This window comes from Bos indicus x Bos taurus, chromosome 10 (assembly GCF_003369695.1).
Source record: "Bos indicus x Bos taurus breed Angus x Brahman F1 hybrid chromosome 10, Bos_hybrid_MaternalHap_v2.0, whole genome shotgun sequence".
Classification (NCBI taxonomy): Eukaryota; Metazoa; Chordata; class Mammalia; order Artiodactyla; family Bovidae; genus Bos; species Bos indicus x Bos taurus.
Genome location: NC_040085.1, coordinates 21568892 through 21640980, shown reverse-complemented (window position 1 = coordinate 21640980; position 72089 = coordinate 21568892). Strand labels below are relative to the sequence as shown.

The window sequence follows — 72089 nt, the reverse complement described above, 5'->3', positions numbered from 1 at the left end:
AACTATCATATAATCCATTTCAAAAAATATATATGCACCCCAAGTTCATGGCAGAATTTTTTACAGTAGTCAAGACACGGACTAAGTTACTAAGTGTGCATTGATGGATGAATGGATATAGAAGTTGTGGTACATACAATTGGCCTTCCACATCTATGTTTCCTCATCTGAATATTCAACAAACAATGGATCAAAAATATTGAAAAAAATTCCAGAAAGTTTCATAAAGCAAAACTTCCAATTTGCCACATGCTGTCATCTATTTACATAGCGTATATATTCTATTAGGTATGATAAAAAAAAACATCTAGAAAATTTAAATCTAGAAGATTCAAAGTATGTGGATGGATATATGTAAGTTATATGCAAAACTACACCATTTTGTATAAGGAATCTGAGCATTCTTGGATAGCCCACCCAGCTCCTCTGTCCATGGAATTATCCCAGCAAGAATACTTTAGTGGGTTGCCAATTCCTCCTCCAGACAGAGGATCTTCCTGACTCAAGGATCAAATTCAGATCTCCTGTGGGGCCTGCATTGGCTGGCAAATTTTTACCATTGAGCCACTAGGGAAGCCCATACTTATGGTTACCAATGAAAAAAAGTGGGGAGGGATGAATTGGAAGTTTGAAATTGGCAGATACACACTACTGTATTTAAAATGAATAACCTACATGAAAACCAACAAAGATTTTCCAGTACTACTATGTAGGACACAGAAATTTGCTCAATATTCCCAACCTAAATGGGAAAAGATTTTTAAAAAGAATAGATAAATGTATATTTCTGACTGAATCACTTTGCTGTATACCTGAAAGTAACACAACATCATCAATAAACTATACTCCAATGTAATACATGCAAACAAACATGGATGGACCTTAAAGGCATTATGCTGTGTGAAACAAGTCAGAGGAAACAAATAGTGTGTGATCTCACTTATATGTGGAATCTAACAAACATTGGATTAATAATAAAAGATATATTTGTAGTTACTAGGTGTTGGGGAGGTGGGGGAATTGGAGGAAGATGGTTAAAAGGTGCATAGAAAAGTCATTAAGAGAGTAAATCCTGAGTTCAAGGAGAAATTACTTTTTTCTTTTTATTGTGTCTATATGAAATGATAGACAGTAACTAAACCTATTGTGGTAATCATTTCAGAATATAAGCAAATCAAATCATCACGCTATGCTTAGTGATGTTAAGTACTTCTCCACGAAACTGGAAGATCTATTGTATTTTTAATTTTAATGATATATATTTTTTATTTTTTATTCAGGCAACATTGGTTTATAACATCATGTAGATTTCATGTGGACAAACTGTGTTTCTACTTTTATATACCTTGCAGCATGCTAACCACTAAAAGTCTAGTTTTCATCCATTACCATAAAGTTGATCCCATTTACCCATTTTGCCCTCCCCAAGGATCCTTCTTTTTTGGTAATCACTATTTTGTTCTCTGTATTTGGGTGTTTGTTTTTATTCAGTTTGCTTTGTTCATTTATTTATTTATTTTTAAAATATATTCCACATATGAGTGAAATCATTTGGCATTTGCACTTCTCTGTTATTTCACTATTCCTCCTTGTACTTCTATCAGATTTTGCCTCATGTAGTTTAATGCTGTTTTTAGTTGCACATATTTTAAAAATTGTAATGTAATCTTTGAGAATGAACCTCTTTATTATTATGTAATACCTTTCTTTATCCCTGATAATTTTCCTTACTTTAAAGTTTGTTCTTTCTGAAATTAATATAGCCATACTGTTTTCTTTTGATGTGTGTTAACATAGTATGTTTTTCTCCATCCATTTACTTTTAAATGGATGTTTCTATATTTAAAGTGGATTTCTTATAGACAACATGTAGTTGGATTGTTTTTTAATCCACTTTGATAATCTGTGTCTTTTATCTTTTTAAATATAAATTTATTTATTTTAATTGGAGGCTAATTACTTTAAAATATTGTGATGGTTTTGCCATACATTGACATGAATCTGCCACGGGTGTACATGTGTTCCCCATCTTGAACCCCCCTCCCACCTCTGTCCCCATCCCCCTCTGGGTCATCCCAGTGCACCAGCCCCAAGCACCCTGTCTCATGCATCGAACCCTGACTGGCAATTCGTTTCACATATGATATTATACATGTTTCAATGCCATTCTCCCAAATCATCCCACCCTCACCCTCTCCCACAGAGTCCAAGACTGTTCTATACATCTGTGTCTCTTTTGCTGTCTCGCATACAGGGTTATCGTTACCATCTTTCTAAATTCCATATATATGCATTAGTATACTGTATTGGTGTTTTTCTTTCTGGCTTACTTCACTCTGTATTATAGGCTCCAGTTTCATCCACCTCATTAGAACTAATTCAAATGTATTCTTTTTAATGGCTGAGTAATACTCCATTGTGTATATGTACCACAGCTTTCTAATCCATTCATCTGCTGATGGACATCTAGGTTGCTTCCATGTCCTGGCTATTATAAACAGTGCTGTGATGAACTTTGGGGTACACGTGTCTCTTTCAGTTCTCATTTCCTCGGTGTGTATGCCCAGCAGTGGGATTGCTGGATCATAAGGCAGTTCTATTTCCAGTTTTTTAAGGAATCTCCACACTGTTCTCCATAGTGGCTGCACTAGATTTCATTCCCACCAACAGTGTAAGAGGGTTACCTTTTATCCACACCCTCTCCAGCATTTATTGCATGTAGACTTTTGGATGGCAGCCATTCTGACTGGCGTGAGATGGTACCTCATTGTGGTTTTGATTTGCATTTCTCTGATAATGAGTGATGTTGAGCATCTTTTCATGTGTTTGTTAGCCATCTGTATGTCTTCTTTGGAGAAATGTCTATTTAGTTCTTTGGCCCATTTTTTGATTGGGTCATTTATTTTTCTGGAATTGAGCTGCTGGAGTTGCTTGTACATGTTTGAGATTAATTCTTTTTCAGTTGTTTCATTTGCTATTATTTTCTTCCATTCTGAAGGCTGTCTTTTCACCTTGTTTACAGTTTCCTTCTTTGTGCAAAAGCTTTTAAGTTTAATTAGGTCCCATTTGTTTATTTTTGCTTTTATTTCCAATATTCTGGGAGGTGGGTCATAGAGGATCCTGCTATGATTTATGTCAGAGAGTGTTTTGCCTATGTTCTCCTCTAGGAGTTTTATAGTTTCTGGTCTTACATTTAGATTTTTAATTCATTTTGAGTTTGTTTTTGTGTATGGTGTTATAAAGTGTTCTAGTTTCATTCTTTTACAAATGCTTGACCAGATTTCCCAGCACCACTTGTTAAAGAGATTGTCTTTTCTCCATTGTATATTCTTGCCTCCTTTGTCAAAGATAAGGTGTCCATAGGTGCATGGATTTAACTCTGGGCTTTCTATTTTGTTCCATTGATCTATATTTCTGTCTTTGTGTCAGTACCATACTGTCTTGATGATTGTAGCTTTGTAATAGAGCCTAAAGTCAGGCAGGTTGATTTCTCCAGTTCCATTGTTCTTTCTCAAGATTACTTTGGCTATTTGAGGGTTGTTTTTTTTTTTTTTTTTTTGTATTTCCATACAAATTGTAAAATTATTTGTTCTAGTTCTTTGAAAAATACCATTGTTAGCTTGATAGGGATTGCTTTGAATCTATAGATTGCTTTGGGTAGTATACTCATTTGCACTATATTGATTATCCCAATCCATGAACATGGTATATTTCTCCATCTATTAGTGTCCTCTTTGATTTCTTTCACCAGTGTTTTATAGTTTTCTATATATAGGTCTTTTATTTCTTTAGGTAGATATACACCTAAGTATTTTATTCTTTTCGTTGCAATGGTGAATGGAATTGTTTCCTTAATTTCTCTTTCTGTTTTCTCATTGTTAGTGTATAGGAATGCAAGGGATTTCTGTGTGTTAATTTTACATCCTGCAACTTTACTATATTCATTGATTAGCTCTAGTAATTTTCTGGTGGAGTCTTTAGGGTTTTCTAGGTAGAGGATCGTGTCATCTGCAAACAGTGAGAGTTTTACTTCTTCTTTTCCAATTTGGATTCCTTTTATTTCTTTTCCTACTCTGATTGCTGTGGCCAAAACTTCCAAAACTGTGTTGAATAGTAGTGGTGAGAATGGGCACCCTTGTCTTGTTCCTGACTTTAGGGGAAATGCTTTCATTTTTTCACTATTGAAGATAATGTTTGCTGTGGGTTTGTCATATATAGCTTTTATTATGTTGAGGTATGTTCCGTCTATGCTTGCTTTCTGGAGGGTTTTTATCATTAATGGTTGTTGAATTTTGTCAAAGCTTTCTCTGCATATATTGAGATAATCATATGGTTTTATTTTTCAATTTGTTAATGTGGTGTATTACATTGATTGATTTACAGATATTGAAGAATCCTTGCATCCCTGGGATAAAGCCCACTTGGTCATGATGTATGATCTTTTTAAAATGTTATTGGATTCTGTTTGCTAGAATTTTGTTAAGAATTTTTGCATCTATGTTCATCAGTGATATTGGCCTGTAGTTTTCTTTTTCTGTGGCATCTTTGGTTTTGATATTCGGGTGAAGGTGGCCTCATAGAATGAGTTTGGAAGTTTACCTTCCTCTGCAATTTTCTGGAAGAGTTTGAGTAGGATAGGTGTTAGCTCTTCTCTGAATTTTTGGTAGAATTCAATCTCTGTCTTTTAATTGATACACTTAAAGTGTATTATTTAAATTAATTTTTATTTATTAATTTATTATTTATTAATTTATTATTTATTAATTTATTTTTATTTTATTTATTATTAATAATTATTTAATTTATTATTTAAATTATTTAAATCTATTAAATTAAGTAAATTATTTAAATTTAATTTAAATTTATTTAAATTAAAGTGACATTTAAAGTGATTATTTAAATTTTGGATTAATTTCTACAATATGTATTATAGTTTTCTATTTTTTGTCCCGATTCTTTGTTTTTACTTTTGTCTTCCACCTTTTTCCTACCTTCTGTGGTTTTAATTGAGCATTTTAGTTGATTCCACTTGCTCTTCTTTCTTCAATTCAGTTCAGTCACTCAGTCGTGTCTGACTCTTTGCGACCCCATGAACCACAGTATGCCAGGCCTCCCTATCCATCACCAACTGCCGGAGTCTACCCAAACCTATGTCCATCGAGTTGCTGATGTCATCCAACTATGTCATCCTCTGTTATCCCCTTCTCCTTCTTTCTTAGTATATTATTTGTACTTCTTTTCTCTTTTACTTTTTTTGATTATTAATCTAGAGTTTGGAATATACATTTATAATTTTCTAAGTCCACTTTCAAATAACACTATATCACCTTTGGGGATTGCAGCAATGAAATTAAAAGATGCTTACTCCTTGGAAGGAAAGTTATGACCAACCTAGACAGCATATTATGAAGCAGAGACATTACTTTGCCAACAAAGGTCCATCTAGTCAAAACTATGGTTTTTCCAGTCGTTATGTATGGATGTGAGAGTTGGACTATAAAGAAAGCTGAGTGCTGAAGAATTGATGCTTTTGAACTGTGGTGTTGGAGAAGACTTTTGAGAGTCCCTTGGATTGAAAAGAGATCCAACCAGTCCATCCTAAAGGAGATCAGTCTTGAATATTCATTGGAAGGACTGATGTTGAAGCTGAAACTCCAATACCTTGACCACCTGATGCAAAGAGCTGACTCATTGGAAAAGACCCTGATGCAGGGAAAGATTGAGGGCAGGAGGAGAAGGGGACTACAGTGGATGAGATGGTTGGATGGTATCACCAAGTCAATGAACATGGGTTTGGGTGGACTTTAGGAGTTGGTGATGGACAGGGAAACCTGGTGTGCTGCGGTTCATGTGGTCACAAAGAGTCAGACACAACTGAGCCATTGAACTGAACTGAACTTCATGGGTAGTGTGAATACCTGATACTATTAATAACAAACAGTCCCAATTCCTTCCTCTCACTTCTTGTCTCATTGTTGTCATTCATTATTCTTATATGTAAGCATATATGTAAGCATAAGACATAAACATACACATAAACATAAGATATAAACATATAAGCTTAAGATATAAACATAAGATATAGACATACATAAGAATATAACATAGTCTTATATGTAAGCATACATATAAGCATAAGATATAAACATATATGTAATTGAAAACATTGTTGCTATCATTATTTTAAGCTGTTATCTATTATATTAATTAAGAATAAGGAAAATGCAAGTTTTTATTTTACCTTTACCTCTTTCTTCTCTGCTCTTCACTTTGGTATGTAGATCTGAGTTTCTGATGTACATTATTTTCTTTTTCTTTCAAGAACTCCTTTTAACATTTTTCATGGCATATCTAGTGCAACAAATTCCTTCACTTGCTTGTCTGAGAAAGTCTCTATTTGTCCCTCACTTTATCCATGATGGAGTCCTGATAATTCTGATGTCCCTGCAGTGTCTAGTTCTAATGCTTTCACTACCTCTTCAAATTATGTTTTTTATATTGCGTATGCCTTGTAATTTTTCTCTCATGGCTAGACATGATGTACTGGGGAAAAGAGACTACAGTAAAAAGGCTTTGGTTAATTGGTGAGGAGGTGTGGGAAAAGGGGAAGTGTTCTATAGTCCTATGATTAGGTCTTAGTCTTTTAGTGTCCCCATGCCTCTGGACTGTAAGCTTCACAAGTGTTTCTCAGTTTTGTTTCTCCTCCCTTTAATGAAACAAATTGGCTAGAATGGACTAGAGCTGGGTATTTCCCTTTCCCAGATAAGTTAGCCTCAGATAATACTTCAATAGCTTAGGTTTTAGTTAACTGTTTTCTTCTGAGGGAAGGGCTTGTTAAACACACACACACACACACACACACACACACACACACACACACACCAGAGTGTGCTGATGTATTTCAAAATGGTCGCTATTCCCTCCCTCTGCTAGAAATCTGAGGAGATTTTTCTAAAGTATTTTCTGTGGGAATATGTTCAAACTCCTCAAGTAAATATTGTTGGGATCTTGTATGGCTGGATCTCCCAGACAATTTTTAACTCTCAAAGTTGTCCACACTGAGCCTCCAGCAATTCATCAATTATGGTTCAAGTTTTCCTACCCTGGCACTGATTTCTGCAGCAGTTTCTGTTTGTCTGTGCTCCAGTAAACAGTGATAACATATTTTTCCTTCTCTCTAATCTTTTTTTTTATTTTGTTGACACATTGACTTATTTTTTTATTTTATTTTTTAACTTTACAATATTGTATTGGTTTTGGCATATATCAAAATGAATCCACCACAGGTATACATGTGTTCCCCATCCTGAACCCTCCTCCCTTCTCCCTCCCCATACCATCCCTCTGGGTCATCCCAGTGCACCAGCCCCAAGCATCCAGTATCGTGCATTTGCCCTTTGTTCTCCCCTCTCTTATGGATTTAAGAAAAACTGTTTATTTTGCAGTCTGTTCTACTTTTTACTTGTTGCTAAAATGGAGTAATTTCATATAAATTCTACAGTTATATGAATTTCACCTCCATTTTAAAAGTTGCTTTATAAGGTAATTTTAAAATATTTTGACCCAAATTATTTTGAAATACTGTGTATGTATATAATTTTGATTGTGAGGCAAAAAAACAAACTTTCTTGTTTGTTCAAATGTTTAACTATTTGTAATTATATGTATTTATCCACTTTTGTTTTGAGAACCCAATTTATTATGGGATAAAAGTTGGATCTCTTTGAGCCCTTTAAAAATATTATAATGACTGTATCTTTATTATCATGAATATATATATTCAACAGCACAGATTTCCTACCTAGTGAAAGTGTTAGTGCTCAGTTGTGTTCAACTCTTGGCGACCCCATGGACTGTAGCCCACCAGGCTCCTCTGTCCATGGAATTCTCCAGGCAAGAATACTGGAATGGGTTGCCATTCCCTTCTCCACAGGATCTTCCTGACACAGGGATTGAACCCAGTTCTCCTGCATTGCAGGCAGATTCTTTACTTAGTCTGAGCCACTAGGAAATTTCCTAGTCTGAGCCACTAGGAAATTGCTAATTTGTTTGTTTAAGGAACTGATATTTCATTTATTTCCTCCATCTCATATTATATGGGTTAATCTTTCTATTTTATGTGTTTAGGGAAAGCAAATATGGCAATCAATCTAGCACTTTTCTGGGAATTGTCAAAAGACTCGTCTATAATATTTATCCTCAGAAGTGTGAGTCCATTTTATCGTTTCTTGTTTTATCATTTCTGTATAAGTGTCACTGGTGGTCTAGTGGTTAGGATTTGGTACTCTCACTGCAATGGCCGGGGTTCGATTCCTGGTTAGGGAAGACTTTCTTCTGGAGCTTCCTATGTAGCTCAGTTGATAGACCATTAGCCTGCAATGTGGGAGACCTGGGTTCAATTCCTGGATCAGGAAGATCCCCTGGAGAAGAAAATGGCAACCCACTCCAGTATTTGCCTGGAGAATCCCATGGACAGAGGAGCCTGGCAGGTTACAGTTAATGGGATCAAAAGAGTTGAACATGACTTAGTGCTATCTTTCTTGTTTCTGGAACTGATATTCCATTTATTTCCTCCATCTCATTATTTTCCTCCCTATTGCCAAATTCAGATTTAAATTGAACAAAGTAGGGAAAACCACGAGATCATTCAGGTATGACCTAAATCAAATCCCTTATGACTATACAGTGGAAGTGAGAAATAGATTTAAGGGCCTAGATCTGATAAACAGAGTGCCTGATGAACTATGGACAGAGGTTTGTGACATTATACAGGAGACAGGGATTAAGACCATCCCCAAGAAAAAGAAGTGCAAAAAAGCAAAATGGCTGTCTGAGGAGGCCTTACAAATTGCTGTGAAAAGAATAGAAACTAAAGGCAAAGAAGAAAAGGAGAGATATACCCATTTGAATGCAGAGTTCCAAAGACTAGCAAGGAGAGATAAAAAAGCCTTCCTTAGTGATCAGTGCAAAGAAATAGAGGAAAACAATAAAATGGGAAAGACTAGAGCACTTCAAGAAAATTAGAGATACCAAAGGAACATTTGATGAAAATATGGGCTCAATAAAGGACAAATGGTATGGACCTAACAGAAGCAGAAGATATTAAGAAAAGGTGGCAAGGATACACAGAAGAACTGTACAAAAAATATCTTCATGACTCAGATAATCACAATGGTGTGATCACTCACCTAGAGCCAGACATCCTGGAATGTGAAGTCAAGTGGGCCTTAGGAAGGATAACTACAAACAAAGTTAGCGGAGGTGATGGAATTCCTGTTGAGCTATTTCAAATGCTGAAAGATGATGCTGTGAAAGTGCTGCACTCAATATGCCAGCAAATTTGGAAAACTCAGCAGTGGCCACAGGACTGGAAAAGGTCAGTTTTCATTCCAATCCCTAAGAAGGGCAATGCCAAAGAATGCTCAAACTATCGCACAATTGCACTCATCTCACATGCTAGCTCAAAATTCTCCACACCAGGCTTCAACAATACGTGAACCATGAACTTTCAGATGTTCAAGCTGGTTTTAGAAAAGACAGAGGAACCAGAGATCAAATTGCCAACATTCTCTGGATCATTGAAAAAGCAAGAGAGTTTCAGAAAAACATATATTTCTGCTTTATTGACTATGCCAAAGCCTTTGACTGTGTGGATCACAATAAACTGTGGAAAATTCTGAAAGAGATGGGAATATCAGACCACCTGACCTACCTCTTAGGAAACCTATATGCAGGTCAGGAAGAAACAGTTAGAACTGGACATGGAACAACAGACTGGTTCCAAATAAGAAAAGGAGTACGTCAAGGCTGTATATTGTCACCCTGCTTATTTAACTTATATGTTGAGTACATCATGAGAAATTCTGGGCTGGATGAAGCACAAGCTGGAATCAAGATTGCTGGCAGAAATATCAATAACCTCAGATATTCAGATAATACCACCCTTATGGCAGAAAGTGAAGAACTAAAGAGCCTTTTGATGAAAGTGAAAGAGGAGAGTGAAAAGTTGGTTAAAGCTCAACATTCAGAAAACTAAGATCATGGCATCCAGTCCCATCACTTCATGGCAAATAGATTGGAAAACAGTGGAAACAATGGCAGACTTTATTTTTTGGGGCTCCAAAATCACTGCAAATGGTGACTGAAGCCTCGAAATTAAAACATGCTTATTCCTTGAAAGGAAAATTATGAGCAACCTAGATAGCATATTAAAAAGCAGAGACATTACTTTGCCAAGAAAGGTCCATCTAGTCAAGGCTATGGTTTTTCCAGTAGTCATGTATGGATGTGAAAGTTGGGCTTAAAGAAAGCTGAGCACTGAAGAATTGATGCTTTTGAACTGTGGTGTTGGAGAATACTCTTGAGAGTCCCTTGGACTGCAAGGAGATCCAACCAGTCCATCCTAAAGGAGATCAGTCCTGAATATTCATTGGAAGGACTGATACTGAAGCTGAAACTCCAGTACTTGGCCACCTGATGCAAAGAGCTGACTCATTGGAAAGACCCTGATGCTGCGAAAGATTGAAAGTGGGAGAAGAAGGAAACAACAGAGGATGAGATGGTTGGATGGCATCACCAACTCAATGGACATGAGTTTGGGTAAACACTGGGAGTTGGTGATGGACAGGGAGGCCTGGCGTGCTGCAGTCCCTGGGGTTGCAGAGTTGGACATGACTGAACGACTGAACTGAACTGAATCTTTCTGTTTTGTGTTTTTAGGGAAAGCAAAAATAGCAATCAATCTAGCTCTTTGCTGGACATTTCAAGTGACTCTTGTCTATAATATTTGTCCTCAGAAGTGTTAATCAGTTTTATTATTTCTGCATAACTGTGACATTGTCACTTAAAATGGATAGTGATAGTTATACTTGGGCCATATTGAGATGTGATATAATTGCTCCTTTAGCTGGAAAGCAGGAAGAGACATATAAATGCAAATAAATACATCTTATTTATGTTCCTTATCTTATTGTAGCCCAGGAATAGTGTTAAATAGCAGAGTTGATAACCTGGATTAGGCACTCCAGGGCTTACACAATGGCCCATTAATGAAGTTTTAAAAGGCAAGGATGAAGTCTTTCTGTGGGTTTTTTACTTGTACACTGGGCCCATGAATGAAATAATTATAAATGGCAAGAATGAAGTTTTTCTATGAGTTCTTTCAGAATTGTTACTTCTCATAAAGGCAATTCTAGCTATTGCCACCCTTAAATGTTTGACCTTTCAGAAGCACACATGGATGAGTGCTCAATGCTTGATATGGTTCCATCTATTTAGTAATTTTATTGTCAACTTAATGGCAAGTTATTTATATTGGATCTCTTCCATGTTGGAAGAACAACAAGTTGTTTTTCTGGAATACATATATTTTCCAGGTACGGCTTTGACTACTCTTACAGCAATACCTTGGCCATTCATTTCATTTGTTCAGTCATGTCCAACTCTTTGCGACCCCATGAATTGCAGAACGCCAGGCCTCCCTGTGCATCACCAACTCCTGGAGTTAACTCAAATTCATGTCCATCGAGTCAGTGATGCCATCCAACCATCTCACCCTCTACTGTCCCCTTCTTCTCCTGCCCCCAATCCCACCCAGCATCAGAGTCTTTTCCAATGAGTCAACTCTTCGCATGAGGTGGCCAAAATACTGGAGTTTCAGCTTTAGCATCATTCCTTCCAAAGAACACCCAGGGCTGATCTTCTTCAGAATGGACTGGTTGGATCTCCTTGCAGTCCAAGGGACTCTCCAGAGTCTTCTCCAACACCACAGTGTAAAAGCATCAATTCTTCGGCACTCAGCTTTCTTCACAGTCCAAGTTTCACAACCATACATGACCCTGAAAAAACCATAGCCTTGACTAGATGGACCTTGGACGTTAGGTGATCCAAAAACACATAGAATTCTTAATGTCCTTCATAACGTTGCTTAGGACAAAGGAATATATTGACAAGAAAAAAAGTAGAAACAAGCACACAATCAAGTGATCCACTGGTGCTTCAGTGAACAGAAGTTGTCGGCTCATAGAATGTGGGAATTACTTTTTAAAGGTATAGGTTAAGATGCAAGTTAGTCAGTTTGGAAATGGCACTCTGAGCTTTAACTTTGAACCATTAGATATTATAAAGTATTGTGCCCCAGAATGCATAGGTTTGGGAACCCAAGGTAGATGGTGAGTGGATTTATTCACCATCACTTCATTGGATAACTTGAGCTTTCTGAACCTACAACTTTGAGCTCTACAGGGTTGGGAAAATTCTCCTTCTGAGGATAGAGTAAGGATTCCAATAAACCTAAAATTTTGGTAGCTCTCTGGTCATTTTGATTTTCTTGTGTCAGTAGATCATCAGACAATGAAACAAGTTTCTATCACTCTAGGGATAATTAACCTTCATTATCATGAATAAATATAGTTGCTGCTACATTTGCATCAAAAGTAATGGATGATAACTTTAAATGAGCAGCTGTAGAAATTACAGTCTGAGAAGATTATGGACTTGGAATTAGACTGCTCAAGTAGGAAGATATGAGTCTGGGCAAGTAATCTCGATCAGCAAAAGTGATGGATAATTGTAAGGATGATCTAGAAAGGGTTGTTGAGGAGGAAGTTGATGGATATCAGATACAAACTACTTTGTATAAAATAGATAAACAATAAGAATATACTGTACAGCACAAGGAATTATAGCCATTATATCTTGTAATAGCCTATAATGGAGTGTAACCTGCATAAATACTGAAGCACTATGCTGTACACTGAAAGTAATATGTAACGTTGTAAATCAACTATGCTTCATTAAAAAAGTTAAAGATGATGATGAATACCATCCTAGGTGCATGTGCAATGACAGACAAATTAACACTTGTTCCATTTACACTCGTGTGTTTGAAAAATTAATGATGGGGAGAACTTATATGGGATATGAATGCTTCTAAGCAAGACATCTGATGCTCTTAACACCTCATGCATGTCCCTCTGCACTTAATATTTCCAAGAATGTACATGGTTTTCTATTACTGAAGAGGAAAAGTTAAAATTTTATATAACATCCTGCTCATTCTGCCTCTGTAATTCAGCTTGCTCCTTGCAAAGTCTGGAGGTCCACGCAGTCTCAGAAAGTGGGGACTTACAATACTAGGAACTGGAGCTTATCTTACTCACCCTTGTCCTGCTCTTTGCTATTGCCCAGCCCCTGCAAACCTACTTAATCATGCCTGTCTGTGTAAAGGTCAGGCATCCCCATCTTGACTGCTGTTCCCATGCGCGTGAAGCCCCTTAGTTCAAACCAGCCTATTAACATCTAGGGTTGCCCACTATAGTCTGTCTATAAAAACTTTGTAACCCCTTTGTTCGGGGCTCAGAGCTTAGAGTGTTAGCTCCTCTGGGCCTGCTGACGTAATAAACCTAAGTTCTCCAACTCTCCGAGTGTGGTTCTTGTTTTCTCGATTACTGGTTTCTGCAACACTATGAGTTCCAGAAACATTCTACCTGAAGACATTTTCCTGGCTATCAAATTGTTCAACCCACTGTGTGGGGAAGCCTAGAAATGCCATGGAGTTAATGCCTCAGAGCTATGTGTGTGTTAATTGCTCAGTCATATCTGACTCTTTGCAACTCCATGAACTGTAGTCCACCAGGCTTCTATGTCCATGGGATTCTCCATACAAGAATACTGGAGTGGATTGCCATTCCCTTCTCCAGAGGATCTTCCTGACCCAGGGATCGAACTCTGGTCTCCTGCACTGCACGCAGATTCTTTACTGTTTGAGCTACAGGGAAGTCCCTATGAGAGCTATACTAGTACAGAAATAAACAGCTTCCTTGCATCTCAGGTGGGACAACTGTAAGTCATAGAGTCTATACAGTTTTTTAGAGAGTCACAGCAGGATTTCTCCCCACTTGTGTATAGTAGTAGGATACCAATTAATATACCCTTTATTGGCATCTTCTCTTTGTTGTTTCATGTTCCCACTTCTGAACAATTGTGTTCTAGGAAACCTTTCCAAATAAACTACTTGCATTCTCAAATTTTGTCTCTTTTAAATAATAAGTAAAATCATTGCAACTATATATATATAGCAATTCAATGTGGTGATTTTTAACATTAATCACAACACATTTACAGGTTATTTTTTATACCTCATGAATAACAGAAGCAATATCATTATATCTTTTTATTTGAAAAATAACCCAAAAGTCAAAATTTTCTTTGTCAGATCATGCTGTTCTCTGTAAGGATATCAATTCTTAGTATAATATATTTACATTTCCCATGATGGCAATGGTCTTATACTCCACAGACAAAGTAGTAGCAGATATAGGATGGCAGATGATGAGTCTATTCTGGGAATGATAAGTCTGAGGTGCCTAAGTGGAGATGGGCCAACTGGATATGCAGTTTTCAAGCTTCAAAAAAGTGCTGTGGTCAACAAAATCTGGAATAAAATATCTTTTTGAGCAATCTTTTTATTGATACTTTTATGTCTTTGTTCCTCAGTGTATAGATGGCAGGATTCAACACAGGGGGAATAGCAAAGTCAACAATGAACAGATTTTTATCAAGTGATGGTGGAGGAGAAGGCCAGACATAGAGAAACATGCATGGAGTGAAAAACAAAAAAACCACAGTGATGTGAGCTGACAAAGTGACAAATGCCTTGGACAAGTCTCCTGAAGAACGTTTCCAGACAGTGACCAAAATGAAGGAGTAGGAAAGGATCAGCAGGAAGAAGGTGCCCATGCTCATGAAGCCACTGTTGGCAGTAACAATAAACTCAAGCTTGGCTCCATCTGTGCATGCAAGCTTTATAATCTTAGGAAAGTCACAATAAAAGCTGTCTACTTCATTAGGCCCACAGAATGGCAATTTTATAACAAATAAAAATTGAGACATAGCATGGATCACCCCAATTATCCAGCCAGTGATTACAAATGAAACACATATTTTAGGGTTCATGATTTTCAAGTAGTGAAGAGGCTTACATATTGCTGTGCACCTGTCAAATGCCATGGCTATAAGTAACACCATCTCCACTCCTCCTATGGTGTGGATGAAACATATCTGTGTCATACAACTTTGGAAAGATATTATTTTGTCTTCATTTAAGAGGTCTGTGATTATCTTGGGGACTGTGGTACAGGAAAGGCCCACATCAATGAGGGACAGGTTGGCGAGTAGGAAGTACATAGGAGAATGTAAGTGAGAATCAAAAATTACTAAAAAGAAAATAAACAGGTTTCCCAAGATGACCCCTAAGTAGAGCAAAGAACATAGCAAAATAAGAAAAAGCCTTTTCTCCCAAGAGCAAGAAAGGGCCAATAACACAAACTCATTGACCATAGAGTCATTTAGTCCCCCCATTGACAGGGACAGAAAAGCTGATTTTCAAGTGACCTGAGGATAAAAATTAAAAAGAGTAGGTATCATTGGTTCAGACATAGATTGTCTGTTTTATTGATAATTAAATTAGATATACTTGATTGAGAGGAGAAGCTTAAGAATTTGGAAGAAATAAGGTTAGCAACAAATTCATTGTACTATAGATGATATCTGAAGGTAAAATTGTGACTGTAAATTTTGCAGATAGAACCCAAAAGAGTTAACATTCCATAGTTAATCTCTTTTTAATTTATTTTTTCTCAAAAAAAAATTTTTAGATCGTTTTTCTGACCATTGCCTAAGTGTTCTCACACAAAATAACCATCACCTCTTCTGTTTTACAAGTATTAATCATTGTATTAATAGTTTAATACAACTTTCACACTAATTCTGTATGCTCTAAACTAAACATTTCTTAGTCCATTAATATTCTCAAACTTCTTTGAGCTTATTAAGATCACCAAGACAAAAACACTAGAACATATTTAATCAGTCCTTACTGTCGGCTTTTAAAATTTAAATGGAGCTCAGGTGCACAGGACTTAATAATTATAATACTTGGTTTATGGTATGATATCTTCTTTGGTCCATGACCACTTTTAATAAATATGTTAATTAATGAGAAACTAAAAATAAAATATTGGCTGAGTGTAAATAATGGTAAATATAATGATGATAATTAAGAATCAGCTATGATCACAGCTAACATTTGAATGTCTTCTACACTCAGGTAATTGTAAGTACATCATCAAAGTACATTGGGAGTACAAACCTCCTAATGTCTCCTTAAGATATATTCAGTTTTATTATACCCATTTCACCAGTGAGGAAACTGAGCCCCAGAAAGAGAAGTGGCAAAGCCAGAACTTGAATCATGAGCTACAGAACTTTCAGAGTACATGCTCCAAGAACTGCTTTTCAAAGCCAGCACCTCCAAGTATACTAGATTTCCATATGGATCTAGAAGCATCAATCAACCCATTTCCTTCATCTCCAATTAATTACTATATATGTTGCCCATCCCAAAGCCTTTTCCCTCCCCATTTCTGGATAATGGAACACCTACCTATTTAGGTATTTGGTAGAGATTTCTTAATTTTGAAAGAGGGTATATCCTTATTCTCATCCCCAGATGAAACATGATAATCCAATGTCACTTGGCCATGAGCTGCTTTATGAAGAACATATAACCTATATTTGTATAATGACATATAGAATAAGGTCTTCTGGGCAAAGTTTTCTTTCCCAGGTTAAAATACAAAGCTTCGTATGTAGAAGCTCTTTCCCTGGCCCCTTTGTTCCTGCACTCAATGTTAATGCGATGCCTAAAGGGAAAAGGGAAGCAACATTTGTGCTAGATAGTTTTACCCATATCCTCTCAAGTCCTCATAATATTATAAGAAATAAGTTATACTTCTCCCACTTTATAGGCAAATACATTTCATCACCATTATTTGATAGCCTGCTCTGGTTTATATAGCTCCTAACTGGCAGAGTTAGAATGTCAACCAAAGTCTCAAAAGCCTTAATGGTTCTGCTTTGTGATGACCAGGAATAACCCAAATAAAAACATATGCAAAGACAGATAAATGTGAAAAAATACCATGACATATGGAATTTATTTGTCCTTTTTCCCTTTATTCTTCAAGACATACATTAAATGTCACCTACTCTGGAAAATTTATTGAAGACTGTAACCAGAGTAAATAGCTTCTCTCTATAAACTATTGTTAGTTATATCTTATGTGTTCTTTATAAGAAAATATATTAGAATTTCTTGTATATTAGTTCTCTATTTTCAGCTAAGATTTTCAAGGAAAGGAACTGTTAGCTGATTTTGTATGCCCCAATATGTAGCCCTATTTATGGCACAATTTGGAACTACTAAAGGATAATCTTCACTAACATCCTTATGGTAGTGATTAATAAGCAAAATCAGGGGCCTTGAAGCCCCTGTGATGAATTTGGAGCAAATCTCCAGCAAATGACTTCAGGAATTGAATTCACTGATACTTGTACACTGATGGGACAATCTGAAAACGAGCCACTTTCCTGTAATGTGCCTCTCAGAGTGATCTCAACACCCTACACTTCCAATTAGATTCTATACCTAATACAATAAAACTAGAAAGATACCTTTCTCTTTTGCCTCAAACAAAACGTTTATAGATACTACAGAGTATCTGACAATTTCCCTCCAGTTATAGTGGAGTATTAACATAAAACATAGTATAGAAATATTGCTGAGCAGAAAAACATTATCAGATATTTGATCAACAATTCAAAAGAACAGTACAGTTTTGATAAGCAAGGTTCCTGTAAAAAGCAATTTGCTACATAAATAAGGATGAGAACTTTTAAATACCTTTGGATTTATTATCATAACATTTTTGATGCACATATAATAAATTAGAAGTTTTGATAAACTAACCTAAAATACATAATTTGTCATTAAGTTAAAAGAGATTATAGAGTACAAAACACTGCATATAAACATGTATAGAAATATTTAGACTATATACTGCAAGATCTTTAGTTTGTAGGGTTTCAGATGATTTTATATTTTCCCTAAATATTACCTCTTGTTTCCTATATTTTACAAGAAATGTTTATGGATTTTCTAATTTCTAAGAAAAATTTGAAATTAGTGGAAGAAATAAGAAAAATAATATAAGAACAATTTCATAAATAGTATAATGTCATAACTAAAAGCATGGATTCTGGGACCAGACTACCTGGGTCCAAATCTCCATCTCCTTGATTTACTAGTTAGGTTGTCCTTGGGTGAGTTACTTCATTTCTCTTTTCCTCAGTTTCCTCATCTGTAAAATAAGGATGATAATAGTACTTACCTTATAGCGTTGTTGTGAGGATTAAGTGAAGTAATAAATGGAAAACATCAGACCATGATCTAGCACATAAGGAGTACTCAATAAACTTTTTTTTAGTAATTTTAATTTTTAAGACTTGATATTCAATTCTTTCCAAACATAAAGATAGCTTGCTCTGCCATATTGTGGTTTGTTGGAATGAAATAGCTAAGACATAAATTTTTATTTCCAGGAATCTAATTTTGGAGAGAAAAAGAATGGAAAATTGAAGCCCCTTCACAGATAAATTTAGTAAAGATAAGTGCTCTTTGAAGATAAATTTACCTCACAATACAATTGAAATAATGAAAATGAGACCAGGAGGAAATAAAAAATGTGAATGAAAATCATTCAAAAGGAAACTGGAGATAGAGGAAGGAAGATTTGCAAGCAAACTGGAACCAGTTGCTAGGCTTTGGAGAACAGGTTTTCTAGGTACCTGCTCAGTTGCACACTTCACTCAGCAGCAGCTGCAAGAGATTGAAGCACACAGGAAGTTAATAATCTTTTTGAATTGCCACCATTTCTTCATTTCTTAATACAGAGAGTTAAAAATAGTTCATACAATTAGAAAGGAAGTCAATTAGCAGGACTGGATATTGTCCATAATTTCTTCTAGTGGAAACCAGATCTTCTGTGCACATTAGTTTTCCCAAGGGTAAATTATTACAATTGGCAGAACAGTTACTGAGAAATCAAAAAATTCAATATGATACTGAGCAGTAACTTTTTACTCTGAAAATATATTCTTTTTTCTCAAAGATTAGAGAATTTTAGGTTTGCTTTAGATGTTCATTGAGTTACTGCATGTTATGTGAACGACTTTTTGGCACCAATATAAGTTTTAGAACCATCATCTACACTCTTAGCCACTTGTCACACTTGGAATTTTGAGAAATAGTGAATTGATATTTGAGCAAATTAAGGGAGTTTCAAAATAGTGCCAAATTAGACTGGGAAAATCTCAATCAGTATTTTTTAAGTGAATAAACTTTAGTTTTTAGCACAGTTTTAGATTTACAGAAAAATTATGCATAGAATCCCCATATTCCTCCTCACATGCCCTCCACAAAGTCCTTTTACATTAACATCTTGCCATAGAGTGGTGTATTTGCTACAACTGATGAGCCAATGCTGCTGCTGCTGCTGCTAAGTCGCTTCAGTTGTGTCTGACTCTGTGCGACCCCATAGACGGCCTCCTACCAGGCTCTTCTGTCCCTGGGATTCTCCAGACAAGAACACTGGAGCGGGTTGCCATTTCCTTCTCCAATGCATGAAAGTGAAAAGTGAAAGTGAAGTCGCTCAGTTGTGTCCGACTCTTAGCAACCTCATGGACTGCAGCCTTCCAGGCTCCTCCATCCGTGGGATTTTCCAAGCAAGAGTACTGGAGTAGGGTGCCATTGCCTTCTCTGGATGAGCCAGTACTGATACATTATTATTAACTAAAGTCTACAGTTGGCTTAAAACTCAACATTCAGAAAACTAAGATCATGGCATCCTGTCCCAGCACTTCATGGCAAATAGATGGGGAAACAGTGGAAACAATGACAGACTTTATTTTGGGGGGCTACAAAATCACTGTAGATGGTGACTGCAGCCATGAAATTAAAAGACGTTTGCTCCTTGGAAGAAAAGTTATGACCAACTAAGACAGCATATTAAAAAGCAGAGACATTACTTTGCCAATAAAGGTCCATCTAGTGAAGGCTATGGTTTTTCCAGTAGTCATGTATGGATGTGAAAGTTGGACTTAAAGAAAGCTGAGACCCGAAGAATTGATGCTTTTGAACTGTGGTGTTGGAGAAGACTCTTGAGAGTCCCTTGGACTGCAAGGAGATCCAACCAGTCCATCCTAAAGGAAATCAGTCCTGAATATTCATTGGAAGGACTGATGCTGAAGCTGAAATTCCAATACTTTGGCTACGTGATGCAAAGAACTGACTCATTAGAAAAGACCCTGATGGTGGGAAAGATTGAAAGCGGGAGAAGGGGACGACAGAGGATGAGGTGGTTGGATGGCATCACTGACTCCAAGGACATGAGTTTGAGCATTCTCCGGGAGTTGGTGATGGACAGGGAGGACTGGTGTGCTGCAGTCCATGGGGTTGCAAAGAGTTGGACACAACTGAGCAACTGAACTGACTGACTGACAGTTTACGTTACACTACGTTCTTTGTGTTGTACATTCTATGGGTATTGAGAAGGATATAATGACATGTATCCATCATCATATAATCATGCAGAATAGTTTCACTCACAAAAAATCCTCAATGCTCAGTTGCTGGGAGCCGGTGAGGCATTCCACTCGTGACAAAGGTCATGAGGAAGGAGGCTTGGCATAGGCAAAGGCGGGATCGAGCCTCAGGAGTCCCCCTGGATATTCTCGAGCATCTTCCCCCCAAAAAAAACCAGAGTCTGCCTACTTTATTGCTTTGTGCTCTCACCTCTGACTTTACTGGGGGCTGTCCCCCACCACCATCTCGCTCTCCCTGTCAAAGAGTTAACTTACAGCTCCAATTAATAAAGTTCCTGGGCAATTAGGAGTGTTTAAATCCAAACCCCTCAGATGGCTCTCTAACTCGCCTGACAAGTTTACCCGGACTCCTACAGCTAGGCATAAGATTGTTTACAGTCTCCCAGCCTCGAGGGGCACGGGAAGCTTAAGATATTCAAATAGCTTAGAGCCTCTCAGAGAGTTAGAAACTGTCAGAATAAACTAGTAAAGGATTTCATTGATGAGCCAATGCTTGTTGCCAAGTTTTCACATCCCCTGAATTGTATCCTTGAATGTGTATTAATTAATATAGTTGGTATGTAGAAAAAATAAGTAGTGGCCTTGGTGTTAGTAACTTTAGACCCTTAAGGTAATAAAATCTTTCCTTTGTTGTAAACCCATTACACATCCACCCTATAGGAATGCAATTTTATCTTTGGAAGATGGCGCCAAACCTTAAAATAATTACTCTTAGAGAAAATAAGTCTTTGTTGATAAGTCCTTGTCAAGAGTCATAAAATGTTAATAGGCCTTCTGGCCAGAAGATGATGTAAATCACCTAAACCATTTGTATACAATAAATTTGCAGGAAAGAAACCCTGGTTTTTTATAATGGTCAAAGACTGCTGACTTTGCATCCCCTATTATCCTCTATGTGTAACTTAGGGTATATGAGCCCCTGTTAAAAATAAAGCTACGGGCCTTGCTCACCAAGCTTGGTCTCCCCATGTCATTCTTTTCACATTCTGGCTGAAGTCTCCATCTGAAGCGCGGATATCCTCTGCGACCATTTATTTGCCTGGGCTTCTAAGACCCACTCGAGAAGGTGTCTAAGGTGGGGCACCTTCCGCTATTCGAGAGGGCGCCTGCGGCCTCCGTGGTCAGAGCTAACCTGGTGTCACGGGTTATATTGATTTTCCGCGTAAACCAAGCTACTCAGCCTCTTTTCTCCACTGCATTTTCCTACTGAGCTATCCTCATTCTATTACTCTTTATATTTCTAATTACCATTTGAATAGGTCGCCGATGCCATCACCCTTCGAATACCCTGGATCAGCCGGGGCTGGACCTCGGCACTCAGTTGATTTATTCTTAGCCCCTAACCTTCCCTTGGCAACCATTAATCTTTTTCACCATCTCCAGTCTTGCCTTTTCCAAACAGTCATATAGTTGAAATCATATAGTTTATAGCCATTTCAGATTGGTTTAGCAGTATGCATTTAAAGTTCTACCATGTCTTTTCATGGTTTGATAGCTCATTTCTTTTTATTGCTAAATAATATTACATTGTCTGTATATCTCACTCATTTATGGAAGGGCATTTGGTTGCTTCCAAGTTTTGTCAATTATGAATAATACTGCTATAAACATTCACATGCAGATTTTTGTTTGGATTTATATTTTCAATTCATTTCTGTAAATACCAAACAGTGCAATTGCTGGACATATGGTAAGACTATGTTTAGCTTTGTAAGAAATCTACCTTTTAAGGGATGTTTGCCTTTTTATTGTTTAAGTTATTTATATATTTGTACCTTCTTGATATGTGAGTTCTATTTATATATTCTAAATTATATACCTATTCTGTATATTATTTCTTGGTGTGTGTATGTGTGTGTATATTCTCAGAGGTTCAGTTCAGATCAGTCGCTCAGTCGTGTCCGACTCTTTGCGACCCCATGAATCGCAGCACGCCAGGCCTCCCTGTCCATCACCAACTCCCGGAGTTCACTCAGACTCACGTCCATCCAGTCAGTGATGCCATCCATCCATCTCATCCTCTGTCGTCCCCTTCTGCTCCTGCCCCCAATCCCTCCCAGCATCAGAGTCTTTTCCAATGAGTCAACTCTTTGCATGAGGTGGCCAAAATACTGGAGTTTCAGCTTTAGCATCATTCCTTCCAAAGAAATCCCAGGGCTGATCTTCTTCAGAATGGACTGGTTGGATCTCCTTGCAGTCCAAGGGACTCTCAAGAGTCTTCTCCAACACCACAGTTCAAAAGCATCAGTTCTTCGGCACTCAGCTTTCTTCACAGTCCAACTCTCACATCCATACATGACCACTGGAAAAACCATAGCCTTGACTAGACGGACATTTGTTGGCAAAGTAATGTCTCTGCTTTTCAATATGCTATCTAGGTTGGTCATAACTTTCCTTCCAAGGAGTAAGCATCTTTTAATTTCATGGCTGCAGTCACCATCTGCAGTGATTTTGGAGCTCTCAAAAATAAAGTCTGCCACTGTTTCCACTGTTTCCCCATCTATTTCCCATGAAGTGATGGGACCAGATGCCATGATCTTTGTTTTCTGAATGTTGAGTTTTAAGCCAACTTTTTCTCTCTCCTCTTTCACCTTCATCAAGAGGCTTTTTAGTTCCTCTTCACTTTCTGCCATAAGGGTGGTGTCATCTGCAAATCTGAGGTTATTGATATTTCTCCTGGCAATCTTGATTCCAGCTTGTGCTTCTTCTAGCCCAGCATTTCTCTTGATGAACTCTGCATATAAGTTAAATAAGCAGGGTTAGTCTATTAGTGTCAGTGGTTAGTCTATTCATTTTCTTAACAGCATCTTCTTAAATTGAGATGCAACTGACATGCAACATTATATGTATTCTTTTTAGGTTTACAAAATAATGATTCAATATTTGTATACACTGTGAAATGATCACTACAATAAATCTAATTAACACCTGTCACTATATGTAGTTAAGAAAAAAAATTTTTCTTATGATAGTAACTTTTGAGATAACTCTCTTAGTGACTTTCAAATATACAGTATAGTTATTAACTATAGTCACCTTGCTGAACATTGTATCTCCATGACTTTTTTTTTTTTTTAACTAGAAGTTAGTTTTTTTAGACTCCCTTCACCCATTTTCCCACTCCATCAACCCTTACTCTGGCAACAAGAAATCTGTTTTTGTATTCATGAGCTTGGGTATTTGTTTGATTTTTTAGATTTCTCATATAATTTAGGTAATATGATGTTTACCATTCTTTGATTTATTTAACTGAGAATAATAACTAACACCCAAAAAAGATGTTCTTTTCATTATAGGGGACTGTAATGCAAAAGTAGAAAGTCAAGAAACACCTGGAGTAACAGACAAATTTGGCCTTGGAATAAAAAATTAAGAATGGCAAAGCCTAACAAAGTTTTGCCAAGAGAACACACTGGTCATAGCAAACACCCTCTTCCAACAACACAAGAGAAGACTCTACACATGGACCTCACCAGATGGCCATCACTGAAATCAGATTGATTATATTCTTTGCAGCCAAAGATGGAGAAGCTCTATACAGTCAGCAAAAACAAGATCGGAAGCTGACTGTGGCTAAGATCATGAACTCCTTGTTGCCAAATTCAGAATTAAATTGAAGAAAGTGAGGAAAACCACTAGATCATTCAGGTATGACCTAAATCAAATCCCTTATGATTATACAATGGAAGGGAGAAATAGATTTAAGGGCCTAGATCTGATAGAGTGCCTGATGAACTATGGACAGAGGTTTGTGACATTGTACAAGAGACAGGGATCAAGAAAATCCCCATGGAAAAGAAATGCAAAAAAGCAAAATGGCTGTCTGAGGAGGCCTTACAAATAGCTATGAAAAGAAGAGAAGCAAAAAGCAAAGGAGAAAAGGAAAGATATAAGCATCTGAATGCAGAGTTCCAAAAATAGCAAGACGAGATAAGAAAGCCTTCCTCAGTGATCAATGCAAAGAAATAGAGGAAAACAACAGAATGGGAAAGACTAGAGATCTCTTCAAGAAAAGTAGAGATACCAAGGGAACATTTCATGCAAAGATTGGCTCGATAAAGGACAGAAATGGTATGGACCTAACAGAAGCAGAAGATATTAGGAAGAGGTGGCAAGGATACACAGAACTGTACAAAAAAGATCTTCATGACCCAGATAATCATGATGGTGTGATCACTCACCTAGAGCCAGACATCCTGGAATGTGAAGTCAAGTGGGCCTTAGAAAGCATCACTACGAACAAAGCTAGTGGAGGTGATGGAATTCCAGTTGAGCTATTTCAAATCCTGAAAGATGATGCTGTGAAAGTGCTGCACTCAATATACCAGCAAATTTGGAAAACTCAGCAGTGGCCACAGGACTGGAAAAGGTCAGTTTTCAATCCAATCCCAAAGAAAGGCAATGACAAAGAATGCTCAAACTGCCTCACAATTACACTCATCTCACATGCTAGTAAAGTAATGCTCAAAATTCTCCAAGCCAGGCTTCAGCAATACACGAACCATGAACTTCCAGATGTTCAAGCTGGATTTAGAAAAGACATAGGAACCACAGATCAGATTGCCAACATCTGTTGGATCATCAAAAAAGCAAGAGAGTTCCAGGAAAACATCTACTTCTGCTTTATTAACTATGCCAAAGCCTTTGACTGTGTGGATCACAACAAACTGTGGGAAATTCTGAGAGAGATGGGTATACCAGACCACACGACCTGCCTCCTGAGAAATCTGTATGCAGGTCAAGAAGCAACAGTTAGAACTGGACATGGAGCAACAGACTGGTTTCAAATAGGAAAAGGAGTACGTCAAGGCTGTATGTTGTCACCCTGCTTATTTAACTTATATGCTGAGTATATCATGAGAAATGCTGGGCTGGATGAAGCACAAGCTGGAATCAAGATTGCTGGGAGAAATATCAATAACCTCAGATATGCAGATGACACCACTCTTAGGCAGAAAGTGAAGAACTAAAAAGCCTCTTGATGAAAGTGAAAGAGGAGAGTGAAAAAGTTGGCTTAAAGCTCAACATTCAGAAAACTAAGATCATGGCATCTGGTCCCATCACTTCATGGCAAATAGAGGGGGAAACAGTGCAAACAGTGGCTGATTTTATTTTTGGGGGCTCCAAAATCACTACAGATGGTGACTGCAGCCATGAAATTAAAACACACTTGCTCCTTGGAAGAAAAGCTATGACCAACCTAGATAGCATATTAAAAAGCAGAGACATTACTTTGGCAACAAAGGTCTTCTAAAAGCTATTGTTTTTCCAGTAGTCATGTATGGATGTGAGAGTTGGACTTAAAGAAAGCTGAGACCCGAAGAATTGATGCTTTTGAACTGTGTTGAAGATTCTTGAGAATCCCTTGGACTGCAAGGAGATCCAACCAGTCCATCCTAAAGGAAATCAGTCCTGAATATTCATTGGAAGGACTGATGCTGAAGCTGAAATTCCAAATACTTTGGCCACCTGATGTGAGAACTGACTCATTGGAAAAACCCTGATGCTGGGAAAGATTGAAAGCAGGAGGAGAAGGGGATGATAGAGGATGAGATGTTAGATGGCATCACTGACTCCATGGACATGAGTTTGAGTTGGTGATGGACACAGAGGCCTGGCATGCTGCAGTCCATGGGGTTTCAAAGAGTTGGACACAAATGAGTGACTGAACTGAAGTGAGGTAATGATTCAGTTTCTTTGTTTTGCATGTGTCTTTCCAACTTTTTCAATACCATTTATTGAAAAAACTGTCCTATTCTCATTAAGTGTTACTGGCTGTTTTGTCATATATTAATTGAATGGTTATGTGTGGGTTTATTTCTGGGATCTCTAATTTGTTCCATTGATCAATGTGTCTATTTCTGCATTCATACAATAACTGTTTTGATGACTGTAGCATTGTAATAGGTTTTGAAATCAGGCAGCATGATGCCTCCAGCTTTGTTCTTTATGAAGATTTCTCTGGCTACATGTTTTTTATGGGGGAAGTTCCATACCAACTTTATATTTGTGTATTCTATTTCTGTAAATAATCCCATTAGAGTTTGATAGAGATTGTGTTGAATCTATACATGCTTTGAGTAGTATGGATATTTTGATAGTACTAATTCTTTCAATGCATGAGCACAGAATACCTTTCCATTTATTTGTGTAATCTTCAGTCTTTCATCATTATCTTATAGTTTTTAGTAGGTAGATTTGCTTTTTTGCTAGACCAGGTTGTACGTAACCTAAACTCCATAAGAATGAACTGAGGGGTATCCCATGATACCCCTTAAAACAATGATTCTCATCTCAGTATATTGTCTGTAGGTGACGTTTGGCACTGTATGGAGGTATTCTGGGTTATCAAAATTCGGGAGGAAGATTTGCTGCTACTGGCAGGGATACTGCCCCAAATTGCACAGCATATAGAACAGTTTCCCAAACAAAGACTTAATTGCCTCAATATTAATATTAATGATGCTGAGGGTGAGATACCTTGCTTTACATCAGTTGGTTCCCTGCCTAGAAATGAAAGTGTTAATCACTCAGTTGTGTCCACATCTTTGTGAACCCATGGGCTATAGCCCACCAAGCTCCTCTGTCCATGGAATTCTCCAGGCAAGAATGCTGGAGTGGGTGCCATTTCCTTCTTCAAATAAAGCAGGCAGTAGGGTTCTCAGTACTATTATGAAGATGCTTATATAAGCCTATGAGAAAGATAACTAACTTGTACATGACAATGTTGTCTAGGAAGAATACCAGTTTTATTTATAACCTTAAATATGTATACATTTTATTTAGTATTCCTACCTTATTTTACTCATAAAACCCTCATTAAAATGTAAAACAGAAGTACTTACAGCAAGAATGTGGACATATTTTTTATCTTGGAGGAAAGCTCTGAATATTTCATGTTTTCTGCAGTATATATTGTAGTTTTTATGTAAATATACAGAATTAGTTTCCTAGGGCTGCTGTACAAAATACCACACACTTAGTGGCTTAAAAAATTTATTTATTCAGAAATTTGTTATTTTTTAATTTTTAATTTTTCTTGACTTTCCTTGAACATTAAAAAAATATTTATTTATTTGTTTTTGGCTATGCTGAGTCTTTGTTTCTGGGCTTTTCTCTAGTTGCAGTGATGGGAGTTAGTCTCCGGTTGTGCTGCATGGGCTTCTCACTGCAGTTTCTTCCCTTGTTGCGGAGTATGGACTCTAGGCATGCAGGCTGCAGTAGTTGTTGCACGTGGGCTCGGTAGTTGCACCTCCCAGGCAGTGGGGCACAGGCTCAGCAGTTGCGGTGTATGGGCTTAGTTGCTCCACAGCATGTGGGATCTTCCTGGATTAGGGATGGAACTGTGTTTCCTGAATTGGCAGTCAGATTCTTTACACTAAGCCACCAGGGAAGCTCAGGAATTAGTTCTTTCAAAGTTCTGGAGGACAGACGTCCAAAATCAAGGTGCTGACAGAGCCATGCTCCCTTTGAAGATTCTAGGAAATAATTTTTCTTTGCCTCCTCCAGCTTCTGGTGGTTGCTGACATTCCTTGGTTTGTGGAGGCATAATTGTAATCTCTGCCTCTGTCTTCATAAAGCCTCCTTTCTTTTGCTTCTCTGTATCCTTCTTTGTACCTTTGAGGTCACTCGTTTGATTTGCAGGTCCACTCTAGTTCAGGATGACCTCATCTAGAGCCTTTCCTTAATTAAATATACGTGGTTTGATCTCCAAATAAGGCCACATTGAGGTTTTAGTGAATGTGAATTTTGGGGGAACACTATTAAACCCACTATACCTTCTATGCTTAATTTGCTACAGCTTTTGCTATGAAATTTATTGAGAATGGGTATTTGTTTTTATCAAATACTTTTTGTATATCTACCATGTTGTTTGTATGATTTTTTCCCCCTTGCAGCCTTAACATGGTGAATTCCTTTGACTGAGTTCAAACAATCTTAAATTCTGTGAGTAAAACTGACTTAACCTGGTGTTTCACCTACTTATATATCAGTGGCTATAGTTAGCTATTACTTTTTAGAGTTTTGTGTCTGTGTTGAAGAGATACACAAATTGGGTTGTAATTTCCCTTTCTTGTAATGTTACTGACATTTAAACATTTTATGGTTATTGAAAGGAAAGGATTGATAATGGGTCTGTAACTCATCTGCTGTTTCATGGTAACCAAGAGAAAGAGGGATGGTGGAAGGGGGAGAGAGAGTGCACGGGTGGAGAAAGGAGTCACAGAGGTAGAAACAGAGAAGACAGAGAGAGGTAGAATGATGGGTTGGGAGAGACTGAATGAGAATAAGAGGAAGAAATGATCTGGTCAAATCTTCATGAACACATACTTAGTGGGTCTCTTCCTAGTGATGTTTATTAGAATATGGATAATGGAATGTTATTAATAGCAGGATATGTCTTGTCCTTCTAGTTTGCTCTTGGTAAATTAATATGGGATTTAGGTTCCATGGGGTACATGACCTACAGGAAAATATTGATGTTCCTCTGTAATTACTGGAATATTATAGGGAGAGATTTCATGACCAAAATAGATTTCATGACTTTTTGTAAGTGATATTCTTAATGCATCATTGGAGATCACGTTTTATATCTGGGTCAGAGAGCATCCTATTACAATAAGAAAGAACCTGGGCAAGCTACGTTGGCAGTCTCAGACTCCTGCTTCACTTTGTGTCTTCCAGTCACCTGAATCCTTTGAATTATTACAATAGTTTGAAACTGTAAAACTGTAAAAACTCTGATTCTTGTGTGTTTGTTTGACACTCAAATCTTTTGTCTCAACCTTATAAACTTAAAAAATATATTAAAAAATATATATTTCTAAAGGAGTTTAAGAATTCTTGTTTTCTTCTTAAATGTTTGGCAAATTCACTAGTAGAACCATTTAAGTATTTTTCTTTTTATTGGAGTGGAATGTGTCAGATTGCAGCTAGGTGATAGGAATCACACAACTAATTTGTGCAATGAGAATTTAAACAATCATTACCTTTGTTAAAGTGTTTAGCTAGGTAATTGAAAGGATAAATGATTGTTAATCTCTTCTCAGTCCACCTAATTTTTGCACAATGGGTTCACCTGTGGAGAAGAACTATGGAGTAGGCCTCTTACACAAGCTTTTTCTAACTTCTACCCCTGTAGAATGTTTGGCCTGTTGGCAGCACAGATAGGTTCTTCAAATAGTACCGTCTTTTGAGGATGGAAATCAATCACTTGAAGGTAGTTATTAACATGTAACCCCTTCTAAAATGGAAGAGAAAGAAATATTTCCTTCCTGGCATTAATAAATAATTCTGAGTATAGATTATCTTTCCCATTTTTAGTGCTTTGTCCAGCACAACTAGCCAAGTATTCACAGTATCTGATTTTCAACATGAAATCACACATAATATTTTCTTAGGCTGAAAGTGCTCACTTTATAGCAAAGAAAATTCACAAAAGCAAACATAACTAGGGAACCAATTCAACTTATCATATACTGCACGACTGAGATCTGATAGCACATCGGCAAAGCCTGTTAAAATTACAACCTAGGCACTAGTTTGAAGATGATACACTGCAGAGTTGGGGGTCTGTGCTTCAAAATAATATGCTTTGAACTGTCTTTAGATAAGTGCTATGTCCCCTACAGATAAAATATGTGCATGTGTGCTCAGTCGTGTTCTACTCTTTGCAACCCCATGGACTGTAGCCCACCAGGCTCCTGTGTCCATGAGATTCTCCATGCAAGAATTGTGGAGTGGATTGCCATGTCCTAGTCCAAGGGATCTTTCTGATCCAGGGATTGAAAAACCCATGTCTCCTGTATTGACAGGCAGATTCTTGAGCCACCTGGGAAGCACATTAAATGCACATCTCTGTAAAACAAGTGTTAGTTGTGCAGTCTCGTCTGACTCTTTGTGACCTCACGGACTATAGTCTGCCAGGCTCCTTTGTCCATGAAGTTCTCCGGGCAAGAATACTAGAGTGGGTTGCCATGCTCTTCTACAGGGGATCTTCCCCTATAAAACAAAGGGACAGAGAAAACAGTAGTATCTCTTATCATGAAATGCAGTGAACTTCTTGTGCAGTTTGTGTTTTCTATTCCTGAAATCTTAGGATCTGCTGAAGTGGGGAGAATGCTTTTTTGATGAGACATAGTATGGATTCTAAAAAACAATTTTTAGCTGCTTTTCTGTCATTTGAGTTTCCTCATATTAGAAGAACAATGGTTGGAAGGCTGAGTAATCTCATTTTCATCCCATATTGGATAAAGATATGGTTGCTGCTTCTTAATGGGTTATACAATGAAGAATAGTTCTAAAATGAGAGATCCTTCTAGGCTCCATGGTTGGCTCCATGGTTGATGGTAACTAAAAAAGCAAAATGTAGCAACAATAGGCTGGCAAGAACATTTTAACCAGCAACTCAAATGCTCATAAATTAACTGGGTCATCTCACTGGGTAAGCAACATGGATCATCAGAAGAAGTGCATAAGGATGAGGGGGATTTAAATGGGTAATGGAAGAAAATGTCAGTGAGGAGCAACAATGCTGCTATCGCCTGTCTCTTCTGTTTAGAGTCTTTCTTTTATGAAATTGAAAACCACCACTTTGAAGAGACTATGACAGGATAAAGTAGAGTTAAACAGGAACTAAAGTGGACTATGCCTGGACATTTATTGTTTTCAAACAAGGATATGGTTTCCCAGCAACTGAAAGTGTACCTGATGACTTGTTTCTGGCTTTCTCACATATACAGATCCTGTGTGGGAAAGGCTGGGTATGCCAAGGAATTAATGTACTCTCTAAAGGTGAAATTAAAGAAGTACTCCAGCTTCCTTTCCTTACTTGGGACATTTCTAAATCTCAGACTTTATTATAGAGTCCCCCAGAGGGCTACAGTAAGATTACACACCAGCTACATTTACATTCTTCACTTGTCTCACTTTGCTAAATAATGATGTTTCTAAAAATAAGCTTTCAAGTAAATCAGTTTAGTTCAGTCGCTCAGTCGTGTCCGACTCTTTGAGACCCCATGGACTGCAGCACGCTAGGCCTCCCTGTCCATCACCAACTCCTGGAGTTTACTCAAACTCATGCCTAATGAGTTGGTGATGCCATCCAACCATCTCATCCTTCAAGTAAATCACCCATAATCAAATTTTGTCTTTAGGTCTTCTTCCGAGGGAACACTAAAGAGTAGCTAGGTAGATCTACTAGTTCTACATATATTCTATGTGATGATTCCTAACATTCAGCAAAGCAAGTCTGCCACTTATTTTCAAACCTTATGAGAAACAGAAGAGATGTCATTATATTATTTCTATTATCAAGATGATACATTTTTAATTATAAGTATGGTTTAGTAAAGAGTGATACTGTATGTTAAAATAACCATTTTTTTTGTTGTTGTTGGATTCACTTTTCCAGTAGTAGTTAAGGCAAAGAGCTGATTCTCTACAGAGCTGAAGGAATATGTTCAGTGGTGTAGATGCCATGTCCATATCTGGCCATGTTAAATATCAGATGCCTAGGGTAGATATCTAAAGGACAGATAAATGGATAGTTTTAGAGTTCCTAACACAGCTCTAGTCAGCAAAATCTGACATGATGTCCCTCTTTGTTCAACCTTTTTATAGCTACCTTTATGTCTTTGTTTCTTAATGTATATATGGAAGGATTCAAGATAGGGGTAATAACAAAGTCAACAATGAACATGTATTTATCAACTGATGATTTGGGGAAAGGCCATACATAGAGAAACATGCATGGAGTGAAGAAAAGAACCACCACAGTGATGTGAGCTGACAAAGTGACAAATGCCTTGGATAAGTCTCCTGAAGAACATTTCCAGACAGGACCAAAATGAAGATGTAGGAAAGGATTAGCAGAAAGAAAGTACCCATAGTCATGAAACCACTGTTGGCAGCAACAGTAAACTCAAATTTGGTTCCATCTGTGCATGCAAGTTTTATGATCCTATGAAAGTCACAATAAAAGCTGTCTACTTTGTTAGGACCACAAAAGGGCAAGTTTATAATGAAAGCAAATTGAGACATAGCATGGTTCACCCCACCTACCCAGCCAGTGATTACAAATGAAATGCATATTTTAGGATTCATGATGTTCGAGTAGTGAAGAGGCTTACAGATTGCTGTGCACCTGTCAAATGCCATGGCTATGAGTAACACCATCTCCACTCCTCCCATGATATGAATGAAGCACATTTGTGTCATACAACTTTTGAAAGAGATTATCTTGTATTTATTTGGAAGGTCTGTAATAATCTTGGGGACTATGGTAGAGGAAAGGCCAACATCAATGAGTGACAAGTTGGCTAAAAAGAAGTACATAGGAGAATGTAAGTGAGAATCCAAAATTACCAAAAACAAAATGAAGAGATTTCCCAGGATGATTCCTATATAGAGCAAGGAGAATATCAACATAAGAAAAAGTGCAGTTTCCCAAGAACTAGAGAATCCTAGCAACACAAACTCAGAAACCACAGAATCATTTGGTCTATCCATTGACTTGGGCAGAAGAGCTCTTTCTCAAATCACCTGAGAATAGGAAAAGAAAAATCACAGTCAGTAGTACAAAGACAGACTTCCAGTTTTCTTGCTAGTGTTTCCTGTGGGTTCCACTTTCCTGAGTGTGAAATAATTTAATTGGATAAAGGAAGGAAAAACACCAATACAGTATAATAACACATATATATGGAATTTAGAAAGATGGTAACAATAACCCTGTGTATAAGACAGCAAAAGAGACACTGATGTATAGAACAGTCTTATGGACTCTATGGGAGAGGGAGAGGGTGGGAAGATTTGGGAGAATGGCATTGAAACACGTAAAATATCATGTATGAAACGAGATGCCAGTCCAGGTTCGATGCACAATACTGGATGCTTGGGGCTAGTGCACTGGGACGACCCAGAGGGATGGTATGGGGAGGGAGGAGGGAGGAGGGTTCAGGATGGGGAACACATGTATACCTGTGGTGGATTCATTTTGATATTTGGCAAAACTAACACAATTATGTAAAGTTTAAAAATAAAATAAAAGTAAAAAAAAAAAAACTCAACATTCAGAAAATGCAAAAAAAAACCATAAAAACATTTTGACAATTAGGAGAATTTTTACATAGAGAGATAAAAATGAATATTTCAGATGGAGATAATTGTAGTTGCATTCCTTCTTATTCCATTATTAAGATAATTACTTTGTTTTGCCTCTCAAGAATTGCTAGACATTTTCCTTTACTACTGACCTTGGTATTCTCTCAGCTGAATAGGCTCAGCCATTTCTGTCACCTTGATATTAATGCTCTCATACTAACTTGTCATCTTACTTATCTGAATTTCTTATTCACTGGTCAAATGGAGATCTTTCAGCCAAAACTGTTTAAGTAATTGTATTTCACCTTGCTTAACCCAGTATGTGGTTGTTGTTTGTTTTTATTTGTATATATATGTGTGTGTGATTTACCTGGGAAGTCAGAGTCTCAGATTGAGATTATTCATAATGTTCAATACATTACTATAATTGTGCTTGCATTAGCCTGTATATCAAATAAAATATTAGATAGAATAAACACCAGTAAGTGTTTAAAAAATAAAGTTGTTATTAATAACATTTATTGATTCCTTCATGCAAGGCACTGTAATAAGCACATGATCTTTTTTTACCTATATACAATTCCATAAGATAAGTACTACTTGATTAGATTCATTTTACCCATGGAGAAGCTGAGTCTCAGCGGGATCAAATGTAAGAGCCAGAACTGTGTCTATAGGTTTAGGGTACTATTATGCATACCCTAAATGACGGCACTGTGCTCTCAAAGGCCAGCCTCTTCAAGTATACCCTAGATATTTCCCAAAGATCCATCAATGAACTTTCAAGTTTATATTTTCCTTGATTTATTAGTACAGTGAACTGTCTTAAAAAAAAAATAAAACCTCTGGATTTTTGTCCCCTTCTTATTATTCCTTTTTTCTTCCCAACTATTCACTGGCAAGCATATTCTCATACTTCATTAGCAATACTGGTACCCATAGGTTTCTTATTTATAGAAAAGAACTCTGGATTCTCAACATTTCATATAATAATCACTTTTCAATGATTATTTACCCTAATCTCCCCGTGAGGTTTAGTGTTGTTTATTATGCCTCGCTTTTGTGACTCCGCCCTCTGCTCTTGGTTCTTGCCTCACTAAAGCCATTCACCTTTTCACTCTTTGTCAATAAAAATTAAGTTTTTCAGTTAATGGACTACAATCTCTCAGTTTTAGGAGAGAGAAGCCCTATTCCAGCTTGAGAGCATGTTATATGGTTTTTCTAAACCAGATATTGTAATTGGATTTTCCTTGGCCATGGATTGTTGTAAGGAGGAGCATGTAGTCTGGAACTTTTCAACAACATGTAAACCAATAAAAACTATCTTTCACAATAAAAGGAAAAGTCTTCAGGTGCAGATGGATTTTCCCACCCCATTTTTTCTCTCCATTTGATGCTAATTTTATGCCTGGGAGTGAAGCAATCATGCAACTTGAAAGCCCATATACAAAAGAAATAGCAAAAAGTTAGGAAGGAATCAGGAACCCAAAATGCATGTTGAATCACTTAATCAAAGCCCATAATGGTCTTTATTCTTGTGCCTTCTAGTATCTACATGGTCACATCAGTATCAGTAGCTTTATCACTTGTCTCCAGAGTAATCTATCTAAGCTCTATGGAGCATATACAAATGGAAGTCCATCTGCACCTTCAAGTTAACACATCGAAATTTGCACTCATATTACATCCACCCCAATGCCTTTAGAAATATTATTACTACTCCCACTCCCCCAGGTCCCCAGTATAGACACCTATGTGGTACTCTTGTTTGTACTTCACTTTTCATCTCTAGTTGTATAATTTTTACTATCAAATATTTCTCAATTCACTTCCCTTTTCTTCATTTCTATTGTTTTTTTGTGTTGTTGTTCTAGACTTCATATTTTTCTACCTTGTCTGAATGATTTCTCTGATCCATGCTTCCCTGTATCCAACTCATTTATAGTCTGATTACAGATGTTTATCTAAAGTCACATAAAATCACATGGCTTTCCCACTTAAAGACTCTGGTCTATCAAGAGAAAATTCTTGAAATCCCACAGCATATCACAAAATATCTGAGAGGAGATGAGCAATATTTGATTTCAGAAGATATTTATATAGAAAATTTAGGGTATGAATATATCAAAATATTACTGAATACATTTCAAAATTGATTTCTGATAAAAACTTTTTAGTGAAATCATTTAAACAAATATATTGAATTTAACAAAAACCTATAAAGTATAAGAAAGATCTCATTTGTAAATTAAACAAATGTACTATGTATGCATTCTATTGAAAAAAACATAAATTTTTCTGAGATATTTGAAACAGACAAAATGGAGATAAAACCGTGCTAATGGAGAAAACCATGCTAAAGGCTTCAGGCTATAAAAATATAAATTGTCACTGAACTAATCTGTAAAATAATTACAGTGCTCATTAAAAGTTCAGTGGAGTTATTTTGCAACATTAAAAAGTGATCCAAAAGTTCATTTAAAAGCTCAGGTTTTGAAAATATAGCAAAATGGCATTTGGGAGAGAAAAGAAATGTTTTCTAAAGATATTTAAGTATATCATAAATCTATGTTAATTAACCTCAATAATTTGACTAAATTTGAAAACATAAATGTAACAAAGCGCAGTTAAGAATTAGATACAAATTAAGGAATTTAGTATATGGTAAAAGGCATTGTTATTATATAGAAAAGTAAAGAGTTACTTAACACATTCAGAGTATTCAATAGTTGTTAAACATGTAGTCCAACATGGACTGGAAACCTCAAATTTTATAATACATCTTACATATTTATAGCAAAGTAAGTTCTGAATAGTTAAAAACCTTAAATCTAATACTAAAGTTATAAAATTTTAATAAAATATTTCTGAATTAGTTTTTAAAGCAAGGTGGAAGAGGTCTTTGTTCTATTCAAATTCAGAAATTAGATTCAGTTTTACATTTTATTCTCAACAGAATGAAACAACCCCCATTGCTGTGAGATGGAGGAAGCAATGCTTCTCATGCTTAGCTGAAGGGCATGTGAGATGCAGAACAGAGTAATCGGGAAATTGAACAATTGGTCTTATGAGTAGTGACTATGTGGTTCTGACAATATTTTTTCTAATTTGAGATTATAGCTGTTCATTAAATTATTGATACCATTATTATAATTGATTATATCTGTTCAGCATCGATATCGTATTAAAGACTGAATACAATAACATGATGTTAATCACTAATCCCAGTTAGAATTTTGAGAAGTAATGAGTTGGTATTTGAAAAATATGGGAATTTCAAGATAGAGTGACTATAAACTCAAAAATTTCACTTGGAGTTTTTTAACACCTAAAATTATTCTATATAGAACTCTGGAGACAAACTTTGTTTTAGTAGAAGACAACATGTAACTGGTATTTTTCACAGTCTTCACAAACCAGTTAATAACAGCTCATCCTATCTAGGGCTTCACTGTAGGATCGCTTTTGATTTCTATCTGTAGAGCTGCTGCTTGGGATCCTTTTTGTCTAGAAATAATGCAGTTCCCATCTAAAGGAAAGAGAAGCTATTTATTTAAGGTGAATCTACTTTCTGGAGATATTAGCTCCAGGTTTTTAGTCCTGTTTTGGCCAAAACGGCAAAGTTTTTTATGTCATGTGTATATTGGCTAACTTACATAGAGCTAGACAAATAGTGGATTAGAAAGTGATGAGAATATAATGTCTGAGAATAATAAGATTATAGTGTGTAGTTGGTCAGTTGTGTCTGACTCTTTGTGACCCCATGGACAATAGTCTACCAAGCTCCTCTGTTCATGGAATTTTCTAGGCAAGAATACTGGAGTCAGTTGCCATTTCCTTCTCCAATAAGACTATAACCAGAGATCAAATTGCCAACATACACTGTACTAGAGTAATAATATAGTACAGTGTATGAAGTGTGAATTGTGTGGAAGAGGAAAAATCAAGACAAGAAAGCAATGAAGAAACAACTAAGTGAATTGAAGATCTTTTCTTTGCAAACTTGAATCCATAAATATTTACTGTTCCCAGTGAGGCAAAATTATAGAGTGGGAAGGCAATAGGTACAGGGTTTAAAAATTAAGAATACAGTCTCTATCGACTATTTGTTTTCCTCCTTATTTAGGAGTATAGACTACAGGGAAAGGTGAGGCAAAAAATAAAAATGTGCAATTACATGATTTATTATTTAAACTGACTTGGCAAAAGTCAGGAATATTGATCAGTTTTATATGGCTACTAGTTTTAAAGCATGAATATACTTACATGGATATTATTATTAAATTAAAAAAATATTTTTTCCCTAGCTTAACAGTATCACTTTTCCCAGACAATAAATGACCTATACTTATAGTACATTCTACCATAACATCATTATAATGGGAGTTGGGGAGGTGATTTTGTGTCTGAGACAAAGTTGCTGCTTGATCACTCAATTTTTGATGGTAACCCTTAAACTATGGTACTCCTGTTACATATTTTGATCACATACTTTCATGTTTAAAACCAGGTTTACGGTTGGTTCTGATACTCTGTGAAGTAGGCAGCATGAAAGAATTATATATTTCTCAGGAACTATCTGCAAATGAGATGTAGTAGTAGTAGGTAGGGAAAGCCTTTATTACAAAATTCCAGTGCAGTTCCTCTGAAAGAATATCAGGATGAGAGCGACCTGGGTGGAGGAGCCTCAGACTGCTGCAGTGAGAAAGTCTCAATTGATTTGATGGGAGGAGCTCCACAGTCAAGACTGTCCGTTACAGATATTCCACAATGGGCAGGAATGTTCTGACTCTGAAAACATCCACTGTTTTCAGTCATTTGCTGAGAGCAGCCATGGGAGAGTTGGCCTCTGAACGTTGCAGTGGAAGGTAAAACAGTACTAGCTAAAAGCTGTCAGTGAAGTACATTCCTTGAAGGAGGTTTTTTTTTCTTGAAAGGAGATGTGAGTGCTGCAGTCCTATGACTAAGTATAGTTTTAGATATTCCATCCCTATTGTGTAGTACACTTTACACTATTGGAAGCCTTTGAGTTTTCCTTACTCTGGTACTTTGGTTTTATTTTGAAAGAAGCAAATAACTCTGATAATAACTATTTACTTCTAGAACACTATTAAATCTATCTTTACATTCATCTTTACTCTCCAACAATTTCTCATTGATGGTGTTCATCATGCTTACCATGGATTGAGGAAAACAAATGAAACAGGCAATTCTGTGTATTAAATGCTATTATAATTAGGTAGAGATACCAAGGGAACATTTCATGAAAAATTGGCACAATAAAGGACAGAAGCGGCAAGGGACTAACAAAAACTGAAGCGATTAAGAAGAGATGGTATGAATACACAGAAGAACTACTCAAAAAAGATCTTAATGACCTGTATTACCATGATGTTGTGGTCACTCATTTGGAGGCAGACATCCTGGAGTGTGAAGTCAAGTGGGCCTTAAGAAGCATTACTAGGAACTATATATAAAATAGATAAGCAAGTACTGTATAGTACAGGGAACTATAATATCTTAAAAAAGCTGTAATAAAATATACATATGTATGTATTTATATATGCACTGAATCACTTTGTTGTATACCTGAAGCTAACACAACATTGTAAATTAACTATATTTCAATTAAAAATTAAAGTTGAGACATATTTTATGACTATTACTGTTACTACAAACATTCAGCACAAGTGTTATTATAAACATTGGTGGCAATGAGTTGAATCAATCAGAAAAGAGAGCCAGTCCACTTTGCAAGGGAGAGGTCACCTTCCTTCCCCAAATCACCCCATCTCTCTCAGATTGAATAGGTTTTAAGCAGAAAGATGGTTTACTGGCCAGTGGTAAGAGGAAGGGGGTGCCCCCAAAAGACGTGGTTTCCTTCTCAAACAGTGAAAAAAAGTTGAAAGAAAAAAAATACAAAAACAGCATAACAATTTGTCAAGGTGACTTTGGTCCAATTTAGCTTTGGTTCAACCCACAGTTATTGCACTGCTATTTTAAAATTTCCATGATTTCTTAGGGACACTTAGGGAAGGTCAAGAGAAGAACAAGAGGTTTCCATATAATTATTTTATAAAAAAGAGATTTTTTATATATGGGGGGAGGGGAAGGGTAAATGATTGTTTCCTCTTTTTCTGTGTCCTAAAAATGCATCAGCTAAGCCCAGAATCCACCAAGAACATTAAAGCAGTTATTCAAGCTAGAGAAATCATTAAGGCTATTCGTGTTTGACACTTTAATATTATATTAAAATATATAAATTGCAAGTTTAAAAATGTATAAAAGACTGAGAAATTAAGAAAAAAGTTTGTTTGAGTGTTTATAAATACAATTCCTTCCTCCAGAATTGGGCATGTATTCTTCCTAAATTTTTATTGAGAATTTATATTCATAAACATATTCTCGAAAAAAGGATTTTACATTTTTTCTTTGTCAAATTGTGTGTATTTTGTAATTTCATTTTGTATCTATCAATATGATTTGACACTGTGTCTGTATTAGTATATGGACTTCCCTGGAGTATATAGATTAGCCTCATTTCTTTAAGCTATGCAATATTCAAAAGATGAATAAACCATAGTTTATTAATCCTTTTAAAAATGGTAGAACAAATGAAATCCAAAAGGAATTAGAAGATGTCAGAATAAATTGAAGGATCTTTAAGAACTGATCTCACCCAGTGTGGGCATATGAGAACTTCTTAGATTGTAGAAAGGCAGTGTTGGTGAACACATTCACAAACCTGGAGATGATGCATCCCAGTGTGGCAGGCACAGTAGCTGCTGCATTCAGAACCAGCTCAGTCTTTGCCTGTGTATCTCTTCATCTGGACATTTATCTAGATTCTTTATTATATTTTTAAAATAATCTAGTAAGTTTAAATAAATAGATCCCTAAGTTCTGTGAGCCACTCTAGGAAGTTAATTGCAATGGAGGAGGAGACCCTGGGAGCCTCTGATTTATAGACAAATCAGACAGAAGTTGTTTATAATCTGGGGACCTATTACCTCAGATTGGCATCTGAAGAAAAAGAAAGAGTCTAGTGGGACTGAGCCCTTTACCTATGAGCTGTAGCATTAGCTTCAAGTACACAGTGCTGAACTGAGTTTGTGGGACACCCAGAATTAAGCTGTTGCAGATAATTGCTTTGTATGGGGCAAAACCTCCACATGTGATCAGAAATGTCAGAGGTGGAGTGTTTGATGTGAGGACACTCGCAGGGAAGAAACAAGCAAGAGGTAGATGGAACTGAGTTTCTCTTTTCTAATGTTATGAAGTTTTTTCTAAACCAGTTACTATAATCTAGTTTTTCTTAGTCATTGAGTGTTGTCAGGTGGGCATGTAGTCCAGAATTATTCAATGAGATATAAACCGAAGTCAGTTTTGGGGATCTGTTTCCCAAACAAATGGACAAATCTTCATGTGAAGATGGATTTTCCTGATCTTATTTTTTTCTTTATTTGATGCTACTGTTATGCCCAAAGTGAAGCCTTATAGAGCCCGTATACAAAGAGTAATAGTGAAAAGTTTAGAAAGAAACTGGACCCAAGATGAGTGTTGAGTCACTTAATCAGAGCCCATAAATGGTCTTCCGTCTTTGCCTTCTAGGTAGCTTTATCAATGGTCTCCAGAGAAATCTAAGGAGAGCTGTGTATGATATACACAAATGGGAGTCCCACTTCCACCTTCAAGTTAACATGTCAAAACTGAATTTATAACATTGTAATCTACCCCAATGCCTTGATAAATATCATTACCATTCCCCCAGATGCCCAGAATAGACACCTATGTGGCATTCTTGTCCAACTTCACTTTTTATCTCTAGTTATATAATTTTTACTCTCAAATATGTTTCAGTTTGCATCTCTTCTCTTTAGTTCTGTTGTGATGTTTTGAATCTGCTGCTGCTGCTGCTGCTGCTGCTGCTGCTAAGTCGCTTCACTTGTATCCGACTCTGTGCGACCCCTGAGATGGCAGCCTACCAGACTCTTCTGTCCCTGGGATTCTCCAGGCAAGAACACTGGAGTGGGTTGCCATTTCCTTCTCCAATGCATGAAAGTGAAAAGTGAAAGTGAAGTCGCTGTGTCGTGTCCGACCCTCAGCGACCCCATGGACTGCAGCCTTCCAGGCTCCTCGATCCATGGGATTCTCCAGGCAAGAGTACTGGAGTGGGGTCCCATTGCCTTCTCCGTCTTTTGCATCTAGTCTACATGTTTTCCCATGTTGACAATTTAAGAGACTATTAAAAGACTACTGATGCATTTCTCTTCTCCGTTCTTTCTCAATTCCAGCTCATTGCGTAGCCTTGTTTCCAACTATGTGCGTCAAAAGTCAAATATGATCACATGGTTTTGTATTTATATTCTTAATCAGTCACTCGAGAAAAAATTCCTGAAATCCCACAGCATATCACATTAGATTGTGAGAAGTAATGAACAATATTTGTCTTCAGAGGAATTTGCATAAACATTTTAGAAGCTTTTTTTTCTTTTTAAAGTTACAATATTGTTTTGCTATATATCAACATGAATCCGCCACAGGTATACACGTGTTCCCCATCCTGAACCCTCCTCCCTCCTCCCTCCCCATACCATCCCTCTGGGTCATCCAGTGCACCAGCCCCAAGCATCCAGTATCGTGCATCAAACCTGGACTGGGTACTCGTTTCATATATGATATTATACATGTTTCAATGCCATTCTCCCAAATCTTCCCACCCTCTCCCTCTTCCACAGAGTCCAAAAGACTGTTATATACATCAGTGTCTCTTTTGCTGTCTTGTATACAGGGTTATTGTTACCATCTTTCTAAATTCCATATATATGCGTTAGTATACTGTATTGGTGTTATTCTTTCTGGCTTACTTCACTCTGTATAATCGGCTCCAGTTTCATCCACCTCATTAGAACTGATTCAAATGTATTCTTTTTAATGGCTGAGTAATACTCCATTGTGTATATGTACCACTGCTTTCTTATCCATTCATCTGCTGATGGACATCTAGGTTGCTTCCATGTCCTGGCTATTATAAACAGTGCTGCGATGAACATTGGGGTACATGTGTCTCTTTCAATTCTGGTTTCCTTGGTATGTACGCCCAGCAGTGGGATTGCTAGGTCATAAGGCAGTTCTATTTCCAGTTTTTTAAGGAATCTCCACACTTTTCTCCACAGTGGCTGTACTATGCATTGGTAGTTTGCATTCCCACCAACGGTGTAAGAGGGTTCCATTTTATTCACACCCTCTCCAGCATTTATGGTTTGTAGACTTTTGGATCGCAGCCATTCTGACTGGCGTGAAATGGTACCTCATAGTGGTTTTGATTTACATTCCTTGATAATGAGTGATGTTGAGCATCTTTTCATGTGTTTGTTAGCCATCTGTATGTCTCCTTTGGAGAAATGTCTGTTTAGTTCTTTGGCCTATTTTTTTATTGGGTCATTTATTTTTCTGGAATTAAGCTGTAGGAGTTGCTTGTATATTTTTGAGATTAGTTGTTTGTCAGTTGCTATTATTTTCTCCCATTCTGAAGGCTGTTTTTTCACCTAGCTTATAGTTTCCTTTGTTGTACAGAAGCTTTTAAGTTTACTTAGGTGCCATTTGTTTATTTTTGCTTTTATTTCCAGTATTCTGGGAGGTGGGTCATAGAGGATCCTGCTGTGATATATGTCGGAGAGTGTTTTGCCTATGTTCTCCTCTAGGAGTTTTATAGTTTCTGGGCTTACATTTAGATCTTTAATCCATTTTGAGTTTATTTTTGTGTATGGTGTTAGAAAGTGTTCTAGTTTCATTCTTTTACAAGTGGTTGACCAGTTTTCCCAGCACCATTTGTTAAAGAGATTGTCTTTAATCCATTGTATATTCTTGCCTGCTTTGTCAAAGATAAGGTGTCCATAGGCGCCTGGATTTATCTCTGGGCTTTCTATTTTGTTCCATTGATCTATATTTCTTTGTGCGAGTATCATACTGTCTTGATAACTGTGGCTTTGTAGTAGAGCCTGAAGTCAGGCAGGTTGATTCTTCCAGTTCCATTCTTCTTTCTCAAGATAGCTTTGGCTATTCAAGGTTTTTTGTATTTCCATACAAATTGTGAAATTATTTGTTTTAGCTCTGTGAAGAATATCGTTGGTAGCTTGATAAGGATTGCATTGAATCTATAAATTGCTTTAGGTAGTATACTCATTTTCACTATATTGATTCTTCCAATCCATGAACATGGTATATTTCTTCATCTGTTAGTGTCCTCTTTGATTTCTTTCACCAGTGTTTTATAGTTTTCTATATATAGGTCTTTAGTTTCTTTAGGTAGATATATTCCTAAGTATTTTATTCTTTTCATTGCAATGGTGAATGGAATTGTTTCCTTAATTTCTCTTTCTATTTTCTCATTATTAGTGTATAGGAATGCAAGGGATTTCTGTGTGTTGATTTTATATCCTGAAACTTTACTATATTCATTGATTAGTTCTAGTAATTTTCTGGTGGAGTCTTTAGGGTTTTCTGCGTAGAGGATCATGTCATCTGCAAACAGTGAGAGTTTTACTTCTTCTTTTCCAATTTGAATTCTTTTTATTTGCTGTGGCCAAAACTTCCAAAACTATGTTGAATAGTAATGGTGAAAGTGGGCACCCTTGTCTTGTTCCTGACTTTAGAGGAAAGGCTTTCAATTTTTCACCATTGAGGATAATGTTTGCTGTGGGTTTGTCATATACAGCTTTTATTATGATGAGGTATGTTCCTTCTATTCCTGCTTTCTGGAGAGTTTTTATCATAAATGGATGTTGAATTTTGTCAAAGGCTTTCTCTTCTACTATTGAGATAATCATATGGTTTTTATTTTTCAATTTGTTAAAGTGGTGTATTACATTGGTTGATTTGTGGATATTGAAGAATCCTTGCATCCCTGGGATAAAGCCCACTTGGTCATGGTGTATGATCTTTTTAATGTGTTGTTGGATTCTGATTGCTAGAATTTTGTTAAGGATTTTTGTATCTATGTTCATCAGTGATATTGGCCTGTAGTCTTCTATTTTTGTAGAATCTTTGTCAGGTTTTGGTATTAGGGTGATGGTGGCCTCATAGAATGAGTTTGGAAGTTTACCTTCCTCTACAATTTTCTGGAAGAGTTTGGGTAGGATAGGTGTTAGCTCTTCTCTAAATTTTTGGTAGAATTCAGCTGTGAAGCCATCTGGACCGGGGCTTTTGTTTGCTGGAAGATTTCTGATAACAGTTTCAATTTCTGTGCTTGTGATGGGTCTGTTAAGATTTTCTATTTCTTCCTGGTCCAGTTTTGGAAAGTTGTACTTTTCTAAGAATTTGTCCATTTCTTCCACGTTGTCCATTTTATTGGTATATAATTGCTGATAGTAGTCTCTTATGATCCTTTGTATTTCTGTGTTGTCTGTTGTGATCTTTCCATTTTCATTTCTAATTTTATTGATTTGATTTTTCTTCCTTTGTTTCTTGATGAGTCTGGCTAATGGTTTGTCAATTTTTTTTTTATCATTTCAAAGAACCAGCTTTTGGCTTTGTTGATTTTTGCTATGGTCTCTTTTGTTTCTTTTGCATTTATTTCTGCCCTAATTTTTAAGATTTCTTTCCTTCTACTAACCCTAGGGTTCTTCATTTCTTCTTTTTTCTAGTTGCTTTAGGTGTAGAGTTAGGTTATTTACCTGACTTTGTTTTTATTTCTTGAGGTATGCCTGTGTTGCTATGAACTTTCCTCTTAGGACTGCTTTTACAGTGTCCCACAGGTTTTGGGTTGTTGTGTTTTCATTTTTATTCATTTCTATGCAAATTTTGATTTCTTTTTTGATTTCTTCTGTGATTTGTTGGTTATTCAGCAGCGTGTTGTTCAGCCTCCATATGTTGGAATTTTTAATAGTTTTTCTCCTGTAATTGAGATCTAATCTTACTGCATTGTGGTCAGAAAAGATGCTTGGAATGATTTCAATTTTTTTTAATTTACCAAGGCTTGATTTATGGCCCAGGGTGTGATCTATCCTGGAGAAGGTTCCATATGTGCTTGAGAAAAAGGTGAAATTCATTGTTTTGGGGTAAAATGTCCTATAGATATCAATTAGGTCTAACTGGTCTATTGTATCAGTTAAAGTTTGTGTTTCCTTGTTAATTTTCTGTTTAGTTGATCTATCCATAGGTTAGAGTGGGGTATTAAAGTCTCCCACTATTATTGTGTTATTGTTAATTTCCCCTTTCATACTTGTTAGCATTTGTCTTACATATTGTGGTGCTCCTATGTTGGGTGTATATATATATTTATAATTGTTATATCTTCTTCTTGGATTGATCCTTTGATCATTATGTAGTGACCTTCTTTGTCTCTTTTCACAGCCTTTGTTTTAAAGTCTATTTTATCTGATATGAGTATTGCTACTCCTGCTTTCTTTCAGTCTCTGTTTGCATGGAAAATTGTTTTCTAGCACTTCACTTTCAGTCTGTATGTGTCCCCTGTTTTGAGGTGGGTCTCTTGTAGACAACATATATAGGGGTCTTGTTTTTGTATCCATTCAGCCAGTCTTTGTCTTTTGGTTGGGGCATTCAACTCATTTATATTTAAGGTAATTATTGATAAGTATGATCCCGTTGTCATTTACTTTATTATTTTGGGTTCGAGTCTATACACCCTTTTTGTGTTTCCTGTCTAGAGAATATCCTTTAGTATTTGTTGGAGAGCTGGTTTGGTGGTGCTGAATTCTCTCAGCTTTTGCTTGTCTGTAAAGCTTTTGATTTCTCCTTCATATTTGAATGAGATCCTTGCTGGGTACAGTAATCTGGGCTGGACGTTATTTTCTTTCATCACTTTAAGTATGTCTTGCCATTCCCTCCTGGCTTGAAGAGTTTCTATTGAAAGATCAGCTATTATCCTTATGGGAATTCCCTTGTGTGATATTTGTTGTTTTTCCATTGCTGCTTTTAATATTTGTTCTTTGTGTTTGATCTTTGTTAATTTGATTAATATGTGTCTTGGGGTGTTTCACCTTGGGTTTATCCTGTTTGGGACTCTCTGGGTTTCTTGGACTTTGGTGATTATTTCCTTCCCCATTTTAGGGATGTTTTCAACTATTATCTCCTTAAGTATTTTCTCATGGTCTTTCTTTTTGTCTTCTTCTTCTGGGACTCCTATGATTCGAATGTTGTAGCATTTAATATTGTCCTGGAGGTCTCTGAGATTGTCCTCATTTTTTTAATTCGTTTTTCTTTTTCCTCTCTGATTCATTTATTTCTACCATTCTATCTTCTAATTCACTAATCCTATCTTCTGCCTCTGTTATTCTACTATTTGTTGCCTCCAGAGTGTTTTTGATCTTCTTTATTGCATTATTCATTATATATTGACCTTTTTTATTTTTTCTAGGTCCCTGTTAAACTTTCTTGCATCTTCTCAATCCTTGTCTCCAGGCTATTTATCTGTGATTCCATTTTAATTTCAAGATTTTGGATCATTTGCACTATCATTATTCGGAATTTTTTATCAGGTAGATTCCCTGTCTCTTCCTCTTTTGTTTGGTTTGGTGGGCATTTATCCTGTTCCTTTACATGCTGGGTATTCTTCTATCTCTTCATCTTGTTTATATTGCTGAGTTTGGGGTGTCCTTTCTGTATTCTGGCAGTTTGTGGAGTTCTCTTTATTGTGGAGTTTCCTTGCTGTGTGTGGGTTTGTACCTGTGGCTTGTCAAGGTTTCTTGGTTAGGGAAGCTTGTGTCGGTGTTCTCGTGGGTGGAGCTGGACTTCTTCTTTCTGGAGTGCAATGAAGTGTCCAGTAATGAGTTTGAGATGTCTATGGTTTTGTAGTAACTTTGGGTAGCCTGTATATTGGAGCTCAGGGATGTGTTCCTATGTTGCTGGAGAATTTGTGTGGTATATCTTGCTCTGGAACTTGTTGGCCCTTGTGTGGTGCTTGGTTTCAGTGTAGGTATGGAGGTGTTTGATGAGCTCCTGTCAATGTTCCCTGGAGTCAGGAGTTCCCTGGAGTCAAGGTTTGGACTTAAGTCTCCTGCTTCCGGTTTTCAGTCTTATTTGTACAGTAGTCTCAAAACTTCTCCATCTACCCAGCACCATTGATAAAACATCTAGGTTAAAGATGAAAAGTTTCTCCAGAGTGAGGGACTCCCAGAGAGGTTCACAGGTTCAGAAGTTACATGAAGAAGACAAGAGGGAGGAGGGAGTTAGAGGTGACCTGAATGAGATGAGGTGGAATCAATAGAGGAGAGAGCAGGCTAGCCAGTAATCACTTCCTTATGTGCACTCCACAACTAGACCACTCAGAGATGTTCACGGAGTTATATAGAGACGAGAAGAGGGAGGAAGGGGACAGAGGTAGGCCAGGAGGATAAAAGTGGGGAATGTAAGGAGAGAGACAGATAAAGCTAGTAATCAGTTCCCTAAGTGTTCTCCACCATCTGGAACACACAGAAATTCACAGAATTGGGTAGAGCAGAGAGGGGTTAGGGAGGAGACACAGGTGACCTGGTGGAGAAAAAGGAGAGTTCAAAAGGGAGAGACAGTCAAATCAGTAATCTCGCTTCCAAGTAAATATGGGTACTGAAGATTGGGTTCTCAAAGGTACAAATTGATAATAAATACCAAAAAGCAAAAGTTAAAAATGTACAGTAACTTTTGGAATTTCAAAAATGCAATGTTAAAGAAAAGAAGAAGAAAAGAAAGAGAAAAAAACAAAGTCTCAAAAATTATAAAGAAAATACAGGTATAAAATTGATCAGATCAGATCAGATCGGTTGCTCAGTCATGTCCGACTCTTTGCGACCCCATGAATCGCAGCACGCCAGGCCTCCCTGTCCATCATCAACTCCCAGATTCACTCAGACTCATGTCCATTGAGTCAGTGATGCCATTCAGCCATCCTCTGTCATCCCCTTCTCCTCCTGCCCCCAATCCCTCCCAGCATCAGAGTCTTTTCCAATGACTCAGCTCTTCACATGAGGTTGCCAAAGTACTAGAGTTTCAGCTTTAGCATCATTCCTTCCAAAGAAATTCCAGGGCTGATCTCCTTCAGAATGGACTGGTTGGATCTCCTTGCAGTCCAAGGGGCTCTCAAGAGTCTTCTCCAACACCACAGTTCAAAAGCATCAATTCTTCAGCACTCAGCCTTCTTCACAGTCCAACTCTCACATCCATATATGACCACATGAAAAACCATAGCCTTGACTAGATGGACCTTTGTTGGCAAAGTAATGTCTCTGCTTTTGAATATGCTGTCTAGGTTGGTCATAACTTTCCTTCCAAGGAGTAAGCATCTTTTAATTTCATGGCTGCAGTCACCATCTGCAGTGATTTTGGAGCCCAAAAAAATAAAATTTGACACTGTTTCTCCATCTATTTATTTCCCATGAAGTGATGGGACAGGATGCCATGATCTTCATTTTATGAATGTTGAACTCTAAGCCAGCTTTTTCACTCTCCTCTTTCACCTTCATCAAGAGGCTTTTTAGTTCCTCTTCATTTTTTTAAGGGTGGTGTCATCTGCATATCTGAAGTTATTGATATTTCTCCCAGCAATCTTGATTCCAGCTTGTGCTTCTTCCAACCCAGCGTTTCTCATGATGTACTCTGCATAGAAGTTAAATAAGCAGGGTGACAATATACAGCCTTGATGTACTCCTTTTCCTATTTGGAACCAGTTTGTTGTTCCATGTCCAGTTCTAACTGTTGCTTCCTGGCCTGCATACAGGTTTCTCAAGAGGCAGGTCAGGTGGTCTGGTATTCCCATCTCTTGAAGAATATTCCACAGTTTATTGTGATCCACACAGTCAAAGGCTTTGGCATAGTCAATAAAGCAGAAGTAGATGTTTTTCTGGAACTCTCTTGCTTATTCCATGATCCAGAGGATGTTGGCAATTTGATCTCTGGTTCCTCTGCCTTTTCTAAAACCAGCTTGAACATCAGAAAGTTCACAGTTCACATATTGCTGAAGCCTGGCTTGGAGAATTTTGAGCATCACTTTACTAGGGTGTGAGATAAGTGCAATTGTGTGGTAGTTTGAGCATTCTTTGGCATTGCCTTTCTTTGGGATTGGAATGAAAACTGACCTTTTCCAGTCCTGTGGCCACTGCTGAGTTTTCCAAATTTGCTGGCATATTGAGTGCAGCACTTTCACAGCATCATCTTTCAGGATTTGGAATCGCTCAACTGGAATTCCATCACCTCCACTAGCTTTGTGCGTAGTGATGCTTTCTAAGGCCCACTTGACTTCACATTCCAGGATGTCTGGCTCTAGGTCGGTGATCACACCATCGTGATTATCTGGGTCGTGAAGATCTTTTTTGTACAGTTCTTCTGTGTATTCTTGCCATCTCTTCTTAATATCTTCTGCTTCTGTTAGGTCCATACCATTTCTGTCCTTTATCGAGCCCATCTTTGCATGAAATGTTCCTTTGGTATCTCTCATTTTCTTGAAGAGATCCCTGGTCTTTCCCATTCTGTTGTTTTCCTGTATTTCTTTGCCTTGATCACTGAAGAAGGCTTTCTTATCTCTTTTTGCTATTCTTTGGAACTCTGCATTCAGATTTTTATATCTTTCCTTTTCTCCTTTGCTTTTTGCTTCTCTTCTTTTCACAGCTATTTGTAAGGTCTCCCCAGACAGCCATTTTACTTTTTTGCATTTCTTTTCCATGAGGATGGTCTTGATCCCTGTCTCCTGTAGAATGTCCCGAACCTCATTTCATAGCTCATCAGGCAGTCTATCTATCAGATCTAGGCCCTTAAATCTATTTCTCACTTCCACTGTATAATTATATGGGATTTGATTTAGGTCATACCTGAATGGTCTCGTGGTTTTCCCTACTTTCTTCAATTTAAGTCTTAATTTGGCAATAAGGAGTTCATGGTCTGAGCCACAGTCAGCTCTTGGTCTTGTTTTTGCTGACTGTAGAGAGATTCTCCATCTTTGGTTGCAAAGAATATAATCAATCTGATTTCGGTGTTGACCAACTGGTATGTCCATGTATAGAGTCTTCTCTTGTGTTGTTGGAAGAGGGTGTTTGTTATGACTAGTGCATTTTCTTGGCAATACTCTATTAGTCTTTGCCCTCCTTCATTCCGTATTCCAAGGCTAAATTTGCCTGTTACTCCAGGTGTTTCTTGACTTCCTACTTTTGCATTCCAGTCCCCTATAATGAAAAGGACATCTTTTTTGGGTGTTAGTTCTAAAAGATCTTGTAGGTCTTCGTAGAACCGTTCAACTTCAGCTTCTTCAGTGTTACTGGTTGGGGCATAGACTTGGATTACTGTGATATTGAATGGTTTGCCTTGGAAACGAACAGAGATCATTTTGTCTTTTTGAGATTGCATCCAAGTACTGCATTTTGGACTCTTGTGTTGACCATGATGGCTACTCCATTTCTTCTGAGGGATTCCTGCCCGCAGTAGTAGATATAATGGTCATCTGAGTTAAATTCACTCATTCCAGTCCATTTCAGTTCGCTGATTCCTAGAATGTCGACATTCACTCTTGCCATCTCTTGTTTCACCACTTCCAATTTGCCTTGATTCATGGACCTGACAATCCAGGTTCCTATGCAATATTGCTCTTTATAGCATCGGACCTTGCTTCTATCACCAGTCACATCCACAGCTGGGTATTCTTTTTGCTTTGGCTCCATCCCTTCATTCTTTCTGGAGTTATTTCTCCACTGATCTCCAGTAGCATATGGTGCACCTACTGACCTGGGGAGGTTCTTTCAGTATCCTATCATTTTGCCTTTTCATACTGTTCATGGGGTTCTTAAGGCAAGAATACTGAAGTGGTTTGCCATTCCCTTCTCCAGTGGATCACATTCTGTCAGATCTCTCCACCATGACCTGCCTATCTTGGGTTGCCCCACGTGCATGGCTTAGTTTCATTGAGTTAGATAGGATGTGGTCCTAGTGTGATTAGATTGACTAGTTTTCTGTGAGTATGGTTTCAGTGTGTCTGCCCTCTGATGCCCTCTTGCAACACCTACCATCTTACTTGGGTTTCTCTTACCTTGGGCATGGGGTATCTCTTTACGGCTGCTCCAGCAAAGCGCAGCCAATGCTCCTTACCTTGGACGAGGGGTATCTCCTCACCACCGCCCTTCCTGACCTTCAACGTGGGATAGCTCCTCTAGGCCCTCCTGCGCCTGCACAGCCACGGAGTGGGGTTGGTCCTCCCGGTCACCGCCCCTGGCCTTGGGTGTGGGGTTGCTCCTCCCGGCCGCCGCCCCTTGCTTCGGGCTTAGATGCATGGGGTAGCTCCTCCCGGCCACCGCCTCTGACGTCAGACACTGGGTATCTCCTGTCGGCTGCCCTCCTGGCCTCGGACGTGGGGTAACTCTCTTGGCCTCCACCCTTCGGGCATGGGGTCCTCCCAGCTTCTGCCCCTGACTTCGGACATGGGGTAGCTCCTCTCGTCCCCACTTTAGCGCACCCGTTGCAGCTGCCTGCGCTTTAGCATGCAAAAAATACCGAAAAGCAAAAATTAAAAATCTAGAGTAGAGTTTGGCATTTCAAAAATACATTGTTAAAGAAAAGAAGAAGAAAAAGAAGGAGAAAAAAGAGTCACAAAAACTATTAAAAAAAATATAGGTACAAAATTGATGACGAATACCAAAAAGCAAAAGTTAAAAATCTAGAGTAGAGTTTGGAATTTCAAAAATACAATGTTAAAGAAAAGAAGAAAAAAAAAAAGAGGGAAAAAAAACAAATCACAAAAATTATAAAATATATATATATGAAGTTTGTTTTTTAAAAAATAGGGTCTTTTTTTTTTTTTTTGCAAAGTAATGCTGCTGCTGTTGCTAAGTGGCTTCGGTAGTGTCCGACTCTGTGCGACCCCAGAGATGTCAGCCCACCAGGCTCCCCTGTCCCTGGGATTCTCCAGGCAAGAACACTGGAGTGGATTGCCATTTCTTTCTCCAATGCATGAAAGTGGAAAGTGAAAGTGAAGTCGCTTAGTCATGTCTGACTCTGAGCGACCCCATGGACTGCAGCCCACCAGGCTCCTCCATCCATGGGATTTTCCAGGCAAGAGTACTGGAGTGGGGTGCCATTGCCTTCTCCATTGCAAAGTAATAGTAAGTTATAAAAGTGAAAATTAAAGGAGGAATAGAGGACTTAATTTTTTTTTTTAATTAAAAAAAAAGAAAGAAAGAATGATCGTAAAAATAGTAAAAATATATCTAGGACTTTCTCTGGTGGTGTTGCAGGTACTGTGGGGTCAGTTCACTTTTGGCTAGTTTCTTGGTCTGGCTTATATTTCTCAAGATCTATAGGCCCCTTCCTATGTAGTCGGTACTAACGACAGGGTTTTAATCTATTGCACCTGTTGCTTCCAAGGTGGTTCCCTCTGTTTTATCTTCTTCTGTTTGCTGGTCTCTTCAGTGTCTGATTTCTGCCCTGACGCAAAGGGGGCAGTGGTGGACACTTTTTTTTTTTAGTCTCATTTGTTCAGTCGCGCTGTGGGTAGGTAGCACAACACTGGTGTGTGCTCGCAGTGCCTTAGCCACACTGGGGCTGCCCCTGCTCGTGGCACATGTACCCTCCCTGCCCACACTGCTCAGGCTTTAGGTTGCTCCACCGGGAACCATCTGAGGCTGGCCCTGGGCTGTATGCACCTCCCAGGTCTAAGCCGCTCAGGTTCAGGAACTCGGGTAGTCCTCAGAGGCACAGACTCGGTTGGGCCTGCGTTTTGTGCACTTCACAGGTCCGAGCAGCTCAGGCGATGAGGTGTTTGGCGAGCGCAGTCGCTGCGACTTAACGCCTCTCCGCCACTCGGTTTTCTGGGTGTACAACTGGTGCACCTTCTCAGGCAGATGTTGACCGTCCAGAACCCCAAGAAGTCTTAGTTAGCAAAGAAGCCTTCTTACAGTTTTGTAGATAATGTCTCTGTGGGGCTGCAAATGCCCCCTTCCGGCTCTGGCTGCCTGTCACCAGAGGGGGATGGTCTGCCGCCGGCTATCTCTGTTCAGTCCTTTGTTCCGTGCCTGGCCTGGCGGTGTCTTAGGTTAGGGCTGGCTCTTCACGTGGTAGTTATCCCACAGTCTGGTTTGCAAGCCCAAGTTAGTTCGCTCAGATAGTGCTCCGGGCATTCAGGCCAGATCCTTACTCTAAGCGATGCAGCCCCCACCTCCCTGCCCAGCCCCCACTTGCTTGTGGCATGTGCAGGTGTCTGCGCTGTTTCTCTGCTGGGGGAGTTACTGTTGGGCTCGTAATCTGTGGGTTTTAATTGTTTATTTATTTTTCCTCCCTGTTATGTTGCCCTCTGTGCTTCCAAGGCTCAGCACAGACTCAGCAGTGAAGAGTGTTTCCTGGTGTTTGGAAACTTCTCTCTTTTTAAGACTCCCTTCCCTGGATGGAGCTCTGTCCCTCCCTCTTTTGTCTGTTTTTTTGTCTTTTATATTTTTTCCTACCTCCTTTCGAAGACAATGGGCTACTTTTCTGGGTGCCTGATGTCCTCTGCCAGCATTCAGAAGTTGTTCTGTGGAATTTACTTGGTGTTTAAATGTTCTTTTGATGAATTTGTGGGGGAGAAAGTGGTGTCCCCATCCTATTCTTCCGTCATCTTCTTAAGAAGCTGCATAAACATTTTAGAAAGTGAACATGTCAGAATGTTACTAAATACATTTCAAAATACCTGATTGAAAGAAAAGCTCTTGGTAAAATAGGAAAGGAGAAGGCAATGGCACCCCACTCCAGTACTATTGCCTGGAAAATCCCATGGACAGAGGAGCCTGGTGGGCTGCAGTCCATGGGGTCGCTAAGAGTTGGACACAACTGAGCGACTTCACTTTCACTTTTCACTTTCATGCATTGAAGAAGGAAATGGCAACCCACTCCAGTGTTCTTGACTGGAGAATCCCAGGGATGGGGGAGCCTGATGGGCTGCCGTCTATGGGGTCACACAGAGTTGGACACAATTGAAGTGACTTAGCAGCAGCAGCAGCAAAATAGGAAGTATCAATAAACACACAAATAAATAAAAATTAATTACTGATGTACAGCTGACATAGACTATTATCTTAGTTTCAGGTGTACAACATAGTTATGTGAAAAACACATTATGAAATAATCACCTTTATAATAAGTCCAGTTAACTTCTATCATTTTAGAAGTTGTTTCAGTATTACTGACTCTATTTCCTATATGTACATAACATCCAATGAATTATGCATTTCATAGCTGGAAGTTTGTCCCTGTAATACCCTTGTTTCATTCATTTCTCCAACACTCAATCTATCTGGCAACCATCAGTTTGTTCCCTTTTTTAAGAGTCTGTTTATGTTTTGTCTTATGTTTGTTTTATTTTTTAGATTCCACATATAAATAAAATCATATGGTATTTTTCTCTGTCTCACTCAGCATAATACCTTCAAGTTGCTGCAATGGCAATATTTTTTTTCTTTTTTTTGCCCTTAAATTTTTTTTTTAAATTGGAGGACTGCTTTACAATATTGTATTTTTTTTTCAGAACAGCAATGTGAATCAGGCATAAGTATACATATAGTCCCTCCCTCTTGAGCCTTCCTCCCTCCACCCCCATCCCACCCCTCTTTGTCAACACAGAGCACCTGCCTGAGCTCCCTGTTATATATAGCAGCTTCCAAGAGCTATTTTACACACAGTAGTTTTATACATGTCAAACAAAGCTACTCTCTCAATTCTCCCTATCCTTTCCTTCCTCCACTGTGTCCGCAAGTCCATCATTCTCTATGTCTGTATCTCTATTCCTGCCCTGAAAATAGGTTCACATATAAGATTTTTTATATTATATATATCATATGCATTAGTACATGTTATTTGTTTTTCTCTTTCTGAACTTACTTCACTCTGTATGACAGATGCTAGGTCCATCCACATCTCTCCAAATGACCCATGTTGTTCCTTTTTATGGGCTTCCTTTGTAGCTCAGCTGGTAAAGAATTCACCTGCAGTGCAGGAGACCCAGGTTTGATTCCTGGGTCAGGAAGCTCCCCTGGAGAAGGGAACAGCTCCCTTGTTTTTATCTTTCTGAACTTACTTCACTCGTTATGACACATGCTAAGTCCATCCACATCTCTGCAGATGACCCACGTTGTTTGTTTTGACGACTGAGCAATATTCCTCTGTATGTATGTACCATATCTTCTTTATCTGTTCATCTGTCAGTAGACGTTTAGATTGCTTCCATATACTGGCTTTTGTAAATAGTGCTGCAATGAACACTGAGATACATGTCTGTGAATTATAGTTTTCTCAGGGTATTTGCCCAGGAGTGGGATTGCTGGGTCATATGGTAGTTCTATTTTTTTTTTTTTTTTTTAAGGAATCTATATACTTTTCTCCATAGTGGTTGCATTGATATACATTCCCACCATCAGTGCAAAGAGGGTTCCTTTTCCTCTGCTGGTACTCTAGCAATTTGTAGATTTTTTGATGATGGCCATTCTGAATGCTGTGAGTGGATATCTCACTGCAGTTTTGATTTGCTCTGTAACAAATTCCAAGTGGGCCTTAGGAAGCATTACTGTGATCACAATCTGGAATCAAGATTGACGGGAGACATATCAATAATCTCAGATATGCAGATGATAAGACTCTAAGGGCAGAAAGTAAAGAGAAACTAGATAGCCTCATAATGAGGGTGAAAGAGGAGAGTGAAAAAGCTGGCTTAAAACTCAGTATTCAAAAACCTAAGATCATGGCATCCAGTTTCATCACTTCCTGGTAAATAGAAGGGGAAAAAGTGGAAACAGTGAGTTTCTTTTCTTGAACTCCAAAATCACTGTGGTTGGTGACTGCAGCTATGACATTAAAAGACACTTGCTCCTTGGGAAAAAAAGCTATGACAAACCTAGACAGTGTATTAAAGAGCAAAGACTTCACTTTGCTGACAAAGCTCATATAGTCAAAGCTATGGTTTTTCCAGTAGTCATGTACGGATGTGAAAGTTGGACCATAAAGAAGGCTGAGTGCCAAATAATGATGCTTTCAAACTCTGGTGCTGGAGAAGACTCTTGAGAGTCCCTCAAACAGCAAGCTCAAACCAGTCATTCCTAAAGATAATCAACCCTGAATATTCTTTGGAAGGACTGATGCTGAAGCTGAAGCTCCAATACTTTGGCCACCTGATGCGAAGAACTGACTCATTTGAAAAGACCCTGATGCTGGGAAAGATTGAGGGCAAGAGGAAAAAGGGACGACAGAGGATGAGATGGTTGGATCACATCACTGACTAAATGCACAGGAGTTTGAGCAAACTCAGGGAAATAGTGAAGGATAGGAAAGTCTGGAATGCTGCAGTTTGTGGGGTTACAAAGAGTCATACATAACTTAGTGACTGAATAACAAAAAGCAATGTGTTATTTGATTCTGTTTGAAGAATTTTGTTGAGGATTTTTGCATCCATGTTCTTCAGTGGTATTGACCTATAATTTTTTTTTTGTGTGTGACATCTTTGTCTGGTTTTGATATCAGTTGGTGGTGGCCTTGTAGGATGAATTTGGTAATGTTCCTCCCTCTGCAATATTTTGGAGGAGTTTTAGTAGGAAAGGTGTTAGCTCTTTCTCTAAATTTTTGATAGAATTCTCCTGTGAAGCCATCTGGCCCTGCCTTTTGTATGTTTAAAGATTTTTAATCATAGTGCTTGCGATTGATCTGTTCATATTTTCTATTTCTTCTAGGTTCAGTCTTGGAAGATTGTATTTTTCTAAGATTTTTGTTGGTTTCTTGCAGGTTGTCCATTTTGTTGGTGTATAGTTGCTTACAGCTATCTCTTATGGTCTTTTGTATTTCTGCATTGTCAGTTCTCATTTTTCATTTCTAGGTTTGTGGATTTGAGTTCTCGTTCTTTCTTGATGAGTCTGGCTAATGGTTTATCAATTTTGTTTATCTTCTCAAAGAACCAGCTTTTAGTTTTACTGAGTTTTACTATTGTTTTCTTCGATTCTTTTTCATTTATTTCTGCTCTGATATTTATGATTTCTTTCCTTATACTAATTTTGGATTTTTAAAAATCTTTTTTCTCTAATTGCTTTCAGTGTAAGATTTGTTGTTGTTCAATTGCTAAGTCGTGTCTGACTCTTTGCAGCATGCCAGGCTTCCCTGTCCTTTACACCCTCCCAGAGATCGCTCAAATTATGTCCACTGAGTCAGTGATGCTATCTATCTATGAGTCAGATGATGTCATCTCATCCTCTGCCTCCTCCTTATCCTTATTTTGCCTTCAGTCTTTCCCAGCATCAGAGTCTTTTCCAATGAATTGGCTCTTCACATCAAGTGGCCAAATAGTGGAGCTTCAGCTTCAGCAGCAGTTCTTCCAATAAATATTCAGCATTGATTTCCTTTAGGATTGATTGATATTCTTGCAGTCCAAGGGACTCTCAAGAGTCTTCTCCAGCACCACAATTCAAAAGCATCAGTTCTTCAGCACTCAGGCTTCCTAAGTGGCACCAGTGGTAAAGAATCCACTTGCCAACACAGGAGATTGTTGGGTCAGGAAAATCCCCTGGAGTAGGAAATGGCAACCTGCTTCAATATTCTTGTCTGGAAAATTCCATGGACAGAGGAGCCTATGTAAGGTTAGATTTTACTTGTTTCTTGAGATAGAACTGCTTCTGCTTCATCTCATAAATTATGGATCATTATGCTTTGATTTTCACTTGTCTCTGGATGTTTTTTGATTTCTTCATTAATCTCTTGGTTATTTAGGAGCATGTTGTTTAGCCTCCATTCATTTCTGTTTCTTATATAATTCTACCTCAAGAAAAAAGTGGCGCTTCAGCTTCAACAGCAGTTATTCCAATGAATATTCAGCGTTGATTTCCGTTAGGATTGATTTATATTCTTGCAGTCCAAGGGACTCACAAGAGTTTTCTCTAGCACCACAATTCAAAAGCATCCTGTAACTGATAACCAAAACATAACATTGTGATCAGAAAAGATGCTTGTTATGCTTTCAATGCTCGATATGCTTCCAAGGTTTGATTTGTTATCCAAGTTGTGATCTGTCCTGGAGAATTTTCTCTGTGCACTTGAGAAGAAAGTTTATTCCGCTGCTTTTGGATGGAATGTCCTATAAATTTAAATCTATCCAGTCTAATGTTTCACTTAAGACTTGGATTTCCTTATTAATTTTCTGTCTGGTATAAGTTGGGTGTTAAAGTCCTCCACTATTTTTGTATTCCTATTATTTCCCCCTTTTATGACTGTTAGCATTTGCCTTATGTATTGAGGTGCTCCTATGTTGGGTGCATAAATATTTATAATTGTTACATTTTCTTTTTGAACTGGTCCCTGATTATTATGTAATGTTTTCCCTTATCCTTTGTAACATTCTTTATTTTAAAGTCTATTTTCTCTAATATGAATATTGCTACTCCAGATTTATTTTGATCTCTGTTTGCATAGAATACCTTTTATCATTCCTTCACTTTCAGTCTTCACATGTCCATAGGTCTGAAGTGTATCTCTTGAAGGCAGAATATATATGAGTGTTTTTTTGTATGCATTTATCTAGTCTTTGACTTTTGGTTAGGGCATTTAATCCACTTACATTTAAGGTAATTATTGATATGTATATTCCTATTACCCTTTTTAAAAATTGTTTTTAGTTTGTTTTTGTAGCTTTTTTTTTTTCCCCCCACCTAGAGAAGTTTCCATAGCATTTTTTGTAAAGCTGATTTGATGGTGTTGAATTCTCTTCACTTTTGTTTGTCTATAAAGCTTTTGTTTTCTCCATCAAATCTGAATGAGCTTCTTGCTGGGTAGAGTACTCTTTGTTGTAGGTTTTTTTTCTTTCATCACTTTAAATATATCCAGCCAACCCTTCTGGCCTGCATAGTTTCTGATGAAAGTCAGTTGATAACCTTACAGGGATTCCCTTGTATATTATTTGTTGCTTTTTCCTTGTTTCTTGTAATAATTTTTCTTTGAGTTTAATTTTTGTTAACTTTATTAGTATGTGTCTTGCCATGTTTTTCCTTGGGTTTATCCTTTATGGGACTCTCTGTGCTTCCTGGATTTATGTGGCTATTTCCTTTCCCATATTAGGGAAGTTTTCAACTATCATCTTCTCAAATATTTTCTCTGACTCTTTCTCTTTCCCCTCTTCTTCTGGTGCCCCTGTAATTCAATGTTCGTGTGTTTAATGTTGTCCCAAAGATCTCTGAGACTGTTCTCATTTCTTTAAACTCTTTTTGCTTAATTCTTCTCCTTGGCAGTTATTTCTACCATTCTATCCTCCGGCTCATTTATTTGTTCTTCTGCTTCAGTTATTCTGCTATTGATTCCTTCTAGTGTATTTTTCATTTCAGCTTTTGTGTTGTTTATGACTATTTATTTGTTCTTTATTTCTTCTAGTTCCTTGTTAAACTTTTCTTATATTTTCTCAATCTGTGCCTCCATTCTACTTCTGAGATTTTGAATCATTGTTATTGTCAATTCTTTTTCAGATAGGTTGCCTATTTCCTCTTTATTTATTTGGTATTTTAGGTTTTTACCTTGCTCCTTTGTCTGTAATATATTTTTTGTCTTTTTTTTTTTTTTTCTTTTATGGGCAGGGCTATATTCCTGTCTTGCTAGTTTTTTGACCTGAGGCATCCAGCACAGGCGCTTGCAGGCAGTTGGTTGGAGCCAGATCTTGGTGCTGAGATGAGGACCTTGGAGAGAATTCACAGCTATTAATATTCTCTGTGGTTTGAGGTTCTCTGTTACTCTGGTGGTTTGGACTCAGAGCTCCCACCATAGAAGCTAGTCCTGAACCTCAGCCAGTGAACCAAGGGGCCATGCAAATTGCATGCCATGGTGGGAAAAAAAAAAGCAGCAATCAAAGAAGCAGAATAGCAAAGAAGTTATAAAATAAAAATATAAAAAATAAAAATAAATATGAAATAACAACAAAGCAAAATAGAACCATGATGGCAAAAAAAAAAAAAATAAAGAAAGAAAGAAAGAAAGAAAGCCAGAACAGGCTTGGTGGGAGATGGAGGTTCAGCCCCTCTATCTTCCTGACTGGAAGAGTGCCTTGGGCGAGCTTAGGTCCAAATCCCTTTTGGCCAGAAAAGGCCGTGAGGAGGGGGCTTAGGCTCAGGATGTTATGGACCGAGAGGGTCCCAGAAGACTGAGGTTTGGGTCCAGGATCCCAGCAGACACACCAGAGCCCTCAAGAGCGTGGGAAACACTGGCTGTGTTCCCATCCCCTAATCTCCTGAAGGTCTCTTTCTGTGCCTGCTGATCTTACTGTGAATGGGCCCCTCCAAGTTTTGGAACTCTTTCCCTCCCCCAGCCACCCCTCAGTGGGTGCTGGTTCTATTCTGTCTCCACTTTTCATCCTTCTCTCTTTTCGCCTCACTTCTTACTCAGTTCATCCAGTTCCCTGAGGTGTTCCAGGTCCTCCACCAGTGCCTGGTAGATGCCCTAGTCGTGAGGAGCCATGAGTTTCCATCTTCCTACTCCACCATCTGGACTCCATCCTTCACATCTTCTTTACCTGTTTACAAATGGGCATGTAAGTTGTTTCTGTAACTTGGCTATAGTAAATAGTCCTGCAATGAACACAAGGATATATGTATCTTTTCAAATTAGTGTTTTCAATTGTTTTCAGAGAAATACCTAGAAGTTAAATTGCTATAACATATGGTAGTTCTAGTTTTTAATTTTGAGGGAAAGATCCATACTGTTTTCCACAGTGACTACACCAAGTTACATCCAACCAACAGTACACAAAGATTCCCTTTTCTTCAAATCTTCATTGACACTTGTTATTTGTTGTTGTTTTTATAAATAGTAGCTGTTCTGGCAGGTGTTAGATCTCTCATTGTGGTTTTGGTTTGCATTACCCTGATGATTAAAGATGTTGAAAATTCTTTCATGGGTCTGTTGGACTAACCTGTATGTCTTCACTGGAAAAATGTCTATTAAGATCCTCTGCCTTTTTAAATCCAACCTTTTACTTTCTGCTATTGTGTTTTATAAGCTTTTTATATATTTTGGATTATAAGCCCTTATCAGATATATGATTTACAAATATTAATATTTTCACCCATTCAGTAGACTGTTTGAAGCACTGTTAAATCTATATCTTTACTCTCCAACAATCCTATGCTTATCAAGCTTGCCATCTATTGAGAAAAACAAATGAAACAGGCATATTATGTGTTAAGCTATTATAATTAAGTACACTGCCATAGAGTGAGGAAACTATAGAAGTGTATGTAACATTTAAACAAAAATATTATCTGTGAAGAACAATAGTTTATATCTTTTTATTTATTTTATTTAGTTCTCTTTTCTTATTCAACTGGACAAGACTTCCAATAAAATGCCAAACGTTGGTGTTGAGAGAAAGCATTTTTTCTCATTCCCAACCTTAGGGATGTGGGAGAGGGGTTTCCAATATTTCAACATTAACTATGTTATGATGGAGATATTTTACATTAATCATTTATCAGAATGAATTATTTTAATTCTAAATCTACAACTAGGAGTTTTATTATGAAAGTGTATTGATTTAATGAAATGCTCTTTCCCTATTTATGGAGATACGTGATTTTTCCTTTCTTAGCCTGGTGACTGATTTCAAATTGTTAAATCCACCTTTCACTTCAGTTATAAAATTAATTTGTTGTTAACATATTATTCTTATTATATATTGTTCCACTATAATTTATATTATTTTGTTTTTGTGTTGATGTTGAGAAAGTTCATATCTTATAATTTTTTTATTTTAGTACATTTATCTGGTGTTCATACCAAATTTATACTACTTTATAGGTAAACTAGGAAATAGAGTTAGCATCTGGTCTGAAACCCACACTCTATACTTTGGAGAAAGAGAAAATACAGAACGATAAAAATGGCCTTGTCAACCTAGCTTACTGATGCTCTTACCTCTAAAGCAGCGTGGTGAGACTAATTCTGCACCTGTTGGAACAAGTTCACCCCGGTTCAAGTCATGCCATAGGAAGGAACTCATGCTGTAGTGGCTGTGGTAATGCTCACACAAGTACAGCTAGCAGAGGGAAAGCCCAGACGAGCAAACAGGAAAGAATACTTCTCTCCTTTTCTAACGTGCCATCTTCCTCTAGCATGCTCTATATTCAGAGCACAAAATGTGGCCAGATGGGAAAATAAAAATGTGATTTGCATAGTCCCCCCACTCCAGTACTCTTGCCTGGAAAATCCCATGGATGGAGGAGCCTGGTGGGCTGCAGTCCATGGGGTCTCGAAGAGTCAGACACGACTGAGCGGCTTCTCTTTCACTTTTCACTTTCATGCATTGGAGAAGGAAATGGCACCCTCCTCCAATGTTCTTGCCTGGAGAATCCCAGGGGCGGGGAAGCCTGGTGGGCTGCCGTTAATGGGGTCGCACAGAGGCGGACACGACTGAAGCGACTTAGCAGCAGCCGTAGCAGCAGCAGCAGCAGGAGCAGAAAGCAGAGTGTAGAAGCAGAAAGCAGAGTTGGGAGTCAAGAAAAAATGGACAAGCAAATATTTTAATTTTAGGTGAAATTTGTTTAGTAGATATAGAACCATTAATATGTTTTGCTTAGTAGCTAGTTTTTCTGAGGGAATTTGTAATTTCATATATATTTCAAAATTTATTTGTATAAAGTTTTACATAATATCATCTTGTAATATTTGCACAGACTTTGGCATGTGTAGATATATCTCCGTTTTCATTTCTGGCATTGGTTATTTGTGTATTTTCTCCATCAATCTTACTGACGTAATTTTTTTTCTATTGTACTTTTATGTTTAATATGTTTATTCATTAATACTTGTTCTTGATATTTCATCCTTACTTTCTATAGTTTAATTTTCTTGACATTAATACCTGGATCATTGACATGCATCTTTTATTTTCTAAAAATACATGTATGAATAGTAACGTCTCTGCCAGCATGACTGTAACTGCATTCTATATGTTCTTATGTAGATATTGTATTTTTTATTGTTGCTATTTAATTGCTAAGTCATGTCTGACTCTGAAACCCCATAGACTATATAACCTGACAGGCTCCTCTGCCCATGGCATTTCCCAGGCAAAAATACTGGAGTGGGTTGCCATTTCCTTCTCCAGGGGATCTTCTTGACCCAGGAATCGAATCTGTGTCTCCTGCATTGGCAGGCAGATTCTTTGAATTTCTATTATGATTTTTTTTTGAAATATGGATTTTAGAATCAAATTGTATTAAATTGATAATGAATTACATGAAATATGTGGGCTTTGAAACTAGGTGGATAGCAGTATCTCATTTTGTAAGTTTACCAGAACTAATTATTCAATTTAGCAAGGACTCAATCAGGATGCAGTGCTGTTATTATGTTCCTTTCCAGGAGGGATGTGAAAGGAAATTACATTCAGGCTTCAAATAACTTATGAATGAATGGTGGCTTCTATAATTACAGATTTATATCAGTGAGCACAGCTAAGATATTTTCATCTAAAAAATATTTCAAGAAGCCATTCTAGGTCCCCAGATATGTATGGACACTGATCTAAGTGATGCTTTCATGATCATCTGGTTTGGCCAAAAGTAAATTTCTGCAATTATTCCTTGGTGTAGTTTGTACTTCTTGTTTTTTTTTTTTAATATTTTAGGAAATTAATAGCAATAATTGTATGTCTTTTTAAGTCAATTATATAATCATTAGTAGTGTTTTAACTTACTGGCATAAAGATTGATATGTCACGATTAAGTTGATAGTTATTGGTATAGGGATCTGACTCAAGAAATCAACTTTTTTCTTCAGTTCACAGGAATAAAGTAACAATGAATATACTGTAAAGATTTGTTAATATAATTTTATTTGCAAGTGACACATATCAACTAGGGCTATGAAGCATGCACTATTACACAGGCAGATTCATTTAAAAAGTCTATAAGATGCAGACATAACTAGCATACCTCAACTTACAGTAACACCAAACTGCATTCATTTTCCTGCCAGATATATTTTACTCTCTGAGTATGATACATGTGTCTAAGAACATATATATTTTGGGGGAAGTTATTAAGTGAAACCTTCCCTAGAAGGCTTATTCCCTAGAAGGCCTTTTCCCTAGAATAACAGATATTGGTTAAGTATACAGCCCAGAACCACATGGATTTTTTGAAAGCTGCAGTGAATGAATGAGCAATTGTATTCTGGGTGTGTGTGTGTGTGTGTGTGTGTGTGTGTTTGTAGAAGGCCAAAGAGAAATCCTTTTGTTTATTGTTTCCTTAACTTTGCATTATACAATATTTTAATTGTAACAACCCAAATAAATATGTCATGAAGAACAGTGCACAAATGAAGATGGTATAATGGTAAATAAAACATTACCAATCAACATTCAAGTTGTCTGATCTTCTTCTGGAGTCCGTCCATCTCCTGGCTGGAGCATTGTCTCTGCTCTTCTCAACTTGTGGCATCCATTACTGACTACAAGGTGTCTTTGCCAGGTGTTTTGTGTCACTAGGACAGGGAAAGGAATCCTGAGCTGATGTCTTTAAAATAATGGTTTGAAAGATGTACAAATCACTTCTCACATCTTATTGCCAGAACTTGGTCATTCAGATACAACTGTCTATGCTGCTACTGCTGCTAAGTCACTTCACTTGTGTCCGACTCTGTGCGACCCCGTAGACGGCAGCCCATCAGGCTCCCCCGTCCCTGGGATTCTCCAGGCAAGAACACTGGAGTGGGTTGCTATTTCCTTCTCCAATGCATGAAAGTGAAAAGTGAAAGTGAAGTCACTCAGTCGTGTCCGACTCTTAGCGACCCCATGGACTGCAGCCTACCAGGCTCCTCCATCCATGGGATTTTCCAGGCAAGAGTACTGGAGTGGGGTGCCATTGCCTTCTCTGACAACTGTCTATAGCGATTAGGAAATCTACTGTATAGCTGGGGAGTCCTGTATCCAGCTAAAATTTGAAAGATTTACTATTAGTAAGAATAGGCACTTGGCCACAGGAAACAATTAGCATACAATTATTGAGATGTAGTTTATACACATGTTCAGCCTTACAATACGAATTATTATTCAGAGTACTTAAATCAATTTACACCCATTCACAAGGCATAGCATTTCCTTGAATACACATTCTGAACAATAATTGTTTTTGTTTGGTGTCTTTTTTAATAAACCCATTTCACAGATGTATAATACCATTTTATCATCATCTTAAATTGCATTTCCCAGATTAATTATGAAATAGTCTTCAGTGAAATAAATACCTGTACATGTTTTGCCCATTATCTCCCCTGTTGAGATGTTTGTCTTTTTCATTCATGTGTAGGAGGTATTATGATTTCTGTGTAATGTTGTTTCTTTGATTGTTCCCTTGTACTTTCCTCTCATTACTAAATTTCTTTTGTTTTGAAGCAACATATCCTTATTATTTCCTGAATGTAAGTAAAAAAATAATGTTTCAAGCAATTTCAAATCCTTCTGCTTGTGTGTTTAAGAAAAAAATTTTCAAGGAAACTGTACCTTTAATCAATAGCTAAGACTTGAAACCTTGAATTACAGAGATTATACTGTTAAGTACCAGTATTGTAGTTTGATGCCTCTAGATTTTGTTTTTCAAGTAGAAGCAGAGCAGGGAAATATATCCCTTAAGCTCTCTAGCTAATTTAGAGTTATGATAGATAAATCATGTATTTCTAGAAGTGAGATTAATGATATTTAACTCAAAATGATTTATTAGGTAATACATAGATTAGGTAAAATACTCAGCATGAGATTTGGAATATAGGTAGTGATTATTAAATTAGGCATGCTTCAGTCATGTCCAAATCTTTGTGACCCTATGGACTGTAGGGAGAATCGCCATGGGATTCTCCAGGAATTAATACTGGAGTGGGTTGACATGCCCTCCAGGGAATCTTCCTGACCCAGGGATTGAACCCACACCTCTTGTCTCCTGCATTGGCAGGCAAGTTCTTACCATTAGCACCATCCATAGAAATAAATTGTTATTTTATAATTAAAGCAGAGACATTACTTTGCCAACAAAGGTCCATCTAGTCAAGGCTATGGTTTTTCCAGTGGTCATGTATGGATGTGAGAGTTGGACTGTGAAGAAGGCTGAGTGCCGAAGAATTGATGCTTTTGAACTGTGGTGTTGGAGAAGACTCTTGAGAGTCCCTTGGACTGCAAGGAGATTCAACCAGTCCATTCTGAAGGAGATCAGCCCTGGGATTTCTTTGGAAGGAATGATGCTAAAGCTGAAACTCCAGTATTTTGGCCACCTCATGTGAAGAGTTGACTCATTGGAAAAGATTCTGATGCTGGGAGGGATTGGGGGCAGGAAGAGAAGGGGATGACAGAGGATGAGATGGCTGGATGGCATCACTGACTTGATGGACGTGAGTCTGAGTGAACTCCGGGAGTTGGTGATGGACAGGGAGGCCTGGCGTGCTGCGATTCATGGGGTCGCAAAGAGTCGGACATGACTGAGCGAGTGAACTGAACTGAACTGAATTCTTATTATAATCACCAGGCATTTTTTTTTTTTTACAATACACAAGAATATTTAGACAAATTTTTATTTTCTCCAAGTGGTAAGAATACATGTATTAGCTTTTGGAACATATTTTCTTAATGGAATAAACACAAAAAATATATCTGAGATTACTGATAACTTACAGATATGAACATTTATAGTTTAGTTAACACGTCAAACTATGTCCAAATTAGGGAGCAAACAGTAGAATTACTGATTATATGAAAGCTTTAAAAATTGTACTTTGTATTCTTATGCTGACTTATCAGTCGCTTTACTGCATTTTTAATTTCTTTATTTCTCAGTGTGTAAATGGCTGGATTCAAAAGAGGTGTAATTACCGTATAAAACACAGAAAGTACCTTGTCCACCCAAGTGATGCTAAGTGGCCAGAAATAGACGAAAATGCAGGGTCCAAAGAACAGCACCACCACTGTGATGTGGGAAGTACAGGTAGAGAGTGCCTTTGATGCCCCATCCTTGGAATGAAGGTGAATAGTTACCAGGATGTAGGTGTAAGAGATCAGCAAGAGAATGAAGCAAGTTACAGCCAAGACACCACTGTCAGCATTTATCAATATTCTCAGAGTATGGGTATCCATGCAGGCTAGTTTGATCACTTCGGGAATATCACAGAAAAAGCTGTCCACTATTCTGGGTCCACAGAAAGAAAGATCTAAAATCATAGCTAGTTGACTTATGGCATGTACAAAGCCAATGATCCATGATATCAGAGCTAGCCAGATGCACTTTTGTCTGTCCATAATTCTGGAGTAATGGAGTGGCTTGCAGATGGCTACACAACGGTCATAGGCCATTGTCACAAGCAGTACCATCTCATCTCCTGCAAGAAAATGTATAAAGAGGATCTGACTCATGCAGCCCCCAAAGGAGATGGTTTTATTATCCTTTAGGAAGTCTGTGATCAGTTTAGGAGTGGTGACTGAGGAAAGGCAGAAGTCAACAAATGAGAGATTGGCTAAGAGGAAGTACATTGGGGAATGGAGATGGGAGTCAGTGATGATTAAGAATGCAATGAAAAGGTTGCCCAGGACGGTCATCAGGTAGAGTGCAGAAAATGGCAGGAAGAGGAATTTCTGGAGCTCCCTTGAATCACAGAGTCCACGAAAAATGAACTCAGATACCATGGACTGGTTTGCTTCTTCCATTTAGTACATTTCTAATGTGACCAGAAGAGGTGAACTAAGAAGTTCTAGAATGGAAAGAAGAACTAAATGTTTAGGTGCTTGAGAGCAGACAAACACTTCTCCCGTGCAAAATTTAAGTCCTAGGAAATGTGCTAAATTCCAAATTGAAAATAAAGATTTATTGAATCAATCTCAGCTCTCAGGAGCTAATAATGTGTAGAAAGGAAGTTTAAAAGCTTCACCCAACAGAGAGTTCTTTGGTTATGCAAAATGAATATTCTCATAAAAATAACTATACTAATATATTTTATAAGCAATTTCTCCACTGCTTGAATCTTCCTTTTTGGCATTAAAAGTGCATAGGTCTATAATATATTTGGAGGTTCTTTATTTTTAACTCTTATCTAGGGCAATAATCTAATGCTACATTTCTCACACAAAACTTGACTCTTAGAAACAAATTTATTGCTAAAGTTGATATGTGTGAGCAAACTGAATTGAATCAAATTCTTTTACAAACTGTGAGAAAAATTTGTTTATCAAATGACTTGAGGAAAGCCCATCTACATCCAAAGGAGACCCCAGATGCTGATGGCACGTTTCTAAGCTGAATATTTTTACTAATTTTGAATCTGTGTATAAAATTATATATTTCATAGGCAGAGTAACTCCACTTATTAACATTATAGACCAGTTCTATTCCCTCACTTGTAACAGATTTCTTTTTTGAGAGTAGCTTAAATGATAAAGAAATGAAAACTATGTTTATTCCTGACTGTTCTCAGAAAAGAATGTATAAAATTTAACTTCATTTGTCCTTAAACTGTTCACATATACTATATAAATTGAACTCTGCAAAATATATATATTTTGTATATTTTGTAAACCAAACAGCAAGTTCTTTTTTCCTCATTTTTTTTCTTCCATTTGCCCTCATTTTTTATTTATATTTTTTCTTTAGTCTCCCTTCTTGTCTGTATTTCTTTATTATCCTAGTCTTTTAGAAAATATAGTTTAGATTATCAGGTACAATAACTGGCACTTATGAACTACCAAGTCCTTGATAAGCATTTTAAAAACATACATTTTGTTAGGTATTCCCACTATAGGACTCAAAGCATTTTGCATTTCCAACTACAAAGTACAAATCCCCTTTCTTAAAAATATAGCCTTGTCAATACAATGTGTTGTCTTTTGATGATGAGAGATGGCACTGGGATGTAATTTTTTAATTACAAAATTAATTATTTTTCCATTTATTAGTATTATTTGCCTTTTTTTCTTTGAATATATGCTCCCTTTTTGTTGTACTTTTTTTCCTTCTGAGTTTTGCTCTTCATTCTGTTCAGCTTTTTTCCCTCACCAAACATAAGACTTTTTAAAAGGAACATCAGCATCATTTATGTCTTGTGACTATTTTCTTACTACTGAATTTTAACTTCATTATCCTTAAATTTTTGTAAAAATACTCCATGAGATCTAATCGAGTATATATATATGTACATATTACCTATTTGAAGAATCACAGTTCTTGCAATTTTGCAGAAGAGAAATTTGACTTTTCCCAAGTCTTAAGTTCAAAAATACTAGAACAACAAAATACACAGAAATTTGTCTGACTTTAAAACCTCCAGACTAGCTTTCCTACTAAAAATGACTTCTAAGCATCTTGATTTTGAGATGTCTATAAAAGTAAAAGAAAAAAAAATTCTGAAATAAGACATTTTGTTCTGTAAAGAGGTGACAGACACAAACTATGTAAATAGCTAAAGCAATAGTAAAGAGGTACAGGTTTATATTAAAATCTATTCAGTTTCATTGTTGTCTATAAAGTGTATGGTACTTTGCCGTATAAACATTTGACTGAGGCTTTTTTCCATTTACTTACTTTTGTCAGTAATAGAACTGAATAAGAGAGTTACCGTATGATCTTGCAATTCCACTTCTGGGTCTATATTTGGAGAGAACTCTAATTTGAAAACATATATGCACCCTAATGTTCATAGCGGCACTTTCTACAATAGCCAAGACATGGAAGCAGCCTAAATGACCTTTGATGGAATGGATAAAGAAGATGTGGTATATGTGTATATATATATATATATATATATATATATATATATATATATATATACATACATACATACATACACAATGGAATACTATTACTCAGCCATAAAAGAAGAATAAAATAATGCCATTTTCAGTAACATGAATGTACCTAAAGATTATCATATTATGTGAAGTTAGTCAACAGAGAAAGACAAATATCATACAATATCACTTATATGTGGAAAACTTAAAAAATGGTGATATAAATGAGCTTATTTACAGAGCAGAAACAAAATTGCAGATACAAAGAGCAATCTTATGGTTACCAAATGGGGTGGAGGGGAGGGAGATTAAATTATTAGTTTGGAATTAACATATGCACACAACTATATATCTAATGTACACAACATTGTAAATTAATCTATATTTCAATTAAAAATGAAATTTGAGCCATATTTTATGACTATTACTGTCACTACAAGCATTCAGCACAAGTGTTATAAACAGTGGTGGAAAACACAGAGGGAAACGGAGCCAGTCCACCTTACAAGGGAGAGGTCACCTTCCTTCCCCAAGTCACCATATCGCTCTCAGATTGAACAGATTTCAAACAGAAAGATGGTTTTCTGGCCAGTGGCTGAGACAGAGTGCCCCTCTCAAAACCTGGTTTTCTTCCCAAACAGTGTCCAAACAGGATTCTAAGATTCCTTTTTTATGTACTGCTTCACTTAACAAATGCTGGGTATTAAAGTTGAAAGAGAAATTAAAAAAAAAAAAAAAAGCATGACAATGTGCCAAGATAACTTTGGTCCAATTTAGCTTTGCATTAACCCACAGTCATTGTGCTGTTATCTTAAAATTTCCATGATTTTTTAAAGGTTAAGGAAGGTGAACAAGAGAATTAGAGGTATCAGTATAGAAAGAAATATTTTATGATAATAATGTTATTTTTGAGAAGCGGGTAAATGATCGTTTCTTCTTTTTCTATGTTCTAGAATTGTGTCAGCAAAGCACAGAATCCCTTAGGACATTAAAGCAGTTATCAAAGCTATATAATTAAGGCTTTTCATATTTGTCACTTTAATATAATATTACTTTCAAATACATAAATTGCAAGTTTAAAAATGTCTCAAAAGCCTGAACAGTTACATTAAAAAGTTCCTTTGAATATCCATAAATACCATATTTCCTTCCCCCAAAATTTGGCATGTATCCTTCCTAAATTTTATTGATAATTCATATTTAAAACATATTCTTAAAAAATATTAAATTTTTTTCTGTAAGTTTGAAACTATGTATTTTGCCATTTCATTTCATATCTATCAATATGATTTGATAATGTCTCTATTAGTATGTGTGTGTGTGTGTGTGTGTGTGTTAGTTGCTCAGTCGTGTCTGACTCTTTGCGACCCCATGGGCTGTAGTCCAACAGGCTCCTCTGTCCATGGCATTCTCCAGGTAAGGATAGTGCAGTGGGTTGCCATTCCCTTCTCCAGGGGATCTTTCTGACTGAGTGATCAAACCCGGGCCTCTTACACTGCAGACAGGTTCTTTACCAACTGAGCCACCAGGGAAGCCCCTATTATATATATATCAACCTAATTTCTCTAAACTATGCAATATTCAAAATATGAATAAAACACAATTTATTAACCCTCCTAAAAGTGGTAGAACAAATAAAATCCAGAAGGAATTGGAGATATCAGGATAAATGAGAGGATCTGTGAGAACTGATCTCACCCAACGTGGGCAGCTGAAAACTTCTTAGATTGTAGAAAGGCAGTGTTGGTGAACACATCCACTAACCTAGAGAGGG

At 37.3% G+C, this 72089-nt stretch overlaps 2 protein-coding genes and 1 pseudogene across 2 annotated transcripts; all 3 read right to left on the bottom strand.

Moving 5' to 3' along the window:
- Positions 1 to 14424: 14424 nt before the first annotated feature.
- Positions 14425 to 15360, bottom strand: LOC113899610 (olfactory receptor 4F15-like). The gene has a single exon (XM_027552867.1). The coding sequence runs from the start codon at positions 15358 to 15360 to the stop codon at positions 14425 to 14427; it is 936 nt and encodes a 311-aa protein (XP_027408668.1).
- Positions 15361 to 32077: 16717 nt separating this feature from the next.
- On the bottom strand, positions 32078 to 33012 carry LOC113899609 (annotated as a pseudogene).
- Positions 33013 to 67303: 34291 nt separating this feature from the next.
- On the bottom strand, positions 67304 to 68242 carry LOC113899608 (olfactory receptor 4K3-like). Its single transcript, XM_027552866.1, has one exon. The coding sequence runs from the start codon at positions 68240 to 68242 to the stop codon at positions 67304 to 67306; it is 939 nt and encodes a 312-aa protein (XP_027408667.1).
- Positions 68243 to 72089: the final 3847 nt, after the last annotated feature.

Coding starts and splice junctions, on each gene's coding strand:
- LOC113899608 (XM_027552866.1), bottom strand. CDS start 68,242: ATGGAAGAAGCAAACCAGTCCATGGTATCTGAGTTCATTTTTCGTGGA.
- LOC113899610 (XM_027552867.1), bottom strand. CDS start 15,360: ATGGGGGGACTAAATGACTCTATGGTCAATGAGTTTGTGTTATTGGCC.